The following is a 69,894-nucleotide window of genomic DNA, read 5'->3' on the forward strand; positions in this document are numbered from 1 at the left end:
TGGAGGTTGTGGTGCTATGTATGAGGTAAGTGCTAACATTAGTTTGGGTAAACACATAAAACCAGGGTTTGGCGCATAACTATTGTGTTTAATATATTACTTACAGTTTTATGTCAAAATTTGTATAATTTCAGATAAGTGTAGAAGCAAAGGAGTTTATTGGTTTATCAACAGTGAAACAACACAGGCTTGTAACTGAAACCTTAAAAAGGGAAATAGCAGAAATGCACGGTGTGAGAATCCATACAACTCCATCATCTCAACATTAGATATCACCATTTTAAAATAGAGTATATCTATGTATTGGCTGTGTTAATATAATGTTTATTAAACAATAACCAGTTTGTTTTATATTGTACTAGTGACCCGTCCCAGCTTCGCACGGGTGCAATGCTAATGAAAAGCAGGTTTTTATTATGTATTGTTATTTCCGTCGCTGGAAAGCTCCGATAATATACGCAACATATACTGTACGGTTCCCGGGTCATCCTTGGCTTGTACAGCCTTGGCTCGTACATATACCATATAGACATATACCATCACGGACTTTTCTGTAGACCTTTTCAATGTGTACAATACTTAGTACATTATTTTGATAAAACTCGTAGGGTTCAGCCTGCGTTTGCAATGTAAGCGGAAAAAATGTAATTATTTACGACATCACATTAGATCACCTCAAAAATAACAGTTCTTCTCAACTATTTAATGGATGTTATTATACATATAAACCTTCCTCTTGAATCACTCTATCTATTTAAAAAAAACGCATCAAAATCCGTTGCGTAGTTTCAACGATTTTTAAGCATACAAAGGGACATAGGGACAGAGAAAGCGACTTTGTTTTATACTATGTAGTGATGTGCACAACTACTTGCTACACACAGTATTTATAGAGCAATGGCCTAAAATGGCTAGACCTTTATTTAGTGAAAGTTTTTCTGTATATGCTTCCAACACAATTAAGAATAATGAGACTATAGTTTGGATTGTGGTTACTTGGTCATGAAACAGGTAGTAAAGCTGTGAAAATTTGTCAAAAGATTAGGTTAATTTTTTTAATATTTTGTTTAGAAATCTTGAAATTGAAAATAATCAGCGCTGCGGCTCAGCGTGGCTCGTTTCAGTATCATACTGACCGCCTAACTGTACAGATGAAGACATGTACACGCTGACGACGTCTGCTCCGGTCGACACTAAAACGCTCACTGAAAGCAGAGGCGCTCTAGCGATCGTCAGCGCTGACCACCGTGCGCACTGATATAGCTACGCGTCATACAAAAACGCTTCCTAGACGTTCATATATCTCAACCATCAGCGCCGACAGTGCGCGTGCTGTCGGCATGACACTAAAACCTGCAAGGATAGGTGTGCTCTTCCCTGCCAGAGACACCTTGAAGTCAATATAGAGGCAAATGGGGTTTTTAGGTTAGGGTTTGTTTTTAGGTTGGGGCATTAGGTTTAACTACACTTATAAAAGAGGCAAATGGGAAATTGTAAAATTTATTGCAACCATAAGGAAATAACATCGGCGGGCGACTACGAGTAGAGGCGGACGGTGCCGTCGGCGCCGGCGGCGGCCAGCCAGGGCTGCGTGGGGTGGAAGCGCAGGTCCAGCACGCACAGATCTTCGCGGCGCTCCGGACCCCGCAGCTGCTTCAGCGGAACCAGCAACGGGTTCTGCGTCAGTTCTTGGTACACCATACCGTGCGACACCACGATGCGCTCGTCGTCGCCGGCCGACGCGAAAAGCGGGTACCGCGGGTGGAAAGCCACCGCCCTCACGGCCCCTCCGTGAAGGCGCAGGGTCTGGTAGGGCTCGCCCGACAGCTCCAGGTCGAACCAGACGAGCTTGCGGTCGTACGACCCCACGAGCACGTTGTCGCCGCCCGGGTGCACCGCCACCGAGCTCACCCACTGCGCGCCCGTGAGTAGCTTGCGCACCAGCTGCTGCTTCACCAGGTCGTACACTCGCACCGCGCGCTGCGTCGCCACGAGCAGCCGCGGCTCGCGCGGATGGAACACCGCGCACTGCACGAGCCCTTTGGCCGTGCGGAAGGGCAGCTGCGATCGCCGCCGCGAAACTTGGTGCACGAGCACGGCGCGCGCTCCGCCGTCGCGCACCGTCGCCGCCAGGTAGTCGCCGCGCGCGTGCCAAGCCAAGTGCGCCAGCGGCCCCAGGTGCCGCACGGAGAGCCGCACGCCTCGCGCCCAGCTCGCGTCGTCCACGTCCTCCCACTTGACGGCGGCGCGCGTGCGCTCGTCCATCTGCACGTCGTGCGCGGGTGGCGCGTCGCGCAGCAGGCGGTCGGTGCGCTCGGCCACACGGTGCGCGCCCACGTCGGCACCCGGGTTGAGCAGCAGCAGCCGCGCACCGGCCGCCGCCGCCACGAGGCTGAGGCCGCCCACGGGCGTCCAGCGCGCCACCGCCGCCGGCTCGCCCAGCGCCAACGTGCGCAGGCAACGGCCCGAGGCGACCTCCCAAACGCGCACGGTGCCGTCCTCGCCGGCGGTGAGCGCGTACTGGCCGGCCGGGTCGAAGTCGACGCTGCGCACGAGGCCATCGTGGCCCGTGAACCGCAGCACCTCGGCGGTGGGGAAGGGCTGCAGGTCTCGCGGCGAAGGCAGCCGCGGCACGAGGTCGTCGGCGCGGATGGTGAGGCGCATCTTGAGCGCTCGCGGCGCCAGGTACAGGTCGAGGCAGCGCAGGAAGCGCTCGCGCGTGAACCGCTCGTAGGCCGGCACCTCGCGCAGGGACGCGTGTCGCGTCGGCAGGAACGTGTACTTGCGCTTCCACGGCGTCTCCCGCAGCTTCTCCCACTCCTTCATCTGTAATGTGCGAGGTGGGCGATGTAGGGCGGCGCTGGGCGGTTGCGCCGAGACGCGTCGGCCGCTCGATCGAGAAGGAAGGACGAACCTCTTTGCGGTCGAGCAGGTACTCGGGAGGGGGGTTGTAGCTCTCGGCGTGGGCGGGCGGCGGACGTCGTGGGGCGGGCAGGTGGCGAGGAGCCGCCCGGCGCGGGACGACGTCGTCGGAGCCCCAAAGGTCGTAGAAAGCGCGGGCACGGGCGGCGCGGCGCCGAGCCGCGATCTCTCGGCGCGTCTGACTCCAGCCCATCTTCAGCGCGTGCACGAGGCGCGCCACCTGCATTTGCTCGGAGCGCGAGGGCAGGAACGAGCGCTTGTGCTCGGGGAAGGCGCGCAGCGGAGTCGCCAACACCTCGCGGGTGAACCAATCGGTCCAAGGCTGTCCGCGTGAGAGAGGAGAGTGTAAAAATACTGATATTCTTTTTGAAGTCGATTTTGACGAAGTACACTTGTACAGCGCGGTTGCTGCGAGCCCTCACCTCGTATTCGTCGTGCGTCTCCGAAGGAACGTTACCATTTCGTATCCTCTCAATGAGCTTCAAGTCGTCTTTGGACAAAATGACGTCCTGACCAGTGGAAGGATCTTTGACAGTTCGCCAAAACTCGGGGTCTTCACATTTTCTGTAAGAGAATAGGAAAAACGTATATAAAATATGTCTCCATTAAAAAGGCGCTTCCCAGAAGCCGATGAACAAATGCTGAAAGATGCAGCACCTGAGGAAGTCGTCGATGAGGTCCCGGCGCTGCGGTCTCGCTATGCGGCGACCGTCGAGGTCGTAGCCTAGATGCGGGAACTCGTCGTACCACCAGGAGGGAACGTCGCCCGCCGTGTTCACACGCTCTTCCTCGTCGCTCGTGTCGCCGGAATCGTACTCGTCTGTCGAAAACCATAGGTTATCAGCATTTGCTTATAGACACTGAGCCACTGTTACTGTGATAATGTCTCTGTCACTCACCTTTCTGCTGCACCGGTTGTGAGGTCACATTTGAATGTATTTCATTTGATAATTTTTGTATTGAGTCGGAGACTTTACTTTTTATTTGGTTTGTCATTTTTTTTTTCCTTAGTTCCTTCTTTTTATCTAACTCTTTCTTTCTATCTTGAATATCATCACTGGATCCTAGCATTGGACCTACGGACTCTGATCCGCTGTCTTCACTCTCTATTGTTTTATGGGAGCTCTCTTCATCAGAATCATTTTCACTATCTGTCAATTCCTAAAATGTAACATGTTTTTCAAATACAGAACTGAAACATTACAAAATGCATGTAAATTTCATGGTCTATACTACCCAGGACCGAAAAATTATATATTGCATTAAAGTTCATACAGGTTGGTCAGTAATTTATCTCTTAATTTCATCAGTCTCTTTTAAAGTTGTACTAAGGTAAATCATTAAACAAAATTTCCCTTGGTTAGATTTAATTAGATACAAAAGATCTCACTAGACATAAAATAAAAGAATTTAAAGATACATATTTTATAATTTATGATACATACCGAGGATTCATCAGTAGAGTGGCCCGAGTTATTATCTCCGAGAAGGGAGTCGACATCATTTTCAAACAAAACTTTCTGCAATAAAATTTTATTAAACAATTAATGAAATAATGGATTGGAACAGAAAGAAATTCACAATCAGGTATTTGCTAAGCTAACTTGATAAAATAAACAAAATCTAAATCTAGCTGTTTTCTAAAGTTTTAATTTTAAAACGTTATAGAAAGTCTTATAATAGTGTAAATTAAGTTAATATATAACTAACATCTTGTTCTGTATCTGATTTCTCATCTGACTCATGTTCAGAATCAGTTCCATCATCTTCATTATCTAATTCACCTATTAATAAGTCTTCGCCTACATCACTATTTTCATTTTCCTGAAAGTTAAAATATACAAAATTAAAATTCACTTCACAGGTCTTTTGAGCAAGTATCTTTTCAGATCATATATTTTTCTTACTTCTTGTGTTATGTTACCGCATGGTTTAATAGCGCCGTCAAACTCTATCTTCCGTTTTAACAAACCAGTTCGGAATGGAGGCATTTTAAAATCATACTCCAATAAAAAAAACTTAAAATTATAAATAGCATTCGGTTATTAAAATTGAAAAATATTACATTTGTAATTTGTATACATTAAAAAACACGTGCACTAGAACACAGCACACTTTTTTTTTTTTTTTTTTTAAATATAGCATTACGCTGAGCGTATAGCCACCGACAAAGGTAAGGGAAAAGAACAATAAAGAAAAAGAATTTTAGATCGAACAAAAATTACATAGGATAAGGGATAGGATCAGCAGGTTATAAAACTATTTCTAATTCAATATACTACTAACTACATTATGGAAAGTAACAACTAAGAACAGTAATTAAAATATATCATATAGAAAATTATTTGTATACAAAATATACATATACTTATAGTTTTATATTATTTATATTAAGAAATAAACATAGCTTTTTATATACATTAGGATTTAAAGATGAAAGCATAACAGGAACAGATGTAGGTAACGGGATACTGGAAGAAGGATCAAGATGATCGAATAGCATGGAGTGGTTATACCGAGGACAGGACAGAATGATATGATTTAAATCACCAATATTCAGCCCACATTCACACATTTCATTATCTATAATATGAAATCTGGTAAGGTGGGCTGGGGTACACACATGGCCCAATCTCATACGAATAAGAGACGATGTTTCCTTTTTGTTAAATTTCATTTTAAAAAACCATGGCTTCAGTGGTATTGTGGGCTGTATAGATGAGAAATATTTACCCTTAATTAAACTGCTCTGAGTCCAAAGGTCAGTCCAAGATTTTTGAAGAAAAGAAGCAGGAAGCGAGGCCAAATCATGATAATAATTTTTATATGAATTGGCATCGCCATTCTTAACAGCTTCATTTGCTAGTTGGTCTGCTATTTCGTTACCAAAAATACCAGAATGTCCAGGTATCCAACCAAATGACACAGACAACCCCAATTGTTTACATTCATACAGCAAACCCCTAATCTCAATAATGATAGGAAAAATTAATTTGTTTTTTAATGGATATTTTTGGAGAGCTTGAAGAGCACTAAGTGAATCGGTGAATATGATTGATTTCTTAAGTTTCTTACTCAAAACTAGTTTTAAAGCTTTAAAGATTCCGTAACATTCCCCTGTGAAGATTGAGGACTCTGGAGGAAACTTTATTTTTATTGTAGTTTTACTTTGTAAGTGAAATATTCCTATGCCTACAATACCAGACGAACCGTGTTTAGAGGCATCTGTAAATATATAATTATTGTACTCATGGCAGTGTTGCTCACAGAAATAATTAAAAGTAATCCTTGCGTGGGAATCGCCCTTATTTATACCAATATTAAATCTAATGTCTGGGGAACTAGTTAGAGATTCATAGTTGGTTCCAAATAAAGGGTGAGTTGTCAAGGTGTGAGTTGGAGTTTGAATATTGATAAATTTATTGAAGCTAACGATGAGACAAGGTGAAGATTTATTTGACCAGTAATTGGAAGATGTCAACAATTGAGACAGTTCTTCAAGCTTAGAACGGAGAGGATGGTTGGTATATTGAAGGGAGCGAAATATGAATTTATCAGATAAATATTGTCGCCTAAGATATAATGGGGCATCAACACATTCTACTTGTAAAGCATTAATTGGACTAGTTTTCATAGCTCCTGTAATAAATCTTAATGCCTTAGACTGTATATTATCTAATTTTTTAAAACGGGTTGTATTTCCAGGAGATAATAAAAAGGTACCATAGTCTAAAATACTTCGGATTAAAGCGTTGTACATAAGTTTCATACAAAAGGGATGGGCACCCCACCATACACCGGATAAACATCTAAGGATGTTTAGGTTTCGCTCACACCTATTAAAAATGTAGTCACAATGATGTACGCCAGATAGCTTAGAATCTAAAAACACACCGAGGAACTTTACAGAGTTTTTAACAGGGATAATAATACTACCAAAATACACAGTGATCGGAGGAGGAAGTCGCTTTCTAGAAAAAAGCATGGCAACACTTTTAGTGGGGGATATTTCAAGACCATTAGTATCAAGCCATGTTTTTAATAAATTAAGAGAATGAGACAGTACTGAGCAAGCAATGGCCGGTGATTGATGAATGGAATAAAGTAAAAGGTCATCAGCATACTGAAGAATACAAATCCGATTTCCAAAAGAAGCTTTCAAATCATGGGTATAAATATTATATAAAATGGGACTTAATACTGATCCTTGAGGAAGACCTCTCCATAAGGTTCTAGTTACAGCAGTAGAGTCTTGTGAAATTAGAGTGATGTGTCTTTCATATAAATTATTTATGATAAAATTTGATAACATTACAGGTACATTTAAATACTGTAGTTTTTTATGGAGAACTGACAACACTACATTGTCATAAGCAGATTGTACATCTAAAAAAGTGGCAACAACAGAATCATTCCTTGAAAATGCTAAATAAATGTCAGTGGTAAAGATGGCAATACTGTCCATCGTGCTCTTTCCTCGACGAAAACCAAATTGACTGTCGCAAAGTAAATTATTGCTTTCTAAAAACCATTCAAGACGAGTTTTCACCAAATGTTCACAGAGTTTTATCAAGACCGAAGATAATGCAATAGGACGATATGAATTTGCATTGGAGGGATTCTTATTAGGTTTGAGAATTGGTATAATGATCTGGTTTTTCCAGCGTGGAGGGATAGAACCGGTTAACATGATTGTATTTATCAATTTCAGGAAATATTCAAGACTGTGGTCGCCTAAATGAGAGATGAAAGAATATGGGATTCCATCTTCACCAGGAGCAGAGTCTATAAGGGAAGATAGTATTCCTTTAAATTCATACATAGAAAATGGACTATTGAGACCAGAGGGGTTTAATGGCATCAGAGGCATAATTATTCTTTCAGGAACTGTAGTAGGAGCAAGTCTGTCGAGGAATTGATTAGTTAATGAATCGGGGAAAGAACCAGAGGTTTCAGTAAAAGCACACCTGAATCTTCTAATATTACGCCATACCACTGAAGGACGGACATTAGGGGAAATAGAGAGGCAAAAAGTTTTCCAGCTATCTGCTTTTTTCTTTTTGAATAATAAACTAGTGGTCTTGAAAGCATCTGTAACCAGATCAAAATTTTCAGATGTACAATTCTCATAATATTGAAGCTCAGCTTGTTTTCTTTTTTTAATAGCTTCCGAACATTCTTGATCCCACCAAGGTGGAGATGGAATGAAGCCCAGAGCACCATTTTTAACTGGAAAAGTTTTGTCAGCTACCTCTATAAATAATTTAGTAAATGCATCAGCACAAATTGATTCTGAACCATGTGAGATATTAGGAAGGGAAGTCATCTTTTTCTCTATAAGGGTTTTAAAGGTATCCCAATCAGCATTATTAAGTCGATATTTTAGTCTAGGAGAATGTCTAAATGTAAAATTAATATGAAAAGGAAAACTAAGAAGTAAAGGGAAGTGGTCACTACCAAATGAAGAAGAGAGTGTAGACCATGAAATAGTGGAAGCTAAACAAGGAGTACAAATACTTAAATCAGGGACACTTGAGCCTTCATTGGGAGTGGTCCGCCGGGTCACAGAACCATTGTTGAGAAAGCAAAGATTATGTGAGTCTAACAGTTCCATCAATGAAACTCCGTATGTATTGGTTGTTGAACTGCCCCATGAACTATGTTGACAGTTAAAGTCACCTAATAAGATAAAAGGCTTAGGGAGAGAAGAAATAATAGAGTCAATTTCAACAAAGATAGAAGAACTTGGATGAGGGATATATATTGAAACATAGCAGATATTATTAACAATAGCAGCAATAATTGAAAAATCATTACTATGAGAAGGAATAGGAAAGAGAGAAAAGGGAAGATGATGCTTGACTAGTAAGGCAACCCCACCATACCCGTCAATGCGATCCTCACGGAGACAGGCATAGCCCGAGTACCTACATGGAGTACCTGGTTTTAACCAAGTCTCCTGTAGAGCAAAGATAAAAGGTTTATATTTATTTATAAGATAAATAATATCACTTTTCTTAGATGAAGCACTTCTACAGTTCCACTGTAGAGCTGTGGCTTGCTTGTCCATTATTAATATAATTTGGTAAGTTAACGATAGTGTCAATTAAAGGAGCAGCGTTGGACGGTGAAAGAATATTAGACTGTGATAAAGTGTTAATGAGAATTTTAATTAGGTCTGCAATAGATTGTAATGTCAATTCATTATTGTTGTTTGGGTTTAAACCACAACCATTCCTGGGTAAGGGCATATCATAGTCTTTAATTAATTCATGTTGTGTATTTTTGTCATAACCTTTGGATAGTTTAGGAATATTTTTTGGTTTAAGAAAAACAGTCTTTTTGTAAGTATTACTCAAAGACTGTTTACGTGTCTGTTCATTTTGAGGAGTAGAAATTGTGGAAGCCCCTACATTGGAAGAAGAAAGTAAAGCATCAGCATAAGACACTTTAGAAATCGGTGCATGAATTTTTGATGCTTCAGCATAAGAAATACAGCTCTTGGCCATAGTTTCTTTGATGGCTTTTTGGCGATTAAACTCTAAACATTTTTTGCTTGTGGCAAAATGGGAACCTTGACATAAGCAGCAGTATGCATCATCCTCTAGGATAGAGCACTGATCAGCCGTGTGGTCTTGACCACACTTGAAACATTTTGGTTTTGATCTACAAATTGCTTTCACGTGACCAAATCTGCAACAATTGTAACATTGTATGGTGGGGAAAATGTAAATATCAACTGGGAGAGCAGTGTAGCAAATAAAAATTCGCTTAGGAAGTACTTGTCCATCAAACGTAAGAACCACAGTCTCAGTAGGCTTAAATTCACTGCCATTACTTGCAGTGATACGCCGTCTCATTCTTCTAACTTTTAAAATTGGACCGCATCCAACAGGTAAATTAATATTCTCCTTAACTTCTTCATCTGACCACTCAGCAGGTATGCCTCTTACAACACCCATACGGGTCACAGTAAATGTTGGGATAAAAACCTTATACTCGACTGATTGTAAAGCAGAACTATTTAAGAATGAATTTGCGTCTTGGTAATTATTAAAAGAAAGAGACAGTCTATTACGGCCAATTCGTTTTAAACTTCCGTTAACTATATTATGTATAGAGTTTCTTTTTAAAAAACGACCAAAAGCAATAGGATGGACTGTTACATTGTCATTAGGAGTTTGCTGTATCCTTTGCACATGTACAACATATGGTGCTGCATCACTCGCCTGATATGTTAAACGAGCTACAGATTCTGGTTTTTTATTAAACGAATTTAGCTGTGACTCCGTGAACAACGGAGCAGTACTAATTTGGGTATTGGTATTGGATAAAGGAATGCAATAACATTCATTTTGTTTAATTTCCTTGCCCTCATGTTTCTTATTACGTTTTTTTTTATGACAATGCGAGCAATGTTTATTTACATTGGCTCTCCGTTTTCTAGCACCACTGCTAGATTTTACTGATCCGTCTGTTTCCATGCCAGACTCATCATTAGAAATAGTTACAACATATCCAACCCCAGGGACTTCTCCGCCCCCAGGGTCATCAGGCGGCTCCATAAGGAGCAAAAGTATATAAAAAAAGAAAACTTACCAATAAATTATGAATTAATTACACTATTAACTAAAACTAAGAAATCACAAATATATATACATAAACTACACTAAACTACTAATCCTAATCCAACAAACAAAATAAAATTTTAGTTAATCGAAAAACGCGCGCGTTCACGTTCGTGTTTCCCGCCCTTTTCTATAACAACTACACAGCACACATAGATTTCTTATAAACTAGAACCACAGATCACGTTACACGTAGAAGTTAGAACTCTAGTTCTACAATCTACAGTAGGCAGTGGATGCATAGAAAAGCTAATTTAGAATAACTGCTCCCTTAAGCTTCGCAGGACGACTTGTACAACAACCATTTACTTGAAAACTCGTAAATTAAGTAAGTAAATTTATATAGAGTACCTAAGTGTAATTCTACATAGATTTTCCATCTGTGAATGTGGTCCGAGTATTTTATTATATACTGTGAAGTGTGAATTCTGCCGTGTGTGGTTTTATCAAAAGTATCGATATCGGAAGGTATCGTAATTGAGTATTTTTAATACACTATACCTCACCCATCTCACACTCGGTTGCAGCATCGCCAACTCTGCGTATATGATATGTTTATGTAGATCTACGTATTTTGAGACTCCTACGAACTTGAGTCACTGAATCCATATCCATATCCAAATTCTTTAGGCTGAATAGACATAATATCTATTACTTTCCAAAACTAGACGGAGGAAGCGAAGGTACGTACAGTACAGTACATAAATAAATAAAAATGAAATGTTATTCGTTGATACTAGGGCCTCTTTATTTCACTCATAAAAAAAGTACGTAGATCTACGAACTTTTCCTATAACATTTTTACTAAATCTACGTAATTTTCAAAATCCGAGTCGGCAACACTATTTGGTTGTCTGACTTCAAACTAGTGCCTGTGCTTAGTTTATGTCGATGAACAGTTGCACGCATTAGTGTAACACAAATGATGTGCTTATCAATATTCGTCATGTGTGGGAATCGAACTCAAGACCGACTTACAAATCAGAGTTATTAACGCTAAGTCAGTAGCAGGAACATTTTTTACGTTGAAGGGTATTTCTGTATAAGGGTATCGATATCCCGAGGTATCGATACTTTTTGCTACCCCATTTCCCTATTCCTTTGTGGCTTCAGGCTTGTGCAGTGTCTGTGGTACAGTGTGCAAGTTGCAATTCAATTTGTCTTTTACTTTTTCATTATTTTATATATAAACTTAATCGTAAATTTGAGTTAGCGTCAGAAGTTTAAATCTTTTTGCCTAATTTTGCTATGTTAATGTAATAAGTCAGTGTAATGATTATCAACTTAATACAGTTAATAGTAATATTGCTAAATTTCAAATAGTAAAATGTAACGCCAAGAGACTACTTAAGGATTTTTTGTTTATTTGCCGACCTTTTATTAGCTGAATGGATCCCTCATAAGTATTTGGAAGTGATGAACGAATAAACACGTAGTACGTTGTGAAGTTATACAGTGTTCTAAAGTAAGATTGTGAGAATGTCTGTATCGGAAGCAACAACCCCGAGCACGGCGGAGCCTCCAGCGGCAGCCGCGCCTTATGATGAACGTGACCTGGAGCCGCGCACGCCGATGAAGCGTCTCGGTTCCACTAGGAAACTAGCCGCCTTTAACAGTATGTATTAAATTTTTCATTTTAGTATCTAATTGCCTTGCATATTTAACATAGTGGTTCTTACAGTTCCAAAAATTGTACAATAGTGTTTGTAGTTATACATAGCTAAGGGTTGAATTTTTTAAAAATAAACTGTCACAGCATCTAGGCATGGTATGAATAAAATTTAAATTTTGGCAAATGGGTTTTTACTAATGAATGAAAAACAATAAAATAGCATGATGTAGCTGATCAATGTTAAACATAATTCTAACACTCATTCAACTTTAGGTAGTTATATAAAAATCTCTGATTTTATTTTGTGCAGCAAATGTAATTTTAGTTTTTGCTAGGATGCAAAGGCATGTGAAGTATATATATAATTTAAATATTATGGTGTCAACTCAGATTTCAGCGGCGTTTCAGGCAAAGTTTTTTTACTAATAGAAGAATACCAACTAAGAGAGGAAGTAGTATATTCCTTTCAATACCCTAAACCATTCACCAGGTATTATTATACCATCAAGTTCTCTCTTCAATTTGAGAGAATGAGACAAAAAAGAACTCTTTAATTTCGGGAAATCTTCATATAGGTATATTATATATATATATATATGAATGTTTTTAAACTCCTCCTGACTGGCCGGACTAGCTGGCTTTTATGAGGTTTTTTTGTGCATTCAACTGGATTTATGAATGGTTTATAAGAAGATTTACAATTTTATGTTTTATTTTTATTATATTTAAGGTGTTGTACAGGACAACATCTGTTTTGTGTATGGGGATTGTGCAAAGTCGGAGAGCTCTATTTCAGAAGTCCATCTGGTTACTAATATTAAAAAGGCTGTTAGTTTTTTTACACATGTAATACAGTCTTCATATTACCTACGCTTGTAATATAAAGAGCAGCTGCAGTAGTATATAGCTAATCGATGGTTGTTATCAAGTCGGTGCTATTGTTAAGGTAAAACAGTTTACACCTGTGCGGCCGCCCCGCCACACGCGTCAGTCGTCGTAACACAAACAGTCTTCCTGCGTGTGGTCATTTGCGACTCCCGCGATTAGATTAAAATAAAATATTATTTTGATCAGATAACATTATGTACATCTTCGTAAACCGAGTTTAATATCAGTTCTCGTCCGTTCTTGGCCTTCGCTTTGAGAACTGGCGGTCAATGTAAATTTACAAGCAATCGTTTTTTACTGACGATCACAATTCCATCCGAGATTTACAATCCGAGCAAATCAATTTTGGTATTAACACCACTTACCCACTTAATAACGTCACTGATCCTACAATCTGATGTGAGCCCATTGTCTTTGACCGCGATGTCAAATTAATATTTCCGTCGCAGAGAATGTTTCCGGTCGCTGGCGGGCGTAGGACTCTCAACTTGCCCGTGTCATACAAATTCTGCTTAATATTCCTGCTTGTTCTGTCTGCACCAACAAATTTTGAAAGTCATATTTCATTATCTGCCGTGCCCCCAGATAATTTTGAAAAATTCATAGTGATTTAAACGTCAAACTCATTTTTCTCCACAAAACCATAGGAAAGTTGTCCATTTTTTCGCTCGTTTTATCTCATGAGATCTTATTATTATAATATTTATATTGTATAATATTATTATTGTTATTATCAGTCGGGTAATTTAATGGTTGAATTAAGATCACTTTTGTATAGTAATATAGTTCTGCATTTTGTATTTTATTCTATTAATTTTTGATTGCACGTTAGCGATTGGCGTGGGCAGCGGTACCGGCGTTGTCTCCTTATTTCTGAGTCGGTATATTAAATTGTTGACACTCTCGTACGTCCTTCGGACCTCCTCATATTTATAATTATTGTCAGGATTGGTGACAGTAGCCGACTACGTATCATCTACTTATTTATTTATGTATCCAGTCGCAAAATAAGATCTTGGTGATCTGAAATATTTAACGAACTAAATTTGCACGAAATGTCTTACTCCAAAACAAACAGACGCGGTTTCTACTCCATTATATATAACTTTATCATTTTATGTTTATACGAATATAAGTTTTCCACTATTTTCGAGGTCCATTTATTACGGAAGATGTGTTATCACATTTAGCTATTTACCGATGTAATAAAAACGGGAAACATTAAAATAGTCAGCTTCAGGTTTACGTTTCGCATATTCATACGCATCGTCAATGACGGCGTGGCGTGGTGGCGAATGGCGAGGGCCGGTGGTATCGTCGTGATTCACGTGTGCTATATTTAGAATCCCGACGTTTTGAACTCGATTCTACGTGAACCCGATGAGTCCTGTGGCCGCCCGGCGCCTCTCGGCTTCCCCGTGTGGACTCCGAATTGTAATCAAAAATCTAATTTAATTTTGGACGAGTCTCTATTGTCAGATGATACTACGTGAAAAACGAATTAAATGATATGGCTATACTTAGGCAATTTCGTCTTATTGTTACTTAACTAATAAAAATGTCTGTTTAATTGTAACGCGCACACCGTGCAGTTTTGTCTACATAAATAATACGTACATGGTATGTATATTTACAAAAAAAAAGTTTGTTAGTTACGTATTTTAATTCATATGAGCTTATAGTGACCACCGGTACGACGCGATTGTTGCTCTGATTAACTGACGGGATTACATTATTATTCAATGGACAACGATTTTGTTTGTATCTGAATGTTAATTTTTTTATTCAACTTTATCATTATTTCTTCGTAATGACGTTATTATAGCAGTTTGTTATTATTAATTGAAAAGATACCTAATTGTATTTCTAATATATAAATGCAAGTGCACTCGTTTGTTTTCGTTTGAAAGCTTACGTTAATCCAAACCTATTTGTAAATTGGGATGGTTAGGGATGAAATGCGAATTCCGCGGGCCGAGGACGCCGGCCTCATACGTCATTGTACCTCATCACTATTGTTGAGGCTATTTTGGTCGTAACGACTCTATTGTCAGACTACTTTGACCGATTACTCGGACTGGGCTTCCCTAGGACTGACTGCTCGTATAGAATAGGTTCATTCAAAGCACATTTTGTTTAAAGTAGAATGGTCAACCGCATACGGAGCTCTGCATTTGGAATTGAACAATGGAAGCAATACTTCATAAATAAATATAAAGCAAAATGGCGTCTCTACAAAATACAAATAAACTGGCGATGAGGTCGTATAACTTACCGTCTCTTAATAACTATGCGTAAACAAGTTTTTAAAATTGAATTGCTTCAAAATCGAAACGCATCGTTAATTCTAATGGGACTTCGAATTGGGGTATTTATGTAGTCAGATCCACCAGACGATGCATCCGTTGCCGCGAGAAAAAATTCTCCTTGTATGATGTGCGCGCGCAAACTCGCGGGGTCACGTGAAGTGGGGTGTAGGTTAGCGAAACCTCGGAGGCTGCACGGCGTCAGTGGAGGTTCGGCGCCCGACCATGTTCCAGTGCATTGTGCAGCCGCGCCCCGACTGGGGTCCGCCCGACGTCGCTAATGCATTTCCCGGTACGCCATAATAACCAAACTATGTGTTTAAATGTGACGCGATTTCGAATGAAATTGGTTTATATTTAATTCAAATCGTTTCCATTTTCGCTTACTGATTTTTCCTGCATGGAGAAATGAGGCGGTGGACTTGTGTTGGAGCGACTGCACAGTAGCCCGCCCGGCTTTGTTGACCGATGCTCAATCGCTACAAAATGAACCGACATCGATGTGATAAACACACAATTTAACAAATACGACAATTGACATAATGCTTGTTAATTCGTTCTATTTAAAGCAGACATATCCCGTATCCGCTTTACTTAAATCGCCATGATAAAAACAAAATCATTTTAAAAGTAATTTTAATCTAAATTAATAAAATGTAAAGCTGCTGTAGGATGTCCTAACGACAATCAAAAATCAAAAATTATATTTTTATAAACTGTAGGATTAGGAACGTTATATATTCTTGGTGTTTGTCTGCTATTTGGAAACTCGCCCATACAAGACTGTCCTAAACAACAAAAACTTCTCAAAAATATAAACTATACACCCGAAAGAACATCGCACTGATTGCATTCCGTTTCACTAGGTTAACATGTAGCGCCAATAAAAAAATTGACTTAAGCGCAGTTTTGAAATAAAGTCAGGGGAATGTTCAGATATTTTGAGGATAGCATTCAGGTATTAGTTTTCTAATCAAGTCAAATTTTTATAGTAAATAGATAATTGTGATTTATATAGATGCTTACTGTTTTATTTAAGGTATTTCAATATTTTTTAATCAATTGTTTTTTTTTTTATTGGACCACAAAATTAGGACAAACACATGTCAACATCAACTTACATACGAAAATATAAAAAAAAGCGGTGGCGTCCCTAGAACATGTGGACACGACCAGCGAAATTAAGTGAATACAATAGAGTGTCAAAACAAAAAACAAACAAAAATCTAAAAATAATAGCTATAAAGAATTAAAACACTAAAAACAAGAAAAGAAATTATTGGTACTGAGTCCGTATTATTATTGAGTGGTATTGTTAACGGCAAAGAAACAAAAATTGGTTTTAGACTTGTAATTTCGGAAATGGGACATACCAGGAGACTGTATTTTAAGGGGGTTGAGGTTGATTTAATCAATTATAACATTAAATGCCTAATAATATGTCATTTTTCATACACAAAATAAGAAATATTAAAAATTATTTTATAAAATTTGCTTAGGACATCGATTTTCCACTTAGTGAAGAAATGCCCATTTATTTGTTTACTTTGTATAATTACTTTACTTTAAGCACATAATGTTTTTATTATTGTCTCGATTATCAGCGTATCTTCATCGTGTAGAACATATTGATTAGGTCGAGCCTGAAAATAAACAAAGGTCAACTTTATTTAGCCGAGGGCAAGAAGGGGCTTCGAGGACCGTGAAGGGTTTGCAATTTCAACCATGATATTATGTTAATAAGTTAAATGTTCGCAGATATTAGGACTCAGCTGGCGGAGCAAGCGAGAGCGGTGGAGGGGCGCGCCGAGGCGGCGGCCGGCGTCGCGGCCGAACTGGGCGACTACTGCCGCCGGCGCGCAGATCTCGAACACGAATACGCGCGCGCGCTCGACAAACTGGCCCGCGCCGCGGCCCAGCGCCATCGAGACCAGCGCCACAAGCGAGAGCAGTGGCCCTTGGCCGGAGCCTACGCCTGCTGGCAGGCCGCCCTCGACGCCACGCGCGCCCTGGCCCGCGATCACGCAGCGCTGGCGGACCTGTACGGTGGGCCGCTGGCCGCGCGTCTGCATCGCGCCGCGGACGACGTGCTCCGTCTCCACCGCAAGTGCCGCGACCTAGTCGCTGAGCGTCAGGAGGACATCGCCGCCGCTCTCGCCGAGGCGGCGGCCGCCGGCAAAGCGCACGCCGCCGCCGCGCACGACTGGCGGGCCGCCGCGCTCAAACTGCGTCACGCGCACACCGCGCGCCAGGCGCTCGCCGCCGCCGACCCGCCGCGGAACAAAAAGATCAAGGCCCTCGAGAAGGAACTAGACAAGGTAACCGCACGTCCTCTCCTCTCTCTCACGTAGTAATTAAACAATCGAGAAACAAATACTAATTAACACGGGCCTCTGCAGCGTCGCAGCCGACACGCTGAGGCGCGGGCGAAGGCTCTGCGGGCCCGGGCGGAGTACGTGTTGAGCCTCGAGGCGGCCAACGCTACCCTGCAGCGCTATTACCTCGACGACATCGCCGACATAATGCTGTGCAGTGAGACCGGTTACGAGGAGGTGGTCGGCCGCGCCGTGCGCTGCGCCGCCGCCGCCGAACGCGCGCGCGCCGCCGCCCTGTCCGGGGCGGCGCAGGCGCTGCTCGCCACCGCCGAGTCGCTCGACGCCGTCGGCGACCGGCAGCGTGTGGTCGCCGCGCATCCGGCCGCCTTCGCGCCGCCGCGGCCCCTGCCCTACGCGGGCGATTCCCCGTCGCGGCAGGACGCCGCGATGAAGGAGCTGCTCGACGGCGCCGCGCCCGACGAGGACGAGGCGGCCGAGGCCCTGCGCCGCGAGCTCGCCGCGCGGCTGACGCAGCTCGAGGCGGCGGCGCGCGCGCTTCGCGCCGAGTGTCGCGAGCACGCCAAGACGCTCGACGCCGCCGAAGCGGAGCTCGTCCGCCAGATGGAGGGGCCCGACGCCTGCTGGGACGTGTCTGGTCTCTTCGGTGCCGCCGCCGCTCCTCCCGCCCGGCCCGCGCCGCCCGACGACGACGAGGACGACGCGCCCAGGAAGGATCAGGAGGACTACTACTTGGCCGTCAGTATCTCTCTTTTAGCGTTCTTCCACACGATGCCGTCGCCTCAGAATTACTCTGTAGCTCCGAGTCGCGCGAAGCCCGCCGCCGTAGCTACAGAGTGGGCCTTGTGGGGCGACGGCGTCGTGTGCGGGACCGCTCAGTAATGGCTGCGCGTGTCGGGGACCCGGACTCACGAGAGCGTTCGAATGGCCGTTCAAAGAAGTTCCGGTCGTACGTGTCGTGCGCGGGCAGGCTGGCTCGCCTCGAGAGCAAGGCGGCGGCCGTGCGCGAGCGCTTGCTGGGCGGCGGCGCCTCCGGCGGCGGGCGATCTCCGGTGGCGGGCGTGAGGCGCGGCGGGCGGCGCGGCCAGTTCGCGGCGCCGCTGGACGACGCGCTGCCGACGCCACTCGTGTCCTGCGTGCGCGTCATCGCCGGATACGGTCTGCGGCAGCAGGGCGTCTTCCGCGTGTCCGGGTCGCAGGTGGAGATGCAGGCGCTGCGGGCCGCCTTCGAGCGCGGCGAGGATCCGTTGGCGGACGTGCGCGACGCGTCCGACATGAATTCGGTCTGCGGCCTGCTCAAGCTGTACCTGCGCGAGCTGCGGCCGCCGCTAGTCCCGCCGCAGATGCGGGAGCGCCTCGTGCGCGCCGCTGCCGTCCCGGACGACGCGGCGTTCGCGGCGAAGCTCCGCGAGGAGCTGGCGGCGCTGCCTCGCCCGGCGCTGCTCGTGCTGCGCTATCTGTTCGCCTTTCTGGCGCACCTGGCGGAGCACAGCGACCGTAACATGATGGACGCGTGGAACCTCGCCATCTGCCTCGGGCCGACGCTGCTGCCCGCCTGGGGCGAGGGCGGCGAGCAGGTGACGGCTCAGAACCTCGTCAACGAGCTCGTGAAGCGCACCATCCTGCTGCACCGCGACGTGTTCCCGCAGGACATCGCCCCGCACGCGCTCTACGTCCCTCCCGAGCCATCGCGCTCTTCGCCCGGGTGAGTCCCGCCCTTCGCCCCCCGTCGGCCGGCCGCCTCGCCCGGGGCTCTGACGCCAACTTCTTCTGTCGCAGGGAGGCCGACGAGGCGGACGGCGCGGGCGCCGAGGCGGCGGCCGAGACGGAGCCGAGCGACGTCGACGACCTGGACGACGACGACGAAGACGAGGAGCCTCTCGCCGAAGAAGACGCGGGGTGCGTACGCGGTCTCCCACTCCCCTATTTTTTATAATTATCAATCCCTTTTTACAATAACCTCAAAACTAAACAATATTGAATTCAATCACACTGACTTTTTACTTCTGTCAAACTTTCAACCGCGACGGCTGCAAACGCCACCTAGCATACAATAAAGAAACATGCAAGTTTCTTTACATGTATGATCCACCATTTCTGGAAACTTGGCAGACTTATGTAAAGAATGGCCCTTCTATCAGATTATGCTCTTGAATTCTTTCTTTGGTTAAAGTATTCTTCTTTAGGTCAGGAAGTAGCGTTGCATTTGGGCAGTTATTTTACACCAATTGCTCGCCATCCTTTTCTATAAATCTCATATTAGTATTAGTTAAGTTAATATAAGTTTTAAACAAAATTTAAGTTAGATTTATTTTTAAGTGCTCAATTTTTTGTATGGCTCCTTTTAGCGCAAAAGCCTCGTCCATATTTTTCCATTTCTCTTTGTCTTGAGCGACATTCGTCCAGTTTTTCCCCGCTACTTCTATAATGTCATCTGTCCGTCTTTTCTTTTGTCTTCCTATACATCTCTTTCCAGTTGGTCCAGTCTAATGGTTTATTTCTATACTAGAACTTTTAATTCGATTCCCGATTTGACAATTTCAGTGTTGCAACGTTATGACGAGTAAGAAATAGTGACGTTGCGAAATTATTGACGGAAACGAAATATTTCCGGATCGATTCCTCTGGTTTATAATTATCTAAACAACTACTACTTTAATAGAAACTAAGTAGATCAGGAAATTAAATATTTCTGAACGGATAATTTAGATATGACGATTAATTTTATTAAGGATTTGAGAGTTATCTTTAATAATTGTGTTATAATACACTAAAAGTAATCATGAAGAATGAGACATGAGACGTGAGAAATAAAACAAATACATTTATAATTTTATCAATCGTCGCCGTCATCGCTATCGCTATCACTGTCACTTTCTGAAACATTTGTTATTAATGTGTCTGTGATATTGACATATCTAGCCTACTCATTTTTTCCTCTTCTTTGACAACATGGGATACGCATTTGGACCATTCGGAAGCCGTAATTTTTTGAATGCCTTCCTCAAATAAATTTGCACGTCTGTCAATTTGAAGGTTTTATTATTTTGAGCTACATGCCCCTTTACCTGCGCCCATATCAATTCGATAGGGTTCAGCTCGCAATGGTAAGGGGCAGTCTTAAAACCGTGATCCGATGTTGTGCTGCCATTTCGTCTACAGCGTACTTATTAAAAGACTCTGTGTACATCACTACACTTTTATATGTGGTATCGTTATTTTACAAAATGACAGTAGCTAATGTCAAATCAGGAATTGAATTAAAATTCGTATAGTATAGTAATAGTGACCATATTTTAACCCACGCTCTCGCTATGTGGCCTGCCCATTTCCACTTAAGCCTTGGCTCAAATGGAAAGTTTTGTTTTTTACGGATGTCAACATTTCTTGTTTTGTTTATTCTCCTCAACTTCAAGATGTTTCTTTCCATTGCATGCTGGCTGGCACATATCATGTATTTGTCCTTATTTTGTGGTCTCAATAAATCAATAATAAAGACACCTGATTTAGGGAATTTTTAAATTCAGCACTTATTAACTATTTATCAATGCAAGTCTCTTCCGAGTAAAGAGGAAATAGCTTCAGAAAAAAGCACACATTAAGTTCTCTTATCCCAAAAACGAGAAATCTCAGGAGAAAATGTGGTACAATGGTACAATGACCATATAAAAGCAAATGCAGAGAGCCGATTTCACATTCACTCACCTTGAGGAAGTTAAATTGTAATTTTTTGTTCCGTTTCTTACGAGTTAAGAGTGAGATCGACTTTCTGCCCGAGTCTCCGGAAGTTGAATCCGGAGTGCGCAGAGTAACGCAGCCCCATTGTCCGCAGGTGCCCGTCGGAAGACCTCGCCCAGGTACACCCTCGACACGCCCCACACTCCGTCCATCTATCGTACACCTCACACTCTCCCCACACTCATATCACGCTCACCCCACACTCACCCCACACTCACCCCACGCTCACCCAACAACCCGTAATACGTCCGACGTCTTCGTCACTACTGGCATCTCTTGTGTGAAAAAATGCGCGAGGGCTCGCCTTTGCGGTAATGTGGTTTGCAAATTGTCTTCGAGTCGCTCACTCGCTTATCGAACGGTCGATTGTTTGCGTAGTATTTGTACGAATTAATCGCTTAATTTATCAAAATATCAATAATGGATAAATAAATCATAGTTTTCATGGTCGACGAGCGTCCGAGCACCCGGAACGATATAAAGGTTTTTATAAAGGAATCCAGGTCCCGGAGCGGCTTCGCTCCCGAGCGCGTCGACGAAGTGCAGCCGCGAGCGTCGCCCGCGTCCGTCGACGACCCCGTCTCCGCCGCCCTAGCCCCGCCGGGGACCGAAGCGTGAGTGTCTCGCTTCGCCCGTCGACGTCCCGAACGATTCGATCTAAACGGGCTCTCCTCGCAGGCGGTTGGCCGAGAGCACGCCCGACCTGGTGCTGGACCTGCCGGCGAGACGCCGCGCCGCCGGCCCCCCGCCCCCGCCCGCGGACACGCCGGCCCCCGCGAGCCCCGTGCCCGCGCGCAACACGCTGCGCGTCGCCGCCAAGTTCGCCGAGCTCACGCTCACCGGGGGCTCGCTGAAACCCGCCCTCGCCGCGAAGCCGGCCCTGTTGCGCCGTCCCACGCCACACCCGGCGCGGCCGCCGCCCGCCCGCCCGACCCCGCCCGAAGACGCGGAGGACTAGGCCGCTGTCGACCCTCCAAGTCACCAGCGCACAACGCGACCGCATTTACAATGTTTCATTAATTAAGTGCTACTCTGTAAGCTTTAACGACGCCCGACTCGCCTCCGACGAGACGAGTGAGTTGCCATTTTGAGATTATATTCTTCGCATCGCGTGTCATTGTGTATATTTTTGTACGCGAGCCGTAACTTTTGTATCGCGCGTAGGCTAATATATTTTTGTACGAATAAACGGTATCCCTATCGCTCGCTGTGTTTGTCCTCCTCTCTCTCTTTCTCTCTCTCGAGATCGAATGAAACACGGCACTGGTAATGAATAATAATTTATTAAGCGAACGAAACGGACGCCTCCTCCGAAGATCAGTAGCGCAGGCAGTGGTCGTGGTGCAGCGCGTGATGCAGCTGAGGCGGCGGAGGCGGCGGCGCGGCGTTCTCCTTGTCGCGCGCGTAGGGCGGCGGCGGCGCGCCGAAGTCGCTCAGCGGCGGCGGCTCGTACTCGTCGCCCGAGCCGTCCGACGCCTCCAGGTAGCCGAAGAGTCGCGCCGCGCCCGCCGCGCGGGTCTCCCTCCGCCGACCGCCGCCCGCCGCCGAGCCGGCCGTGGGCCCCGCCGCGGCGGACGGGACGCCCCCGGCGGATGCGCCGGCGACGCCGCCGCCGCTCGGCTGGGAACCGCCGGGGAAGCCGCCGCGCGTCACGCCGCTCGGCACCTTGAGGTTGCGGTTCTCGACGTGACTGTGGACGGAGAGTGAGACGCGTGAGTGCGTGGGGGGCCCGGGGGCTCGAGCGCTGAAAGGGTCGGATACGCACTGGTGGTCGCGCAGGTGCGCGGCGAGGTGCGCGGCGTCGTCGGCGAGGAAGGGGCACTTGGCGCAGGCCTTCTTGTTGTGCACCTTGTGCACGTGCGTGGCCAGGCGCTCGGCGCGCGCCGCCTTGTACTCGCACAGCGCGCACGCGAACGGCTTCAGATGCGTGTTGAGGTGCCGCTTGAGGCACCAGTTGTCCACGCCAGACCACGCGCAGTAGCAGCACGCGTAGCGCCGCTCGCTCTGGGGCTTAAAGCGATAATCATTCTCAATTCAAGACTCGACGGATGGATTTTTATGTAGCGATTACTGTTTTAAATAAATAAAAGGAAAGATACTTATTGCCCAAGTTTTGTTTGTAAATATTGATAATAGAAAATAAAATAAAAAAATTATGAAAAGATATGCCCATCACCTGATTGCAGGGCCTAACCAAGTTCCTTATTGTAATAAATTAAAACTTTATTACAGTAGCGAACGACGATGGGTAGGCTCTCAGGAGCCGACTACGATTATACACCAGCGACTCGCCCGAAATTCGCAAGAGCAAACTTCTCTACAACTCGATCGCACATGTATCTGGTATTTTTATTATTTCTCTGTCGGCGTTCGGTTTGTGATAATATGCTACTACCTACTTTGAAAACCGAATCGACGTAGAAGTTAGGGGACGAGTGAGCTTACTTTGCGTCGCACGGGGATCGCTGCGGCGGTTTTGTGGGAGGCGGCCGCGCTCTCGGCCTTAGCGAGCGGAGCGCGTTCCGCCTTGATCGGGGCGGGCCGACAGTCCGCCTGGGTCGCCACCGACGAGCCCAGCGTGGCTTCCGTCGCGGCCTTGCCGCCTCCGCCCGAATATTGCGCGGCGCCACTCGACACCACGCCCGCCGCCGCGCCTTTGCCGCTCGCCCGGCGGATTCGGTTCAGGTCGTACGGCTGATCGCGGTGCATGCGAAGGAAGTGTTTCTTGACGTGGTCGGCGCGGTTGAACTGTTTCTGACAGAGATAACAGTGGAAGGGTTTTTCGTCGCGGTGAATGTTCTCGTGGCGCGTGAACAGGTCGCGGCGGTCGGTCGCGTACGGACACGAGCCGCAGGCGTACCGCTTGCCGGCCTCGGCGGCGTTGCCGCCAGCCGCGACCGCGACGCTCTCCCCGACCGGGACGCTCCCGCCGCCACCCGTGTTATCGCCGCTGGCGTTCCCCGTCGATCTTCTCTCGGTTCGAGCCGCTTCCACCTGGAAATATTAAAGATCGTGGTCAACGTGTAGATGAGAGCCCTCGAGGCGAGCCTGACGCACCTTGGTCTTGAGGCGCTGCAGATAGCGCGTGAGGTCGTCGAGGGCCGGGTTGTCTCTGAGCAGGTGGTCGGCGGCCGCGGGATCGGAGTGGTGGTCACGTGCCAGATGGTGTCGAACGGCGCGAGCCCATCCGCTGGCGAAGCCGCAGCCGGCCAGCGGACACTGGAAGGCGCGCGCCTGGGAGTGTGTGCCGAGCCAATGCTCGGCGACGCGCGCCAGGAAACCGACACATTCGCACTCGGTGCACTTGAAGAGTCGCTGCGCGGGGTTGTAGGCGGCGATGCGCGAGTGCGCCCACGCCAGCGGCTCTTCGGCGGCCGTCCAGCGGTCCTCGGCCGTGGGGTCGGTGCGCGGCGTGAAGTTGGCCTGAAGGATGCCCGGGGGTGGGAAGCCGTTCTGCATGAGCGCGGCGAGACCCCAGGCCGTGATGTGCTCCTCGGGACGCAGCTCGTCCTCGGGCAACTCGCGCTCGGCCGCCGGGAACTCGACGCCCACGACGCCGCCGATGCCGACGCCGACGGTCGCCTCCTCGCCGTACAGCTTTTTGGTTATCTCTTTAAACATATCCTCGCAGTCCATCGCGAGAGAGGCCACGCCGGCGCCGCCGTCCATTCTCGGCCTTCGGCGGTTCCGCGCGAACGCGGAAGGCTCGGAGTCGGCGGCCGCGGACGGGCCGCGAGGCCGCCGACGCGTCACCCCGATCGGGACACGGGCGTGAAATGCGGGAGGCGGGTGGGGGTCCGCCTACTCGTCCGGGTGCCGGGTGCTGGCCGCGCGGCGGGTGCGAGCTAACTAGGCGGCGGCGGCCGGCTGCGCCGACATCGATCGCCTTTGCGCGCGCCGCCCGGGCCCCTGCCGCCCGCCCCCCGCGGCACCGCTATCGACCCGCGACCCACACCTACTTAGCTTTTCCCTTTTCTATGGAGAGTAAGTTTTAACTCAATTTAGGTTGCAAGTATAACAATATAAAAACGTTATTGGATAATCGGAAGAATTGTCATAAGTAGTTGTTTCTTACATAAATTCCTATTCAAGCAGAGCACTTCACACCGAAAGTATACATTTCATTTATATATTCATTCAGGTGTATCTAGAATGTTATGAAAAAGTTTATCAAAGAAAGAATAATGGTTCGAAAACCATCCCGCTCACTCGATATTCGCTGTGTTTTTATTCTGTCTATACTAACGGTAAATTGATCAGCGATTGCTTATTATTGTAACAGTGCTGTTAAGCACAAGGTGTAGTGAGAATGCAGGGGCAGGGGGTGGTTCTCGTGAATGAATTAAACACCCCTAACAAAGCTCCCCCGATAGTCGACCCATGCCTACATCATCCGTCCTAGGCCATTAAACATTAAAGGCGCACCGAAGACCTATTTAAGTCGAAGTCCCAGCTAATTACCCATAATATATCCTAATTAGATTTTTTTGTTTAACTCACGACCATTATCAAGAAACGTACAGACGTAATGATTATTTAAGTATCTAAGTATAAATCAGTAACTGTTGGAAACGCGACGAATGTAGTCACCGTTACCTAGCCATAAGGACTGATGCCGAATTTACCATAATATATTTATCAACCGATTAAACAAATACACCAATAAAAACATCGCAACGCGCCTTTAGGTTTCAGACATGAATGAAAATGGCCGATGGCGCGAAGAGCTCGCGCAAAATCGATAGGCGCCGGCGAGAGTGCGGCAAGTGTAGGCGCGCTGCGGGCCTAGTTCATCGACCTGCGCGGCGGAGACGGCGCGCGTGCGCGGCGGGGCGGCGGAGTTTGGCGTCAGTCGCGCCCCGGCCGCGGCCTCTTCCGTCAGTCCGCGCCATGCCGCGCCCGCGACGCCGCTAGCGCGGGCGTGGCCGGCCCGCCGCCCGCCCAGCCCGCCGCAAGCGGGCCGTGTGAAGCCGTGCCGTGCCGATACTCACTCGACGCATCGTGACTGCGAGTTCACCGCTATGCTGTCCCGGAATTCGCTCTAGGAAGCGCTGGTGTCGTCGAATTCGGCCGGAGCCGTCGGTACGTCCCGTCCCGATCCGACCGCGTAGTCGACGTTCGCGTGCGACGCGGTTAGCCCCGCAGCGAACCCCGCTTTCCTCTTCTCAATTCTAGGTTCAGGCAAGCAGGCGGCTCTTCTGGCAGGCGGACGAGTGCGCGCAGATCGGCGCATTTTCTATCCCCGTCTCTCTTTCTCTCTCGTTGAGGCCACTCGTAGAAGATACACATGCCACGGTATCATGGAAAGGTGTCAAGTGGAAAGCGTAAATAATGAAGAACAATGCGTTCCAGATGTGCAGCGTGTCGGTGCCGCGCGGCCCGGCCGCCGCCGCCGCCGCCAAGCCTTGCTGTCTCTGCTGGTGCTGTTGCTGCTCCTGCTCCTGGTGGGTAACCGCACCACTTTTTATTTAATTTCGTAACGCGATTGTCAAATGCTGAATAAATATAATTTTACGCTACTATTACTGCCCACAGCCGATCACCAAGGCCTCCCAATAATATTAATTAAGCGCCTGATCTTAATTTAAGAGCAAACTGGTCACCGACAAAATATTCTCTATGGATCGTGTCCGCGACGTTTTAACATTTTCTTTGAAGTAACTATGTTCCGTCCAAGTTGTCCTTAGGACAGTTTACCACATACATCTCGACAAAAGTGTTTAAAAAACATTGAACACAATCTACAGTTGTTTTAAAATATTATAATATTATGGAAGCTATGACTTGAAAATGTTTCACGCTTTTTATATTATTTTCTTTCTAGTAAATAATAAACGGCCTTTCTTTTAAAGCGATAAGACATCTATCTCACTTAATAAGACGAATATTATTTCAGTGAAACATGTTGCTTTACAGATTTTTCACACTTGTTCCAAAAGGTGGCTAATTACCATTGGCTTTGTTTTGCATTGGCAAGTTGCTAAGTGTGATGTATCGTTTCAGGGCTAAGTGGTAAGTGCGGCCCTCGGTGCCTCACCCCCCGTTCCCTTTTACGTGCGCGACGTCAGTGGTGGGTAAGTGTGACTTATAATCCGAGCGTAGTCGATAAAAGCTGGGACTGTGCAGGTTGGCGGCGCGCGGGCCCGACGGCGGCCCCGGCAGGAAGCCGCGCGACCCCGGCGCTTCGCCCTCCGAGCCGCTGCTCGACGGAGACGCGCCGTGAGTAGCCGCACCTCGCGCACCTCCGCTGCTCCGCCTCTCGACCCCTCGCCCGCTCACCCGCTCACCCGTGTCTCGTTGCAGGCCCACGCTCGACGAGATCCGCGGCTGGGGCGAGTCGTTCGAGCGGCTAATGCGCAGCGCCGCCGGCCGCAAGGTGTTCCGCGACTTTCTCCGCGGTGAGTACTCCGAGGAGAACATCATGTTCTGGTTGGCGTGCGAGGAGCTCAAGCGCGAGACGGACCCCGACGCTGTGGAGGAGAAGGCGCGCTTCATCTACGAGGACTACATCTCGATCCTGTCGCCCAAGGAGGTGTCGCTGGACTCGCGCGTGCGAGAGACGGTCAACCGCAACATGGTCGAGCCGACGCCGCACACCTTCGACGAGGCGCAGCTGCAGATCTACACGCTCATGCACCGCGACTCCTACCCGCGCTTCGTCAACTCGCCGCTCTACAAGGCGCTGGCCCGGATGCCCGCCTCGAACTCTGACTGAGTGACGCCCAGTGTACATACTTCCCACTTCGACGTAAGGTAGTTAATTATCATTGAACGGGTACTAATTTTGTATATAGTTAGGTAAGTGACGCGCGAGAGAGAGGCGCGGGCGGCGCCGAGACGACTCCGCCGCGCCCCTCGCCCCTTCCCCCCGGCCCCTTCCCTTTTCGCCCCTTCTTTCCTCGCCTCCTCCACCCTACGAAACCCTCCCGTCTACATTGCTCGTAAGCAATAATGGTGGACCAACTAAGTTTGCCAGTGAGTCAACGAATAAATCTGTTCATGTATATCTGTGTTTCATTTGAATAATTATAATATGAAAAATGCAATTGATTTATCTTCTAAATGAAATATTGAACGAAGCCGCTACGGCTGTTTAATGCTGTTTCAATACTTATTAGCGACTGCCCGTAAACTCGCCGACCTAGACGTTAAATGTTACCTTAGAATGAAGTATCATGTAGTAAAACTAAACTCGATACAAAAAAAAAATATTCTGCATTTTTAAGAAATATAAATTTTCCTTTACCAAAAGTTGTGTTTAAATTCTCGAAACCCTCTGCTGTTGCCTTCAATGTGATGAATGAATGTGAACCAAATGTCTGTTAAAACATGAGGTAGGTACATAATAATAGATACAAAATAGCACCACAGAGAATTATTTGATATATTCGTAGCCGAAGACATACATAACTCATAACATAATATTATGTTCTGCATTATAACGAACTAAAGATGAACTGAGCTGCGGATCGAATGACTTGTTTGTTGTTTTTGAATGTTCACATATTTTTAATTACTCCTAGAAAATGAAATGCGAAGATGTGAAATTAAAAAAAAACAATAAATTATTTTATTTTATTTATATAACCTTATTTCCTGTTTTTACATTAAATAATACTAATACAATAGAAAACTAAGCTAAAAACATAATACAAACATAACAAGTAAAAACTTAAAACCTAAACCATTTTATAAATAATTATAAATAATGCAATTCTTGTGAATTCAGCCAGTGTGCAACTATAAAATATCTATACATCTATATTATAAATACATCTGTCTCACACGTAATAATATTTAGGGTGCGCAAGACACGTGTAAATGATGCTTCTCTGCGTAGGTTTTTACGCGCCCGAGGCACTGCCCTTAGTTAGTGATTTTTTATAAAACCAAACGTGGGTGTATTTACGTACACGCGTTAGAAGTTATACTGATTCTTTGTCATAAAAAGCTAAAAAATTTTTCAAAAATTAAATTCTACGTTTGAAGAAAAAACACACCAACAATAAGACAATATATAGGTATTCAATATATTGCAAGTTTTATTACAACGCATTATCTAGTTAAATAAAGTTTATTTGAATATCACAAAAAAACTGAAACGTTGACTATGGCTAACTACAGGTGTAAGTTCTTCTTAGTGACGGTGTGCGCGCGCATCGATAAAATTTACTCTCATCATGTTTTCTAACGCGCTAAAAGAAATATAACTTCAAAAGAAGAAAGATCTAACAAGTATTTCTGTAGTTTGTATGTTTATATTATTGTTCCATACCATCTTGCCTTCTTCCCCTTCTTGCTATGAGTTGGTGTTGTCTGATCTTCTAATATATACGTATTAAATCCAAGGTAGGGACCATGATTATACCGAAATCTAGAGATCTGCAAAGATCCAACCAATGTTTAGCAATAAAGAATAGTCAAGATCTTAGAGAACTTCTTCATTTGGGTGGATTTGAAGTTTGAACTAAAGAAATGGTCATCCAACAGCCGCTAATTCTTGGAAACAGTTGATCCTAGCAATAGATCGTCTAATGCTAATCTGGAACTAAAGATTGATGGAACAATAAAGGCACTTGGCGTACAATGGAATTTAGGAAAAGACAGATTTGAGTACAATTTAAACTTACCTTCAATCAATGAAGTGATCACGAAGCGAAGTATTCTGTCTGACATTCAAAAGCTGTTTGACCCACTCGGCTGGATTGCGCCTAGCATCGTTCTGACAAAAATACTAATGCAAGAACTATGGCTGGAAAAGATAACCTGGGCGATGCATTGAATTCCAAAATAGCCAGCAAGTGGATCACATATAAATATATAGATACATAGATACATAGAAAGTTGGGTAGGTCCGACGTGCGCCAACAGAGAGTCCATCGAACTCCATGGTTTCAGCGATGCATCCATCCAAGCATATAGCGCTGTATTATATTGCAGAGTGACATACCCAGACGGTACGAACAAAACGACGCTTATCGCAGCAAGAACAAGAGTGGCTCGAGGCTAGGAGTGGTTTGGAGCTCTGCAGCGCGTTGTTACTCTCAAGATTGCTTAAGCAAGTAAGTCAAGCAATGAGAATACCTGCAACTCAAATTTATGCTTGGACAGATTCGTCCATTGTCCTGGCATGGTTATTTGGAGAGCCAAACAACTGGAAGGTGTTTGTGGCAAACAGAGTTGTTGAGATTACAACCAATGTATCTTGCAGTCAGTGGTATCGCGTTCAAACTCAAGATAATCCAGCTGATGTTGGTTCCAGGGGCATGTTAGTAGAAAATCTTAAAAGGTGTGATTTATGGTGGCTCGGGCCAGACTGGTTACAACAATCAAAGATACAGTTCACTCAACCCAACATAATACAAACAGATATTGAAAGGAAAATAATAAAATACAAAATGTAAAAATAACTAACAACAAAAATAAACAAGAGAAGAGACTACTCACACAGTTTGAAGAATTTTTTTTTTTTTTTTTTTTTTTTTTTTTTTTTTTTTTTTTTTTTTTTTTTTTTTTTTTCTTTTTAATTTTTTTTTTTTTTTAATTTAAAAAGAAAACTAATATATATAGTTAGAAATTAACAAATAAAATTACTAAAAATAACCAAATTAAATTACACGAAATTAACCACAAATTTAACAACAATAGTAACGTCCTATATCTAGTGCGAGCGTCGAAGAAGTGCGCCCGACCATACAGCGCGCCGTGCTTATATAGCCTGAAAACCAGTTTAGTCCAGTATACCCCACTGCTACACGTCACTTGACTTTTTACAGCTTATTCGGCCTCTCCTGACGACGGTGCGTCCTCGCCCGTGTGATGATAGGCAGGTTGGCATGTTGAAACTTGACCTGCTGATGACTCTTGTATCACGTGCGGTGGTTGTGGTGAAGGACTATCGTCATCATCAGCGCCACCTAAAAATTACATCATTTTTGTTATTATAACGTTAAATTAACATAACTTCATCGAAAGTAAGAGCGCATCCATTACTTTCGACACAACATTAGTTCATTTTTTTTTTTTATTTTTTTTTTACATAGCAAGAGCGTCTCCATTGCTATCAACAGTAAGAGCGACTCCATTACTGTACATCACACTAAGCAAGAGCGACTCCATTGCTTTAACAGTAAGAGCGACTCCATTACTGTACATCACACTAAGCAAGAGCGACTCCATTGCTTTAACAGTAAGAGCGACTCCATTACTGTACATCACACTAAGCAAGAGCGACTCCATTGCTTTAACAGTAAGAGCGACTCCATTACTGTACATCACACTAAGCAAGAGTGACTCCATTGCTTTTGATAGTAAGAGCGACTCCATTACTATCACACAAGACTCCCGCAGGTCTTTACCAAAATAGTTACTACCTATATGATAAGCAGTTCTAATAAAATGACAGTTTTCACAAACATTTATCAACATACATAAGTTTTGAAAAGGCAAGTAAAAATTACTTACTCTCAAAGAATGCGGCACACACATCAGGGGTCCATTCCCCGCGCCAGGGCAACATGTATTCCGCGGCAGCTTTACCATAAGAACCAGCGACTAATTTTAGTTCATATCTGTCCTGCGACAACGTCGCTAAAACCACATATGGTCCGCGCATACAGGAGTCTAGCTTACCAACAGCTTGGCACAAATGCAAAATCGCCGCCATTGAAATGCACACCCTTGCGAGTCAACCTCGCAATGCACGATGTCTTCATATCTTGACCATTGCTAATGACTCGGCATAGATACTCGATCTCCGTAGTCTGAAAGTTACATTTTTTTTTTAATTAATGAAAAAGCCTGCCTGGGTCCCTTACCCTTACCCCCATCTCTGACACATCATGTAATGTACCTAAACCCTCTTCTATTGTTTTACTAGGTAATAATACGTCATATACACAATTACAACACACAAGGGCTCTGCCTAATCTATGTAAAATCGTAACGTATTTACTCATAATGACCCTCAGGTGTTACGAATCTCGGGAGTGGTGTCGATTTTTTTATTTAATTTTATCTGGTGAAAGCCAGTAGCCATATCAAGGTAAATATAATAGGTAGCTTTACCTAGCCAAACAATATGGTCCTCAATTAACGGAAGCGGGTATTTTAACTGTCTTTGAGTTTTAAGTTTAAAGTCGACACAAAGCCTATCTGAATCGCTTTTTTTCTTTACAAATCTCTATCTCTAATTATTTATTGATTTAACACATCTTTTATGATATCTCTAACGCGTAATTTTTCATCACACGACATTTTATAAGGGCGGTAAACTATAACTAATTTAGCCTACCGCTCGACTCGGAACGCTGTCGAACAAAACAGTCCTCCGTTTTATGTCCTACCTTCTTACAAAATGTGCAAATAATTTTGATATTAGAAAACTGCCTTTTTTCTAAACTTGAATTGTTTGTAGATTGAGTCTCTGGTGCGGTTTCATACTTAGTTTTTTTTTTAGGACACAAAATTTGTATATGACCAATTTCCCTACATGAAACATGAACAGTTAATATTAGACTGAAAATTATCTCGTTTTCCGAAATTATCTCGCAAATTTGGCCTTTTAACGTGATTTTGTATTATAGAGCGCGGTTCTAGGGGCTTGGTATATAATGAGAGGAATTTAACTAAGCCTTCCGATGATAAATTAGCACAAGTCGCGGCGGCGCGAACTTGTGGGTCCTTAATACCCCGAATAACTACTGCGACAATTAACTTTTCACTCATTCCTCGTATAACACGCAATACATGAGATAACTATCAGAGTCTGTTGTCATTACGTCGAATAAAATATTTGCTAAGTCGCTACGGAAAAAGCTATTTAAATTCTCTCAACTATGATCATTACTAAGCCACTCATTTAGCCACACTTTAGCATCCCCTTTCAAACAGTATCCAATCAGAGATACACACTCACGGTCATCCCAATAATTAGACAACCGCGCAGTCTTCCTGCTCACACCATATATCGAAATATTTGAAAGACGGATCAAAATTAGAAATATAAATGGAGTTAGATCTTACCAGAATTGTGCTCAACGCACTTACTAGTTTGTCGGTCACCTGATTAAGTACCAGATCAGTGCTTGACTCGCATGCGCTGCTTGAACTTGGCACCGGAGCGTTCTCAGTACCATTGTGCGAACCGTCAGTACCAGGTGGTAACGAGTGTCACTTAAGGAAGAAAGCAGCAAATCCGATGGTGTTGCGCATGTCGGTGCAAAGGCCCGATCCCCTCGCGGTGGTGTTGCTGAGCACTGTTGTGGTGACACCACTGGTGGACATAGCTCAGTCGCTTGCGTCGGTTGACGGTTTAATATCGACTGTAACGTTTCTTCAAGCCCAGAGACGGGCACACCGTCATTTTTTTACGTGTTCACCGCCTACCCTCCATTATTTTTATTAAACGTATAACACTCGCGTTTCAAACTGACTAAAATAAAACCACGTGGGCGTTAATTTAAACTAATCAGAAATGAGAACGAATCCCACTACTGAAGTTAGAAATTAACAAATAAAATTACTAAAAATAACCAAATTAAATTACACGAAATTAACCACAAATTTAACAACAATAGTAACGTCCTATATCTAGTGCGAGCGTCGAAGAAGTGCGCCCGACCATACAGCGCGCCGTGCTTATATAGCCTGAAAACCAGTTTAGTCCAGTATACCCCACTGCTACACGTCACTTGACTTTTTACAGCTTATTATATTGTATATAACTAATATTATATTGTATAATATGACAAAATAAGATATTGTTAAAAAAAAAAATGTTTTGGGGTCATGATAATAGATGGCGCCAGATGAAAAAATAAATTTTGTTAAAATGCGGTATTGTTACATGGCAACAACGCCGTAAGACGTCGATGATTATCTATTACGTCTTCGACGGGTTAGGTTAGGTTAGGTTTTTTTTTTTTTTTTTTTTTTTTTTTTTTTTTTTTTTTTTTTTTTTTTTTTTTTAATTGGCTAGTAGGCCTACCTCCCCGGCGACTTCCGCCCCGGGGCCGAGGAAGCTAAGCTTAAGTAATTTTTTCAGTAAAAAGTTTTATTGAATTTAAACAATGTTTTTTGTGGACATGAGTGAGGTGGCTGAGGGTCGGTTATGCTATTTGATACATGTTCTTTCCCTCAGCCACCTGCGTAGAGTCCGCGTCTTACAAACTACTTATATATAAAACAAAAAGAAGAAATTATTTAAACATCGAGAAAACAAAAGTAATAAAAGAAAAAGAAAAAGTATAAAAGTAGGTTTACAAAATATCTTATGTTAAGTTGATGGGAACATAGTTGTATGAGTGACGATGATGGGATGATGGTACATATATTGATGAATACAAAAGTGCTTAAATCTAACAAGGTACATATATTGATGAATACAAAAGTGCTTAAATCTAACAAGGTATGTTTATGTGGCGTATATATTTACATTAAAACATTAAGACAGTTATTGATATGTGTACACAAAAGTTGCTTATAAAATAGAGGAAAAACAAACAATTATAGAGTTATAAAATTAGAATAATAACAAATAGTGACATTTTAGTGGATATCAGGTGGGGTGGATGACGATCAGCCAGTGGAGGGTGGGTTGTTGAAGTCTTTTAGGGAATTAATAATTTTAGTTGCTAACTTTAATAATGACTGTATTGTTTGCGGTTTATTGTCGGATAGGGAGTAGGGATTTTTACATTTTCTATTTTTCTGTGTGTGTTCGTGTCTGATGTGTGCAAAGCGTGGACATTCCTCGATGAGGTGTTGAAGTGTCTGAGTGGTGTTGGAGTCGCAAGGGCATGTATCGTTGTCAGTGATGTGGAACCGTTTTAGATGATCTTTGGCGAAGGAATGTCCAGTGAGTAGTTGAGTGGTTTGAAAGGTGATGGGGAATTGTTGGGTGAATCTTTTAATTTTGTGTATGTCTTGTAAAATGTTTTTTGTGTAATTGGCAGTTGGTTCATTGTTAAATCTCTTCTCCCATGTTGCTATTGTTTCTAATTTGGCCCTTGTCTTAATGTAAGACATGGGGCAATCATTGAATGTGTATTTGAGGTGTGAGTTTGCAGCCGATTTGGCTGCCAAGTCAGCCTCCTCGTTGCCAATGATGTTGTGGTGTCCTTTAACCCATTTGAAATGGATTTGTGTGTTTGTGTTGGCGCTGATGGCTTTGTGTATATGCGTGACTATTTTGTGTGTAGCGTTGGGTTGGGCAATTGTCTGAAGGGCAGCCATGGAGTCTGAATTAATTGTGTAAGTGTATGTGTTTTTGTTGGCGTCTTTTTGTGAGTGTGTGATGGCCCAGTCGCATGCCCCTTGTATGGCAAGCAGTTCAGCCTGGTATACGGTGCAGGTGGGGTGTAGTTTTCTTTTCCATCGGTGTATGGCGGTGTGAGTGTTAGGGGAGTACGCAATAAACGCGGCTCCCGTCTGTCCATTTTCCTGTTTGCTTCCATCCGTGAATATGTTAATGTTGTTTGTAAGGTGTGTGTTGAGGTTATTTTTGTAAGTACTGAATTTTAAAAGCGGTCTGGAAGCGGGGTGTAAGAGTTCGGTGTAGTGTGTAGGCTGTTCGATGGTGATGTCGTCAGGAATGTATCTGCTGACGCCCCTAATGCGCGCCCTCTCAATCTCACATGATTCAAGAACCTTGAGATCAAGCGGCACGAATCCCGCTATTGCGATCGCAGCGTTAGTAGATACATTTCTGAACGCTCTGGTGGTCTTAATGGCGAAGCCGCGTTGGGTTTTTAGAAGTAGCTTGCGATTATATTTTTTAAGTGCTGCGTGGCCCCAGATGGAGGCCCCGTACGTGATAATGGGTTCTATAACCATTTTATATATTGATTTGATGTTCTCGGGGTGTGGTCCCCAAGTGGGTCGTGTGTAAATGGATAGTTTGTTGAATAGTTGGGTTGCTTTTGTGGTTATGTGTTCGATATGGTGTTTGAATGTTAACTTGTTGTCTAAAATGATGCCTAGGTATTTAATTTTGTCTGTGAATTTAAGTGGGGTGTTGTTGAAGATTAAGCTGCAATTCTGTGCTGGTTTGGAGAAGGCCATTGTCTGGGTTTTGTCGGGTCCGAACTGTAGTTTGACTCCATCGCCCCATTCTTTGATGATTTTCAGTGTGTGGTTAGTTTTGTCCTCTATAGTTTTGATGTCTGTGTCTGTAGTTAATATTAGAACGTCGTCGGCGAAGGCTTGGATGTGGCACCCTGATGGGAGTGGTGTGTTGAGTAGTGTGTTAAGGATAATGTTCCAGAGTATAGGGCCGCATGCCGACCCTTGGATACATCCCTTTTGTGTATTGCGAGTGGTTCGTGTGTTGCCCATTTGGTGTGTAACTGTTCTATTTGTGAGGTAGTTTTGAATTAGTTTGAATATATTGTGTGGGCACTTTACCGCACGTAATCCGCTCAATACCGCCGGCCACCAGGCGTTGTCAAACGCGGCCTTAATATCGAGGGATACGGCTATGATGTGTTGTTTGTGCTGTTTGGCGTGATTTATTGTGTCTAAAGTTTTGTGTAGAGCGTGTGTTGTACCAGTTTGTTCGGTGAAACCGAATTGAGCTCGGTTTAGCAGTTTTTGTTTATGCGCGTTGAAGGTGAGGCGTTTAGTAAATAGCTTTTCTAGTACTTTCCCGAACACGGGGATTAGTCCTATGGGTCTGAATGAGCTTAAGTTTGTGTAATCGTGTTTGTTGGGTTTGGGAATTATTTTTATTACTGTTTCCTTCCATGGAGTCGGAAAGTGTGCTATTTGTAGGCAGCGGTTCATGAGTTGTGTGGTTAGCTCTGGGTAATTGCGTGCAAAGACCTGGCAGATGTCACTGGTGAGGTGATCATTGCCCGGTGCTTTGGTGTGACTGATGGAGTCGAGTGCTGCTATAATTTCGGATGTCGTGAAGGGAGGGTCGTCCTCCGTGTCGGGTAGTATACCAGAATTGTTGCGCATATTTGTGTGTCTGGCGTCCGTGTCTGGGGTGTCGTCGGGATAAAAATGTGTGAGTAATGCCTGTGATGTCTCCTGTTCGTTGTTTGTAAATTTATTGTTGACCTTAAGGGTGCGGGGTTGGATGTTGTTGTTAGATTTTAGTAATTTGTTGGTGATGGACCAGACATCTTCTGCACCTTGCGACTCGCAGAAATGTTTGAAGTGTTCGGTGGATGTCTTTCTGATTGTATTTGTGTATGAGAGTTTAATTTCGTGGTATTTGTTTAAGAGGTCTGTAGGGGGTGTCTGTTTGTTTTTGGAATATGTGTGTATTTTGTGGTGTAGTTTGATGCATTGTTTCTTAAGTTGATCTAGGCTTTCGCTCCACCAGGGTGCTTTGGGTTTTGTGTGTCCTGTTTTAAGGGCAAATGAGTTGTGGCAGGCGCTGTTTATGGTGTTGGCGAGGGAGTATACAAATTGGTCTAGTTGATCGGGTGTTAGGGTCGATATGTTTATTTCTGTTATTTTATCTTTAATCATTGCGGTGTGTAGTGTTTCTTTAAAGGTGTGCCAATTGCCTTTGCTGGTGTTGTATTTAAATGTACTGCTATTCATGGTGTGTGGAATAGGGTCTGTTCTACAGTCTAGTTTAAATTTAATTGGATTGTGTTGTGTTGATGGGAACAAACGTTGTTTGACTTCCCATTTGTGTATGTGATGGTATGTGTGTATTGATGTGAACGTGAGGTCGATAATGGATGACCTCTCCGTTCCGTGTGTTATTGTTTCAAATGTGGGTGTGTTGCCTGTGTTGTTTATGTATATATTATTGGAATTCATAATATCTATCAGTTGCTGTCCCCGGATGTTGTTTCGAGAGCTGCCCCAGATTTGGTGCCACGCGTTAAAGTCGCCGCCAACTATAATGTTTGAGTTGGTGTATGTTTTTATGAATGTGTCCAGTGTATCTAGCGTGTTGTTAGCGTCGGTTTTTGGTTCAACGTAAACCGATGCTATGTATAGTGTTCTTGTCTTTGTGGGTATAGCGATAACCACTATATTCCCTGTGGTGAATTGTGAGATGATGTGTGCGTTTATGTCTGTACTGGTTATAATGCAGGCTTTCGTTGTGTCCGCCGAATCGGACTGAAACACGCGGAGTCCTGCAATGTTTTTAACTGTGTTTTTGTTTGTGTATGGTTCGGATATAATGGCTATGTCGAGTTTATTTGTGATGAAGTGGTGTTTAAGTTCTTGTGTAGCGTTGCGAGACCGGTCTAGGTTCGCCTGTATAAACTTGATGTTTTTATGCATGTTTTATATATAGTTGACCTTGGCCTCTACGCGGGCACGCATTGCGCTAACTTTGGGGCACCTTTCCGAGTCGGCTCGATGTTGTGTGTTAGTGTTTGTTTTGAACTGTGCGTTGTGTTCGTGGCAATTGGCACACCTGTGTGATTGTGGTTGTTCTTTGCACTCTGCTGTGGGGTGATTTGCAGAGCACTTGGCGCAAGTGGGTGTGGTAGCGGGGCAGCGGCTCTTCGTGTGTCCGAAATTTAGGCAGTTTTGACACTGCCTAAATGGTGAAAAATTGCCGCTGTGGACCCTTTGCATGCCTATGTTAATTCTGCCTATATCGGTAAAGGCCTTCCAGGCAGAGGGGGTGGTGTTTAGAACCACATTGTAAAGAGTGTGGTTTCTGTTAACTGTCTTGAATTTGACGCTGAAAGTGTGTTCAACCAGTGTGTGGTTCTGGTCTTTAATCGTGTTAATGAGTTCTGCTTCGCTCGTGTTTTTGTTTATCCCTTTGAGAATTATCATCGGGTCGACCCGCTTTTCTTCCTGGGTTTTTATTGCGCTATGTTTCTGTAATTGTGTGAGTGTGTGCAATTTGTGCTCGTCTTTTTCGAAGACGAGCTTCACTTTGTTTTTCGATAGTGGTGTCACCCTGATAGGGGCATATCCCCCCTGCCGGAAGTTGGCCGTGCTTCTAATTTCGGTGATTAATTTCTCAGTGGTGTCGAGGCCCTCTCCGGATACAACAACAGAGGGACCTGCAGGGGGTTTGGGGGCTGCGGTAGCCTTAGCGTAAGATTTATAAATGTTGTGCGGGTCCGCCGCCGCAGGCTGTGGTACCGCCGGTGTAGGTCGCGGTTGCGCTTTTAATGCCCTGGAGTGTTCCTGCAGGGCCCTGTTGCTCTCCTCGAGTAGCCGAGAGTGGGCCTCTAGCTTGTTTAGGAGTAGTGTATTATCGACGGGTGGTGTATTGTTGCTTGTGTTATTGTCGATGCTATTGGCCGGAGGTGTGAGGGGTTTGGAAGGGGAGGGGGTGGTAGGGTCTAACATAGCGACGACTCCGAAGAGACCGTCGATTGTCTCCGTAATTATAGTTTTAAGCTCACTCTTGAGGTTACGAGAGAGTGAAACCGCGTTCAGGCCTTTGAGTCTGAAACTCCTCGCCATCTCCATGTAGGTGGACTCTGCGGGGGGAGCTTCTCGAGTGAAGGCCGGACTTAGATTGTCCACCAGATTCCGCCTAGCGGTTGTAAAGGATGTTTGGGGAGATGGTGGGGCGGTGGTTGTGATTTTGGGTGGGGTGCGGGGTAGCATTATTTCGTGATGGGTGGGGGGGGGTCGGAACTGGATCTAATCTAGTGGTCTGGAATCGCCTTGAAAAGCCGATTCGAATGATATGTGACTCGGGGGGGTGCGGAGGGGGGGTGAAAATTTAAGGGGCGGGGGGGGGGGAAAACTCAACCTGGGGGTTGAAGGGTGGGTTTGCGGACAACTGTATTACTATATTATTGTTTGGCTTGGAGAGGCGGTTTGAATGAGCCCAAGCTCGGTGTGTTTCTGTGTATGTGGATTTGGTGTTGGAGATGAGGCTGGTAATCCACCCTACCTGGTGCTTCCGCACGGGATAACTCCCGCACCGCTGCACTGCTGATGCTGGAGTTTGGTGTCGTCTAGAAGCCCGCGACGAGGTCTGCCCGATGGTGCTGGTGAGGAGGCAGTTCCTGGTGATCACCAGGAATTTTGGCTCCTGGTGGAGCTGGTGATATGTGGTGAAGAAGCGAAGAAATCGGTTCCGGAGCAGGAAAGAGTTGCGGATACGATGAAGTCAAAGTTTTATTTTTATCTGAAGAGGATCCTGTGCAAACCCTGGGTTAAGGTTACAATTGCTAATAACTCAGGAACTATTAAGCGGAAAATGAAAATCTATATGCCGTCTGATGCGCCAGACGACGCCGGTTCTGCTGTTATGGTGTTCGAAAACCCAGGGGCGTTAGAACGCAAAATATTTACAATAATATTGTTTTTTCCAGGTTTCAGGGGCTATCAGTGCTCCGATCTCCAAAAAAGATGTGTCTGCGGATAGCTGAAGTAATTGCGCGCCGTTCTAAATGTGTCTTGTTGATAAATACTGAAGCGCCGCGATTTGGCGACTGAAAAACCAGTTTTCAGCCGCTGAAAAATCCAGTTTCAGTCGGATTGATGCAATATTGATATCAAACGACGCGTCTTGACAAGGGCTATCGTTTGATGTATAAAAAAGATATGGTTGTAGATCGTTATAAAAAGTTATTTGAAATTTACCACTGTAATGTCTGCCAAATCCACAAATATGTGTCCTTATCGACCAAAATATGGTCGAAAAACGCACCACACTGCACTCTATCTATTAGAAGTCACTTAAGAATTTTCACTGCACTGATAATATTTTTAAAATCGAAAAAACTGAAATTTTTAATGTTTTTGGTCGAAAAAAAATCGAAAAAGAAAACCTGGGATAATGAAAATAGCACTACACGATAGAGCGGAATTTTCCGCGTCTTTTGACGTATAACACACTGCACTTAGTACGCGGGAACTATTTTTAAAGATTTTTCTTAACTTTGAAAAGGCGCGGAGCGACGTGGAGTCGACCGTTTTTCGTGGCGTCTGGACGCGGACTGGGTTAGGTTAGGTTAGGTTTTTTTTTTTTTTTTTTTTTTTTTTGCACCTAATAGCCTACACCCCGGGCGAAGTTTTCCCCGGGCCGTGGAAGTTCGATCTAGATTGAAACGCGTGATTGTGTGATTTTTATTTCGAAAAAATTGTAGTAAAATATAATTTAAATACTTAATGTCTAATTATCTTATACATTTTTTTGGTCATTACACTTAGTTTAACAGTTTCCAGTGTGGCAGCAGCACGCCGCGTCCGAACGCGACACCGAGCCATCCGTCAGTGTCGCAGGGGTGTTACAGTCCCTGTTCTGTCTGCGGACACTTTGCACGATCTTGTTGCAAAACTCTTCCAGGCATGTCCGCAGGTCGCCGCGGGACACGAACTGTGGGAGCTGGTCTTCCGTTAATGAGATTCCAGTTTTCTCCCCCACCTCGTGCCTCGCGACCCCATACATGGGACAACTAAGCAGACAGTGCAGGGACGTTTGCGGCGTGCTGTTGTCACAGGGACACGTCGGGTCACGTCTTAGATTAAATCTATGTAAATAGCTAGCGAAGGGACCGTGACCCGTCATGACATGGACTAAATTCCTGTTTGGTCTGTTTTGTTTTATAAAATTATATGCAGTCTTTATGTCAGGGAGGAAAGTCTTTGTCACAAGGCCCCGCTCACTCTCACCATACCTATGCTCCCACTCATTTAGTGTTTCTTTACGTATTTCCTTTTTTTATATATGATATAGGGCATCTTGTATATGCCGCCTTGGTCTTCAACTTGTTGGCCGCATCTCTAGCGAGGTCGTCGGCTCTTTCATTACCGGCCAGGCCACAATGGGCCTTTATCCAGAACAGCCTTACTTCTCTGTTATTCTTCTTCGCGGTTTTAAGTTGGCTTCTTATTTTTACTATAAGTGGGTGCCATGAATTGCCACCAACAACCGCCTGTAACACCGATCTCGAGTCGGAGTATATAGCGCTGGTCCTCACGTTCGCAGTGTTTATAATGCGTACAGCTGCCGTCAGAGCGAGTGCCTCCGCCTGAAAGACCGTACAGTAGGGCGACAGCTTGAATTTACCCGATTTAATTTCGGTGCCGTTTTTCCAACAGGAAAAAGCGGCACCGACATCTTTGTCATTCTTGCTGCCGTCCGTGTAGACTTGTATTAGTCCCTCCGAGCTAGTCTTTAACTCCTCATCATTTGTGATCAATCCGTAGTGCAACTGCGGCTCTTCTGCGGGGTGATCCATTTGGCAGTATTCTGCCTTGTTCTCGACCTCTATATCGTCCTTGAGGCCCTCCCAGTGGCCCTTTTTCGCCATGTAGAGGGTGGCTACTTCCTTTATTCGAAGGTCCAGTGGGAGAGCCCCGGAAAGAGCTAGGGCCGCGTTCAAGGACACGGTCCTGTTTGCCCTAACGATTTTTTGGGTGAAGCCTCTTTGGATCATGTTAAGCTTTTTCCTGACGCATATTTTCTCTGCTGCCCCGGCCCATGCTGCTGCTGCGTAGGTAACGGTGGGCTCCACCACGGCTGTGTAGATTGTGGAGACTATATCCGGGTGTAGCCCCCACGTTTGTTTGGCCGCCTTTGCCAACTGTTTATATAGGTTGGCTGCCTTGATGCATATGTTTGACACGTGGTTGTTAAAGGTGAGTTTACTGTCCACTGTCAGGCCAAGTATCTTTATTTTACTCGCCAGTGGGATTTCCGTCCCGCGCATTGTGAGTCTCGGTGCGTCGTACTTGACCTTATTTGTTACGATCATCGCTTGAGTCTTTTTTGGTCCGAATATTAATTTGTTATTTTCTCCCCATTTTTGGGCCAGTTCAAGCGCTTTGTTGCCCTTCCTCTGGACTTCCTCTCCACTATCGCCTTCTACTATTACCAACACATCGTCAGCAAATGCCTGGCAATATAAATTATTGTCAGACATTTGCTCCAGTATCGGGTCCAATATAACATTCCAGAGCAAAGGGCCGCTTATAGAGCCCTGCACGCAACCCTTTGTGGTGATTTTTTCGACTTCTTCTCCAGCGTAGCGTAGTCTTACCTTACGACACTGGAGATAGTCGTCATAGACCCTTCTGAGGTTGACAGGACATCCTTCTTCGGCTAGGCGCATACGTATTTTTGGCCACCAAGCGTTGTCGAAGGCACCCTCTATATCTAATGAGATGATCAGCGTTATTAATTTTTCTTTTAGGTTCTTACGTACTCGGTGCATTAGAGTATAGAGGGCGTCCTCGGTGCTCCGTTGCGGCATGAACCCAAACTGCCTTCTAGAGAGCTTTGGCACGAGGTACCACTTCAATCTTTCAACCAACATCTTTTCAAAGATCTTCCCCATCACGGGGAGGAGGCCGATGGGTCTATACGATTTCGGTTCCGTGTAGCTTGGTCTTCCTGGTTTTCTCAGAATCACCACCGTCGCCTCCTTCCATTGTTTTGGGAACGACCCGGTTTCTAGGGCTTTATTTATGATTGCTCGGTACACTTCAGTCTGGCTCTTGATGGCTTTCTCGCAGATGTCGGCTGTGAGACCGTCCCCGCCCGGCGCCTTTTTAGGGTTGAAGCTGTTTACGGCTCTTTCTATCTCAAAACTTGTAAATGGTGGGTCGTAAATATCATTATTTCTTGAACCATCATTCACCCGCTCTGCATCTGCTCGTACTAGCCTCTGTTCTTTTGTATCCTCTCTTGGTTCATCCGGGGGGTAAAACGTCTCCGCAAGAAGCATCGCGGATTCTTTGGGGTCGTAGTGTTTGCCATTTACGACAAGGGGAATATCCTCTGCTCTTTTTGTTGTGCGGTTTACTACTCTATAGATCCCTTGCCACATTCCTTCTCTTTCCTGCCTAGTACAAAAGTTTCGCCAGCTCTCTGTTCTCGCTTCCATGACGATTTTTTCATATTCTTCTTTTTCTTTTAAATATTCTTGCACTACTCTTTCCCTGCGAACTTGTGCCGCGCATCTGATGCGCCTTTTCTTTGTTTTTACCATTTTCCTTCTTCTATCCAACTCCTCATTCCACCAAGGCAAGATGTTTGTTTGTCTCTTTTTTACCTCTGGGACGGCCTCTTTTGTGGCTGCTATCGTCGCTTCCGTGTATTTGTCTACCATTTCCTCTAGCTGTTTCTTATTTCTTACTTTGTTAATTGTTTCTATATTTACTTGGGCTTCTTCCAAGAGCTCATTTAATCGTCTTCCAAAGAGTGACCAGTCTGCCTTCCTGGTGTTGTATTTTCTGGTGGTTCGTTCTGTTTTCCTTCCTTCTGATCTCTCAAGCCTCATCTTAAACGTTATACCGTTATGATCGGAGCTCACCATTCCCTCCTCCACAGTCCATTCGTCTATAACCGTCAATAAATCCGTGGTGCATGCGGTAATGTCCACGTAGCTTTTGAATCTCTTGCCCCCCCTTATAGTGTCAAAAGTGGGTAGGTTGCTGTTATTTAATATTTCAAAGTTCATACTGTGGAGGGTTTCTGCTATGAGCTCACCTCTATGGTCGACTATAGGGCTGCACCACCAAGGACTCTTTGCGTTTGCGTCGCCTGCCAGTAACACTCTCTTTTTGGCCCTACTGCATATTTTCTGTATCCGGTCTATATGAGGCTGGACGTCCTTGGGGTCTGGCTCAAGATAGAAGGATACCAAGGTGATCTCCCAAGCCGCCGTACGCAGCATGACTACTACCACGTTTGGCGTTGTCAGTTCGAGAAACTGGATCACCTCGATCTTTTCGTCAAAAACGAAGATCGCAGCCTTCGTCACGGTCGCTCCCACCTGCTGATGCTGATACACCCTGACGCCCGACGGTTCCTTGACTCTCCCTTCGGATCCAATATACGGTTCTTGAACGAGAGCTGCGAGGATACCTCTGTTTTTTGCCTCCAGCCAGAGTTCGTTTTGAGCTAGTTCTTTACGCTGGAGATTTGCCTGGCACATTAGATAGCCGAATTGTGTCTTGTTGGTGCCTTTAGCAATATGCTACCGAGCTGCGTGCCAGCATGTCCCACCTCCTTCGCATTGGGCACTCGAGATCGAAGGCATTGTGCGCGTCTGAGCTGTTTTTTGCCTTTCGGCAGTTCACGCACTTTGCTGGTACTCCTGCTGTGTGTTCGGGGCAGTCAGTCTTCAAGTGCAGTCCCCCACAATGTGAGCAGGTTGGGTCGGCTTCTTTGCAGTGTTTCCGTCCGTGGCCGAAACCCAGGCACCTCGAGCACTGTATGAGTGGTGACTGGTCTTGTACCCATACTCGCTGCAGGTCTATGTGTACTCTCCCCGCTTCTGTGAGCTTTTTCCACACTTGCGGGGAGACCTGCAGTACTATGTTTTCAGTGTGCGGATTTCTGGCACGCCTCCGGTATTTTACGGCTATTTTTATCTCCTCTTGCAAATCTTTAAGTAGGTTCTGGTTTTGGATTTTGATTGCGGCCACTACTTCCTCGTCAGTATGGCATTTTATAACATCTCTGAGGACGACCAGTGGGTCCTTGGTGGTCGCCGTTTCCACTACGAAGGATGGGTCAGTGTTTAAGCGGTCTGTTATTTTACCGAGTCGCTCCGTAGTGGTACAGCCTATGACTATTCTTTGGTCTTTAATTTTCCTTATTTTGTCGACGTTAAGTCCCGTATTCTTTGCATCTACGGTATTCCTGATGCGCTCCAACAGTTCGCCGCTCGATTCAAGGCCTGTCGATTTTATAATGATTGAGTGCATAGGCCCTTGTCTGTACGACGTTTTTATTGTTTCGCCTTCGCTAATTATATTATTTCTACCTTTGGGCGTTGCCGCTTCTGCGTAAGTCATTCTTCTCTCCTCTTCCTCACGTCTGTATTCCCTCAGTTCTTTTCTTACTTCTTCTACCACCATCATGTTTCCTTGTCCTTCACTGGTGGCTTTAAAGGCTTTTACTTCCTTTCTTAATAGTTTGCTGGTCTCCTCCATCCTGTCGTTTTCTCTTTTCAGCCGGTTAATTTGTTCTTCTAGTTTGTACATGTCGCTTTTCTTGATTTGCGATGTGGTGTCTATTTTGTATGTTGTGTTAGCTTCACCTTCTTTTTCTACAGTTTCCTCACATTTCCCTTCATTTTCCTTTTTCTTGTCTCTTCCTTCCTTCAATTGTGCATCGGCCTCTTTTATTAGCTCGTATAGCCGCTTTACTGCTGAGGTGACTGCTGCCTTGATTTCGCCCTTTAAGTTGCGGGCGGCGTCAAGCTGCAGAAGAGCGCTTTGCTGCAGTGCTGCGGCTTCGGTGAGCATGTTTTTATATAACTTTTGTTTTTTCGGGGCTTCTGCGCTCCTAGCTATAGCCGCCTCCAGATCTCCAATGCTTTTTCTCACCGCTGGTGTCAAGGCGGGTGTTGGTGGCTGTGTGGAGGCCGGTCCTTCTTTTTCCTCTATGGTATGGGTTTGAGGAGCGGTGACCTTTGTCGGAGTGCGAATACCGAACATTTTGTTTTTAAAATCACGCGTTAGTAGGCTATGGTTTGTCAGTCTTTAAAATGGAAACGTATTAAACGAAAATAACTAATCAGTAAATATAAAATTTTCAGTAGATAACTTAGTCTAGGGTCTACTCCCAAAAGGGTAGTAGCCGTGTCACAATACAATATTATTTATTCAGTATTACACTATTTTGTAAAACTTAGTCTAAGGCTTCCCCAATAGGGTGAAAGCCGTGTCAATAAAATAGTTTAGATAAAATAAATATAATCTAGGGTCTACACCCAAAAGGGTAATAGCCGTGTCGGTATACAATATTTATATTCAGTACTACTCTACTTGGTAAGACTTATTCTAAGGCTTCCCCAATAGGGTAAAAGCCGTGTCAATAAAGTAACTAAGACAAAAATATATATAGTCTAGGGTCTACCCCCAAAAGGGTGGTAGCCGTGTCAAAGAACTTATATCTAAGAGGGGTTTCCAAAAGGAGAACCCCTGTCACTTAACCTAATATCACAGTCCTGGTACCTTCGGGAGCGGTGTATCGCTTGTTTTAATAAAGGCGCGCGAAGGACCACCTGACCTTGCCTTATTTGTATGTGTGTGTGTGTGTGTGTGTGTGTTGGTGTGCCTTAGCACGTGTGCACCTACTCGGAGGATCCGCTGCAATCAGCGGAGTCGAATAAGGTGCTATACTTGAGTTCCTGAACGTGTATTTGTATGTGTGTATGCCGGTGTGTGTGTGTGTTAACTCGAATGTAGAAATGGACAGCCACAGTCTTCTCCCCGAATCGCGAGGAGTTGAACGAGCCGTCACACTTGTGTGTTTATGTGTGAATTGTGTCTTAGTGTGTTTGTGTGTGATAACTGTGTGTACGTGTGCTTGAGTGCGCTGTAAACGTACTCAGTCGACTTTGCTTTTTGCGGGGAGTCGAAAGAGCCGTCACACGTGTATGTTCCGTGAGGTTGAAATTTTTCAACCCCAGGGGGTGAGGTAGTAGGGCGAGGGGGGGGGTCCAAGGTACAGTGCACGCGACACGTCCCTATAACCCTTTTTTACCCTAGTTAGGCCGAAAATGATATTATTTTTAAGCTAGCGTGCACCGTTTTATCTAAATTTAATACTACTATAATTTATTAAATATTTTATTAATTAAATTTTGAAAATTATTTTAAAAATTTTGTGAATATAGTTTCCGGTAGGGTTCGAACCGGCGGTCAAAACCCAGTATACTATGTATACTGGCTCTGACCTTAAAAACGCGCTAAAATGCACCGTTCCCGAGTTATCCCGCACTTTTCCCCCTTTTTATTCCCGGGCCTCTGGAGCCGCCAACATTGATCAAATTTTTTATACGAATATATCAAAATGACAGGCTCGTCGAGATCTATCCGATGAGCCTATCCGCGGTGCAAAATATTGGCGGGATCTCCGACCACGTGCCACGTGGTCCGGAGAAAAAATTTTCCAGGGGCCTCAGTTTTTGAGGGAAAAATCTGAGATTGGTACCTTTAAATAGATCTCCGCGCGGCGCTTCTGATGTTGTGCAGAACGGCTGGGGTCCTCGATCTTGTTCTCGAGCTATTCTTCTTCAAAGGTGTATAACCTTTTTCAGATATGGTTATACGTCAATAAAAAATTTTCCCTTTGAGAAAGTGGAAGATCAAAGCCTCCGCCTAATGCAGATTTTTACGGCGCTTCTGATGGTGGTTTTTGTTTCTTCAAATTTTGCTTCTTTCTGTGACCACGTGCCACGTGGTATTTTCTTTTTTTCCAGATTTCTCTAGATTTTTTGATCGCAAAAATCTGAGTGATGTGTCAAAAGAAGCGGCTTGACAGCCTCTTTCTGACCGTGTAAAAATAACGGTAGGTCGTCGCTTTAAATTTCTTGGCGCACGCACTTTTGTGTAGAAATTTTATTATTTTTAATGTTTTTTACACTTTTTGGCACTGTTTTGAAATTTTTAAAACACGTGTTATATATCACTAAATTCACCGTCGCGAGACGCGTCAGATGATGTATTTCACTGTTTAATTCACTCCGAAAAACCTATTTTTACGATTTTTCAAAGGCGGAGCGGCACGCTTTCTGACCGATCAGGGCGGCGGTTCGACTGCGACTGGTTAGGTTAGGTTAGGTTAGGTTAGGTTAGGTTAGGTTAGGTTAGGTTAGGTTAGGTTAGGTTAGGTTAGGTTAGGTTAGGTTAGGTTAGGTTAGGTTAGGTTAGGTTAGGTTAGGTTAGGTTAGGTTAGGTTAGGTTAGGTTAGGTTAGGTTAGGTTAGGTTAGGTTAGGTTAGGTTAGGTTAGGTTAGGTTAGGTTAGGTTAGGTTAGGTTAGGTTAGGTTAGGTTAGGTTAGGTTAGGTTAGGTTAGGTTAGGTTAGGTTAGGTTCCCCCCCTCCGCGGACGAATTTACCCGCGGCTCCTAGGCTTGTCGTGCCGGGGGGGCTTAGTACCTGGAACGATTGCAGCAATGCCGTCGTAAAGGGGAAGCAAATAAGGAGGTATAGGCTGGCCTTCACTTCGAAGGCTAGTCTCTGGAGAGGGCATCAGCGCCCAGCGGAAAAGATTTCCGTGAGCCCTTAGCAAGCTGGAGAGATCATTTGATCTCAAAGGTGAAACTGAGGGACTTTTACTTATTCGACGTTCCCGATTGGTGTTCTTTGGAGTGTGCCGGAGGCGGCCAGGGAGGGGGTCTGCTTCATAGCGCTACTGCGTACTTGACTCTGGGCCTCATCTGCTCTCGACTCTTTCTTTTCTAAGAAACGTGCTAGATGCGGTGTAGCTACATGCCACGCGAACTTGCGGGGTGCAAACAATAATCTCGGGAGAACCAATATTAAATCTGGTGTTGTTGTTGTCTTCTTGGGCCAAAGTGCAGTGGAACGATGGATAGCCAGCGGAACCGGCAATTATTGGATATACCTTTTGGCGATATAGTCAGCGTATAGCGGCGAACGCTCGAATACTCTTCAGCTTGTGATTGTTCTGTGTTCAATTGAAGGAGAGGCCTTATTGGGCAACAAGAGGAAGGAAACCTTGATACAAAAATCCCCTAACGTTCGGCGCTGATGAGCGTGGCGTCGGACACCTAATCCCCTCTATGAGGAATTGAGGTCGTTGACGGGCAGGTCAATGCCTAGCGCCAAAAAACAAAAAAAAAAAAACGCGTCCCCGGTTCCCTCCGGAGTGACGGCGAGGACTCGCTACAGCTCGGGCACTCGGCTGCGGTACATGGGTCTTAAAGAGGGCCACAGGGGAGCGGCCCCTGGTCAAATAAAAGCAAGCATGAGTTCGAATACACGTTTAACTACCCCAGGTGGGTTAAATCCCACCCATGGCGATGCCATGGCTCAGCCCCACCGTACTCTGGGGGGGGGCAAAACTCATGAGGAAGAGAAGGATGAGGAGAGAAGAGTGGTAGGATGTGGTGATGTGAAGGAGAATACAAGGGACGGAGGCGAGATGTCTAACCGGAGTACGCCCGTCCCACTCAAAGATTGTAGAGTTATGCTGGTGCGAACTCCACTACCCATATTGAGTCCAAATAACAGCACAGGAGACCGTGAAGTTGAGGCCATTACTGCCATAGGAAAAAATGTCGGACGACAAGTGATGGAGGCCAGCCTGGAGACGAGCTGTGAGATGCTCAGCGCTGACGTATCGTTTACCTCCATCAACTCACCACATGTACAAGGGCGACCGGCGCGATTTTTTCGTCGGAAAAGAAGGAAGGAAGAATGCAGCTCTAGCGACGCTGGAACCCCTCACTCGACGAGAAAGTCGCGGGCTGCATTAAGTAAACTCCAACGAGTAGAACGGGAGAAGAGGGTTGAAGCAGAACTACTAGAGGCGACCCCCAGTCCCCCAACAAAAACTGGAAGCACAGCGCAAACCGAACGTCACGCTGATCCAAAGGTGAGGATTGAGGCCAGTCTCGCTGCAGTGGAAAAAGTCGCCCGACACTCGAGTAACCTGAAGGGCACTTTTGTCTCAGCGCTAAAACAGGCGGTAACCTCGATCCGTAGAGACGCCGAAGAGCTAGCTGACCGTACAGTCAGCGAGGAAACGAGGGCGCTCCGGAACGAAAATGAGAGACTTCGTGGACAGGTGGAAGCACTTCAAAAAGAAATGGCTGAGTTGAGAACCCTGATACAAGAGTGCTCAAGGAAACCGGTGCATAAAGAGCCATTACGGACTTCTTCACCATCTTCGCAGCTACCACAACTCTTAGCCGAGCTGGAAGGTCGTTTAATGAGGCAAATGGGCGAATGTCTTAGCGCGAGACTCGCAAACCTGGAGCCTCGATTAAATGCGGAACCGAAAATTCGGCCACCATTAGCCGCGGATCCGATTCCAATTGAGGACTCTACGACAAAGAGCATAGAAGAACACTCCATAGGGGAGAAGAGAAAATCTAGGAAAGGAAAGAAGCTGCGGGCACCTGATGCTAACAATGCACCCGATGCAGTAAGTGCGCAGATCCCACCAACCCAGAGCAACCCAGAGGCAAACTGCGAGCAAGAGTGGATAACAGTGCAAAGTAAGCGTAAACTGGCCAAGAATACCCCAACCGCTGCCATCGTAAAGCCCGCGGCTACGACTACTCAACGGCCACGAGCAAAGCTGAGAGCCCCGAAATCCACGGCCGTTGTGCTTACAATCACCGAAAAAGAACAGACCTACGCCTCTGTATTACGGGAGGCAAAGGAAAAAATTAAACTAAGTGATTTGGGCATAGAAGCCGTCAAATTTAAGCGGGCGGCGACGGGAGCGGTGATACTAGAGCTACCCGGATCACGCAGTGGAGACAAGGCCGATGCCCTTGCTAGTAAACTGAAAGAAATCTATGCTAGCGGGGTGAGCGTGTCGAGGCCGGAGAAGTGTGCCGAGGTACGAGTGGCCGGCCTCGATGACTCTGTAACGTCGGACGATATCAAAAAGGCGATAGCGGAGATTGGGGGCTGCAACCGCGAACAAGTAATAGTGAGTGAGGTTCGGCCAGACAGAACTGGATTGTTTGGAGCCTGGGTTCGGTGTCCAATTCTTGCGGCCAAGAAAATCACCGAGGGACGACTACTCATAGGCTGGGTCGCAGCAAGGGTAACCTTACTGGAACGCAAGGAAATTAGGTGCTACCGGTGCCTTCAAAGTGGGCACGTAGCCAGCCGGTGCACGTTTGGCGCTGATCGTAGCAATCTCTGCTACCGCTGCGCACAACCAGGCCACCGGGCCGCGACTTGCGAGGGCAAACCCGTGTGCGTCCTTTGCACGGAAGCGGGCCGAAAGGCAGACCATCGGCTAGGGAGCGCTAAATGTCCGGCCCCTAGCGCCAAAGTTGCTAGAAGAGAGACGCCGCGGCACAACATGATTTCGACCGGGTCCGCCCCACCGGACGGGGCAGCAATGCTTACAGATAAAATCGTAAATGCCTAGCACGGTACGGTTCCTCCAATGTAACCTCAACCACTGTGCCAATGCCCAGGATCTTCTGACACAAAGCATGGCACAGTGGTCCATTAATGTTGCAATGGTGTCAGAACCATATATCTCAGAGCTGAGGACCGCTTCAAATTGGATTGTGGATACGGAAGGCCTCGCAGCCGTTATACTCGACGGGGACCAGATGGCACTTGCGGGACCGCACCTAAAGGGTCGCGGGTGTGTCGCCGTCCGAGTCTCGGAGAATCTGGTAGTAATAAGCGCCTACTTTTCACCCAACAAGACACTCGCCGAGTTCGAGCGGTTTTTAGTTGAGATAGGCTCACTGGTAGATTGGGCTCGACCCCACGAGGTAATTGTCGCCGGTGACTTCAACGCAAAGTCGACTGCGTGGGGGACGCTGGATGACCGTGGACGAGGACAGGCCTTGTTACGATGGGCCGCAATGTACAATTTGACAGTATTAAATAAAGGCTCCGAGCACACGTGCGTACGCAGAGCGGGAGGCTCTATCGTTGATGTCACTTTTGCGAGTTCCTGTCTTGCTCGTCGCGTTGAAGATTGGGAGGTTATGACAAAGGTAGAAACACTGTCGGACCATAGATACATCAAATTCCGTATCCCTCCATTGTCGTCTGCTAGATCGGCTGAGCAGAGTCTCATTCCGTCTGAAATCGGCCCTAAATGGTCGCTGAGGTCGTTGGATAGAGTCGTGTTCGAAGAGGCGACAATAGTTAAGTCCTGGTGTTCCAGCCGCACTAATGCTGATATAGAAAGTGAAGTTCGGTGGCATGCAAAAGCGTTAGCAGACCTATCAGAGGCGTCAATGAGACGCGTACGAATTTTGAGGCCGAGGGATAAAGTTTACTGGTGGTCTGACGAACTAGCTGGTCTTCGATCAATCTGTGTGAAATCGCGGAGGATGTTTACGCGGTACAGGCGCCGACCGCTAGCACGTCGCAGTCAAGATGAAGAGGAACGGCTATACGTAGACTATCAAGCTGCAAAAAAGGATCTAAGGGTAGCAATAGCAAGGTCCAAAGAAAATGCTTGGAATGAGTTTCTTAACACGTTGCAACAAGATCCCTGGGGTCGCCCCTTTCGACTTGTAATGAGCAAATTGCGACCCCGGGCGCCGCCACTGACGTCCACCATGCAACCTTCGCTTCTTGACTCGGTGGTATCCACCCTGTTTCCACGTGGGAATGGGCGTACACCTACCCCAGCGCATCCGTACTCGATTCCAAGCGAAGAGTCAATACGCGTGACGCCTGAAGAATTAGAAGCAGCATTGGCAAAGGTCGCCGCTAAAAACACAGCTCCAGGCCCTGATGGCATTCATGGCAAGGTGTGGGCTCTCGCCCTTAAGGACGAAGAATTGGCGTGGAGGTTCTGCAGTTTGTTGACGCAAATCATGCAGAAGGGAGAGTTTCCCTCCGCCTGGAAGACTGGGAAATTAGTGCTGCTAAAGAAGCCCGGAAAAATCGAAACATCCCCTTCTGCTTACCGCCCAATCGTATTGTTGGATGAGGGTGGCAAAATCTTGGAGCGGATCATGGCTAAAAGAATAAATAGACATCTAGAAACCATCGGACCAGATCTGCACAGTGCTCAGTTTGGCTTCCGGCGGTCGCGGTCTACTGTGGACGCAATCGCAGAGGTGCGAGAAATCAGCGAGGAGACCACGGAGCAGGGTGGAGTTGTACTGGCGGTGTCCCTTGACATCGCCAACGCCTTCAACACCATTCCTCACGAGGCTGTTCTGCGAGGCTTAGTACATCATGGGATACCGTTATATCTCCAGAGGCTAGTAGAATCGTACCTGTGCGATCGTAAAATTGTGTTCCCGGGTAGGGATTCTTGGAGAAGCTACCGAGTCACATGTGGTGTACCTCAAGGGTCCGTTCTGGGGCCCCTGCTTTGGAATATAGGCTACAATTGCATCATTAAGACATCTCTGTCTATAGGTGTTAGGGTCATTTGTTACGCCGACGATACCTTGGTTGTGGCATCTGGCAGTTCCTACGTCGAGGCGAGCCGTCGCGTAACTGCTGGGGTAGCTCAAGTCGTAGCGCAGATAAGACACCTCGGGCTGCGTGTCGCGCTGGAGAAGTCCGAAGCGATCTGTTTTCACGGCCCGGGGCGAGCGCCTCCAGCGGGTGCGCACATCGTCGTTGCGGGAGTGTCCATCGAGGTAGGAAAATCCCTGAAATATCTGGGCCTAGTACTAGATTCCCGGTGGACGTTTAGAGCACATTTTGCGGCACTTGCCCCGAAGCTCACCGCCACTGCAATGGCTCTTAGCCGGATTATGCCAAATCTAGGCGGGCCGAGCGAGGGGTGTCGTCGACTCTACTCCGGCGTCGTCAAGTCGCAAGCTATGTACGGGTGCCCAATATGGGCTGATAAGCTGTCCCGCAAGAACAAGCAGCTTCTGAGGCGTTATCAAAAACTAATGACGATTAAGGTTGCGCGAGCGTACCGCACGGTGTCATACGATGCCGTGTGTTTGATCGCAGGTTCCGCGCCCTGGCACCTCGAGGCTACCGCACTGGCAGACGTCTATTGGCGCAGGGCTGATACGCGTGAAGCAGGGAGAGAACCGGACACAGAGACCATACGCTCCTGGCGCCTGGATGCCTGCCAGCGCGTGATACAAGACTGGAGAACCAACTTAGACAGGGCAGAGATGGGCGGATATACAATAAGTGCCATATTGCCCGTCCTAACCAAGTGGCTGGAGAAGAAGCGCGGCCCGTTATCCTTTCGTCTGGTGCAGGTCATAACAGGCCATGGCTGTTTTGGCAAATACCTCCACCGCATCAGACGGGAACCGACCCCTGCGTGCCACCACTGCCAAGGGGATAACGATGATGCCGCGCACACTCTAGCGGCTTGTCCGGCGTGGGCGGAGGAGAGGCGCCACCTGGTTGCGGCCTTCGGGACGGACCTGGGCTTGCCTGAAGTTATTAAGAAGGCGGTGGACGACCTTGACAAGTGGACCGTCCTAACAAGATTCTGTGGCGTGGTGATGCGGCTGAAGGAGGAAGCGGAGAGAGCCCGAGAATGTTAAAAAAAAAAAAAAAAAAAAAAAAAAAAAAACGTAAAAAAAAAAAAAAAAAAAAAAAAAAAAAAAAAATTAACAAAAAAAAATGCATAAGGGAGAAAAGGGAGAGGAAAAAAAAAAAAAAATTAAAAAAAAAAAATTAAGAAAAAAAAAAAAGGGCTTATTACTAGTGTGGTGTCGAGAGAGTAACAGAGAGTCGCGAAAGCGGCAGTCGCTAGACGGGGCGCGGTGAAAAGGCCTAGCTGTTACCCGCCCTCGTCTAATAGCGAACAGTGGGCCCTGGTGGTTTTAGTGGGTATGGGGTCATCGTATTTTACGGCCTTGACCCCCACACTCCCCGCGCCACTTAACAACTTGCCCAGGCGCGGGCGCCCGTAATCGGGTTTCCCCAGGTAAAAAAAAAAAAAAAAAAAGGTTAGGTTAGGTTAGGTTAGGTTAGGTTAGGTTAGGTTAGGTTAGGTTAGGTTAGGTTAGGTTAGGTTAGGTTAAGGGCCTCATAGCCTAGCGGTCTTTGTATGTGGCCGCTGTGGTGAGGGGTACTGGGTTCGATTCCCGGTTCGAGGATAAGTTTTCAATTTATCCTCGGCCTTTGGTAGGGTTGTACGGTACCGGGCGAGTGCTTAAACCGTACATGGTGGGCACGGTTGAAGTTCTATAGTATGCAGTGGGCAACTATGGAAAGGAAACTGTGTAGGTTTAGAACGTAGCAATACGTTCTAGGCCGAGGATGGTAATTACAGTGGTCAAGTAATTCAACATTCTTTAAGGGCCTCATAGCCTAGCGGTCTTTGTATGTGGCCGCTGTGGTGAGGGGTACTGGGTTCGATTCCCGGTTCGAGGATAAGTTTTCAATTTATCCTCGGCCTTTGGTAGGGTTGTACGGTACCGGGCGAGTGCTTAAACCGTACATGGTGGGCACGGTTGAATTTCTATAGTATGCAGAGGGCATGGAACTATAGAAAGGATACTGTGTAGGTTTAGAACGTAGCAATACGTTCTAGGCCGAGGATGGTAATTACAGTGGTCAAGTAATTCAACATTCCTTTTTAAGGGCCTCATAGCCTAGCGGTCTTTGTATGTGGCCGCTGTGGTGAGGGGTACTGGGTTCGATTCCCGGTTCGAGGATAAGTTTTCAATTTATCCTCGGCCTTTGGTAGGGTTGTACGGTACCGGGCGAGTGCTTAAACCGTACATGGTGGGCACGGTTGAATTTCTATAGTATGCAGTGGGCAACTATGGAAAGGAGACTGTGTAGGTTTAGAACGTAGCAATACGTTCTAGGCCGAGGATGGTAATTACAGTGGTCAGTAATTCAACATTCCTTTTAGTACGCGTTGAGCCTTCATAGCGACAACAGTGACTGTTTGCGCTCCGCGTCCTGAAAATCTTTTGAGGGTCTTTCCGGTGTCGGAGAATACTGTGAGGTGCATCAAAACAACCGCACAAGTGTGCTGCGTGTTTTGACATATATGTGATATTTATATATTAAATACTTTTTAATATATAATAGAAAAGAAGTGTGGGAAATTGACCCGGTGTTTTTTGTGTTTTTATGTTGTTTTTGTCGCGACGACATATTAATTTTTCATTGTGTTTGTGTTGTGTGGATTGTCCTGCATATGTGAGTACTTTTTATTTAAAAATCGGCTCACAGAGTTGGCCGGAAATATTTTTCAAAAAGTGGAGGCGGTTTTTTAACCACAACATTTTGGCGGGAGGTTTAATCACAAATTGAGGAGTACCATCGTCTCCGCCGTGATCAGGCGGTTCGATTTCATACCTTACAGTTGAGATTGGAAGAAAGAGGAAGGAATTATTGACCTTAGCATCTTTTTAGCTACATAATATCATAAGACGCCATCTTGTTATTGACAAGGTGCAAAGGGCGGCATTGTGTGGCGCCGGTCGTCTGGCGGCGGTCTGACGTCATACGATTTATCGAGTGGGCGCTCAAGTTTTCCGAAGTGGATAGAGACGATATTATTCTTAGTTTTAATTTTTGTATATAATTTAATTTAAGTTTAGATTTAAGTTAGAATTAAGACTGTACTATAGTATTATCTCTGTTTATAAATATATTAATTATTTATTTATATATTTTGTGGGAGTACTTTTTGTATATTTCGCAAAATGCGAAAGAGGCGGGTTAAGCCGCAGGCCTCGGACAGCGAGGAAGAAGAAATGTCCAGGGCTGGCTCAAAAGAGCGGAGGAAGCGGTCCTTCTTTAAAAACCCTGAGGACGTGTCTCCTCCTCCTAAAGGTAAGCCGCCAAAGAAAGCGGCTGCCCATAAGGAAGGAATTAAGGAGGCGGAGGAAGAGTTGCGTGCTCTCGAGGCTCGCTCTCTTCATGGAGGTGAAGATAGTGGTGCTGGAGGCCACCAGCCAGACGGGGCCTCGACAAGTGCAGGTCGGGCCCCGGACGGGCCCCCGTCATCGTGGGAGGACTACGAGGACGATGTGGTCCTCCTGGGGGTGCCTGAAATAAAGGAGAGGTCGGTTTCCCGAGTCCGCAAAATCCTAGAGATTGCGGCGAAATCGGGAAACCTAAAAGGGACGTACGTCCGCGACCTGAAGGTTGCGGCCAAGGAAATTGGAGAGATCGTGGAGGATCTTGCTGATAGGTGTCTGGGGGGGGAAGAGGGCAGACGTCTACAAAGAGACAATAATCGTCTGAGGGCCCAGGTCAAGGAGCTGGGCCTGGAGCTTGCCGCCCTCAGACGCGAGTTCAACGAGCGCACTGCGCTATTTGCACAATCAAAGGGGGACAACAGGGATCCCGTCTCGGTGGATAGTCCCATCACGCCGGATGCTCTACGTCAAATGATGGAGGGTCTCTTAGACGGGATCAAGGAGAGCCTGATGGGGGAGTTGATGAGGGCTGTGGGGGGCATGCTTGATGCGAAGTTGGCGGGGATTGGGGACAGGCTGCTCCCTGAGCCTGTGTTACGCCCCCCGCTGATGGCATTAGACCGAGGCCCCCATGGGGCCTCCAAGGGCTCCTTAGGGGGTGAGGCCCAGGTGGCCTCAAATTGTCCGGGGCCACAGGGCAAGAGAGCCCACAGTGGTCCCGCAGGAGTTGGGGTCCAGAGCTCAGAAGAAAATGTCCCGGGAAATGGAGGGGTCTCTTCAAAGATGCCTCCAGCGGGTCCCAGCTGGGCGACAGTGACCGGCAAGAAGAAGAAGAAGAGTAAGGGCAAGAAGAAGTCGGACAGTCTTCCAGCTGCACCGGCTCTTCCTACCAAGGGTGGGGTAGGTCTCCCGGCAAGGCAGCCGGCGGCTATGGAGAAGCCTGTTGGGGTGCGGTCTTCCCTTGCTCCGCCGACAACTGCTGCAGTGGTTTTAACACTGCTGCAGGGAGCGGTGGAGCGGGGGGTTACCTACGCTTCTGCTCTGTCCAAGGCAAGGCAGGCCATCAGTCTGCCTGACTTGGGGATCGATCGTATAAGCATCCGAGTAACGGCTACCGGAGCTCGGATGCTGGAGGTGCCCGGAGAAGGTAGGGAGGAGAAGGCTAACCGCCTAGCTGAAAAACTGAGGGTGGTTCTGTCGGAAGAGGCCTCGGTGGGGAGGCCCGTCAAGTGCGCGGACCTCCGCATCCGGGACCTTGATGACAGCATCACCGGGGGAATGTTGTGGAGGCGGTGGCTGCCATGGGGGAGTGCCCAGTGGCGGCAATTAAACCAGGGAAAATAATGAGGCATGGGGGCCGGGGTTTGGGGGAGATGTTCCTCCTATGTCCGGTTGCCTCCGCCAATAAGATCAAGAGTGGGAGGCTCCTCATTGGGTGGAGTTCTTGTCGAGTGGAAATCCAGGAGCACCGCCCTTTGAGGTGCTTTAAGTGTCAACAGCTGGGTCATGTGCGCGCAACATGCGACTCAGCGGTGGACCTGGCGGAGGCTTGCCACCGATGTGGGGTTGCGGGCCATAAGGCTAATGAATGCAGCTCGAAAGAGCTGCATTGTTTGGTCTGTGCGGCGGCCGGGAAGGCAGCGAACCACAAGATGGCGGGAAGGGCCTGCAACCCTCCAAGGCAAGGGAGGGCCCCGCATGCCCCTAAAGCGTCCGGCACCGTGGTGGAGAACGTTCCCATGGAGGTTGGTGTGGAGGTGTCAAACAAACAAAATGTCTGACAACCTCACTAGCCTCCTCCAGGGGAACCTAAGGCGCTCCGCTGCGGCTCAGGACTTGTTCTTGCAGTCGATGGCGGAGTGGGGTGTGATGGCGGCCGTTGTCACAGAGCCCTATTACGTGTCGCGGCAGAATTCGTGGGTGGGGGACCTTCGAGGTGATGCGGCTGTCATTGCTCGGCCTCATGGACCTCCTCTCTCTCTAAGAGAGAGGGGTTCCGGTTTTGTCCTGGCTGATTGGGGGGACTGGACGCTTGTTGGAGCGTATTTTTCGCCCAATGAGCGTCTGAGCCACTTCGAGGACTTCCTGGACGCCATGGGGCTGGCCGTGCAGAGGGCTCTTCCGCGCCCCCTTATCCTCATGGGAGACCTTAATGCGCGGTCTTCCACTTGGGGTGATAGGGTGTCGTGTCGGAGGGGTCCGGTTTTGGAGGAGTGGGCGGCGGAGCTGGGCCTCGTTTTCCTAAATGAGGGAACCGAGCCCACCTGTGTCCGTCCGCAGGGCAGTTCAAGGGTGGACGTGACCCTAGCTTCTGCGGCAGCGGCCCGTGCGACGACGGCGTGGAGCGTGCTGGACGAAGTGGAGACCCTATCGGATCATCGATATATCCGGATGTGGGTCTCTACCTCGATGAGGTGGGCAGTGCGGGGGCAGACTTCCCAGAACAGCTTCCCCCGTTGGGCGATTCGGCGACTTGACCGTCAGGTTGCGGAGGAGGTGGCCATTGTGGAGGGGTGGTGTGCGCCTGCTGGTGCTGGGGATGTAGACGAAGGGGTCGGTAGACTGAGTCAAAGTCTCCGAAGGGTGTCGAATGCGGCGATGCCCAAATGGAGACCGCCGAAGGGGAGAAGAGCTGTCTACTGGTGGACGTCGCATATTGGAAATCTTCGGGGCGAATGTAGCGAGGCGAGAAGGGCCTGCTACAGGAGTCGCCGGAGGAGGGGAGATAGTCCCGATGTTACGGAGGGTCTTCGCTTGATCTATAATGATCGCAAGAGGGCTCTCCGACAGGCTATTTGTGAGGCGAAGGAAAGGGCCCATCGGGAGGTGCTTCGGGGGCTTGATGATGATCCATGGGGGCGTCCCTATCGATCGGCTCGTAAGAGACTGAAGGGTGCGGGGATGCCTCTCGTGGAGAGTCTGGAGCCGACTTTCCTGGAGCGGGTGGTGGCGGACCTGTTTCCTTTGCCTCCCGACACTGTCCCTCCAAGTATGACGGCGTCTATGGTAGAAGTGGCTGACGGGGAGGGTGAGATGGCTCCGGAAGTCTCTGATATAGAGATGGAGACCATTCTAGCCCGTCTCAAAGCCCGCAAGAAAGCTCCTGGCCCGGATGGTGTACATGCACGTGTACTGGCAGTGGTCCTCCCTCATATGGAGGTCTCCGTCCGGGAGCTGTACACTGCGTGTCTGCGTGGTGGACGGTTTCCGGTGGCATGGAAGACGGGACGACTGTGTCTCGTGCGCAAGGAGGGGCGCCCGGTGGACAGTTCGGCGGCTTACCGCCCTATTGTCCTCCTGGATGAAGCGGGCAAGGCGCTGGAGTGGGTAGTGGCCTCTCGATTGTGCCGGCACCTCTCTGTTGAGGGGCCGGATCTAAACGAGGCACAGTACGGCTTCCGAGCGGGAAGGTCGACGCTCGACGCACTTCGGGACCTGAGGTCTCACACCGCTGGAGTGGTAGACGGGGGAGGGAGAGCATTGGCGGTATCGTTAGATATTGCAAATGCTTTCAATAGTCTTCCCTTTGGTGTGATCAGAGAGGCCCTTGCTTTTTTCGAGGTCCCTCTGTATCTGCGCCAAATAGTGGGGGACTATTTTATGGAAAGACGGATCGTGTACTCCAATATGGAGGGCACGGTCTCCTACCACCCTGTGCGGTGTGGAGTTCCTCAGGGCTCAGTACTTGGGCCGCTTTTGTGGGACATGGCCTACGATTGGGTGTTGCGGGGCGCGCTTCTTCCGGGATTGCGCGTCTTCTGCTATGCAGACGACACCCTCGTGGTGGCCAGTGGGGCCAGTTTTGGAGAGGTGTCTCGACTCGCAACGGTCGGCACCTCCCTTGTTGTGAGACGGATAAGGGCCCTGGGCCTTAGGGTGTCTCTCGATAAGACGGACGCCCTATTGTTCCATGGCCCTAGGAATGGTCCACCTCCTGGGGCGGTCCTGATGGTGGAAGGAGTGAGGGTACCGGTGGCGGCCAAGATGAAGTATCTCGGTCTCATCTTGGATGGGCGCTGGAACTTTGAGGCCCACTTTGAGGCTCTTGGGGGGAAGCTGGTAGGGGCAGCGGGGGCGCTTGCAAAACTCCTGCCGAACATTGGGGGCCCAAAGCAGAGTGTGCGCAGGCTCTACTGCGGAATTATACGCAGTATGGCCTTGTATGGGGCCCCAATATGGTATGATCGGTTGGGGTCGAGGAACCGCACCCTTCTCAGGAGGCCGCAGCGAGTGATGGCGGTTCGGGTGGCTCGTTGCTACCGGACCGTCTCGTTCGAGGCGGCATGCCTGTTGGCGGCGACTCCTCCCTGGGAGTTAGAGGCGGTGGCCCTAGGGTCCCTGTATCGCCTCAAGTGCGAGACGAGGGCGGATGGCCGATGGGCCGAACTGGTCGGACCGGCGAGGAGGCAGGCCAGGGAGGTCATCCTTGATAGGTGGGCCCATGATCTGGCCACGCCGAGGGCGGGAGTACGCACTGTGGAGGCGATTCGCCCATGCTTACGGGAATGGGTGAATCGCCCGAGTGGAGCTGTGTCCTTTCGGATGGCGCAGATTCTGTCCGGGCATGGATGCTTTGGGCGGTTTCTGCACAGGGTGGCAGGGCGGGAAATCTATCCTATCTGCCACCACTGTGGCGCCCCAGAGGACACGGCGGAGCACACCCTGGCTGAATGTGCCACCTGGTCGAGGCAACGCCATGACCTGGTGTCGGTCATCGGGACGGACCTCTCGCTACCGAGCGTTGTTGCAGCGATGCTAGGTAGCCAAGAGGCATGGCGTGCGGTGGCTTTCTTCTGCGAGCGCGTTCTGCTGCAGAAGGAGGCTGCCGAGCGTCAGCGGGAGGTGCGTGGCGATGGCCGGAGGGGTTGTGCTCGGCGGCGGCGGGGCGGGGGCGCGGGGGCTAGACGCGGAAGCCGTCTGCCCAACAGCGTCCCGCTGCGTCGTCGCTGAGCCCGTATGCAGACATATTTGCCTAAATTCCCTGGGTTGAATGCCTAGTGCGACCCCCGGGGAATTTAATGTGGTGCCAGACGTCATTCATTCAGAATGGATGAGGCTGGCACTGCAGGCGATATGGAGGGTTCTGGAGGAGTTTTTAGTGGGTCGGGTTTCTCCCCTCTGACTAGCAGAGGGATAAGAGTTAACCATCCCCACAGTCCCCGCGTTAGCGACTGCATACGCGCGCGGGCCTGCATCTGTGCATTTCAACCTCCATTATAAAAAAAAAAAAAAAAAAAAAAGGTTAGGTTAGGTTAGGTTAGGTTAGGTTAGGTTAGGTTAGGTTAGGTTAGGTTAGGTTAGGTTAGGTTAGGTTAGGTTAGGTTAGGTTAGGTTAGGTTAGGTTCCCCCCCTCCGCGGACGAATTTACCCGCGGCTCCTAGGCTTGTCGTGCCGGGGGGGCTTAGTACCTGGAACGATTGCAGCAATGCCGTCGTAAAGGGGAAGCAAATAAGGAGGTATAGGCTGGCCTTCACTTCGAAGGCTAGTCTCTGGAGAGGGCATCAGCGCCCAGCGGAAAAGATTTCCGTGAGCCCTTAGCAAGCTGGAGAGATCATTTGATCTCAAAGGTGAAACTGAGGGACTTTTACTTATTCGACGTTCCCGATTGGTGTTCTTTGGAGTGTGCCGGAGGCGGCCAGGGAGGGGGTCTGCTTCATAGCGCTACTGCGTACTTGACTCTGGGCCTCATCTGCTCTCGACTCTTTCTTTTCTAAGAAACGTGCTAGATGCGGTGTAGCTACATGCCACGCGAACTTGCGGGGTGCAAACAATAATCTCGGGAGAACCAATATTAAATCTGGTGTTGTTGTTGTCTTCTTGGGCCAAAGTGCAGTGGAACGATGGATAGCCAGCGGAACCGGCAATTATTGGATATACCTTTTGGCGATATAGTCAGCGTATAGCGGCGAACGCTCGAATACTCTTCAGCTTGTGATTGTTCTGTGTTCAATTGAAGGAGAGGCCTTATTGGGCAACAAGAGGAAGGAAACCTTGATACAAAAATCCCCTAACGTTCGGCGCTGATGAGCGTGGCGTCGGACACCTAATCCCCTCTATGAGGAATTGAGGTCGTTGACGGGCAGGTCAATGCCTAGCGCCAAAAAACAAAAAAAAAAAAAAAAAAACGCGTCCCCGGTTCCCTCCGGAGTGACGGCGAGGACTCGCTACAGCTCGGGCACTCGGCTGCGGTACATGGGTCTTAAAGAGGGCCACAGGGGAGCGGCCCCTGGTCAAATAAAAGCAAGCATGAGTTCGAATACACGTTTAACTACCCCAGGTGGGTTAAATCCCACCCATGGCGATGCCATGGCTCAGCCCCACCGTACTCTGGGGGGGGGCAAAACTCATGAGGAAGAGAAGGATGAGGAGAGAAGAGTGGTAGGATGTGGTGATGTGAAGGAGAATACAAGGGACGGAGGCGAGATGTCTAACCGGAGTACGCCCGTCCCACTCAAAGATTGTAGAGTTATGCTGGTGCGAACTCCACTACCCATATTGAGTCCAAATAACAGCACAGGAGACCGTGAAGTTGAGGCCATTACTGCCATAGGAAAAAATGTCGGACGACAAGTGATGGAGGCCAGCCTGGAGACGAGCTGTGAGATGCTCAGCGCTGACGTATCGTTTACCTCCATCAACTCACCACATGTACAAGGGCGACCGGCGCGATTTTTTCGTCGGAAAAGAAGGAAGGAAGAATGCAGCTCTAGCGACGCTGGAACCCCTCACTCGACGAGAAAGTCGCGGGCTGCATTAAGTAAACTCCAACGAGTAGAACGGGAGAAGAGGGTTGAAGCAGAACTACTAGAGGCGACCCCCAGTCCCCCAACAAAAACTGGAAGCACAGCGCAAACCGAACGTCACGCTGATCCAAAGGTGAGGATTGAGGCCAGTCTCGCTGCAGTGGAAAAAGTCGCCCGACACTCGAGTAACCTGAAGGGCACTTTTGTCTCAGCGCTAAAACAGGCGGTAACCTCGATCCGTAGAGACGCCGAAGAGCTAGCTGACCGTACAGTCAGCGAGGAAACGAGGGCGCTCCGGAACGAAAATGAGAGACTTCGTGGACAGGTGGAAGCACTTCAAAAAGAAATGGCTGAGTTGAGAACCCTGATACAAGAGTGCTCAAGGAAACCGGTGCATAAAGAGCCATTACGGACTTCTTCACCATCTTCGCAGCTACCACAACTCTTAGCCGAGCTGGAAGGTCGTTTAATGAGGCAAATGGGCGAATGTCTTAGCGCGAGACTCGCAAACCTGGAGCCTCGATTAAATGCGGAACCGAAAATTCGGCCACCATTAGCCGCGGATCCGATTCCAATTGAGGACTCTACGACAAAGAGCATAGAAGAACACTCGATAGGGGAGAAGAGAAAATCTAGGAAAGGAAAGAAGCTGCGGGCACCTGATGCTAACAATGCACCCGATGCAGTAAGTGCGCAGATCCCACCAACCCAGAGCAACCCAGAGGCAAACTGCGAGCAAGAGTGGATAACAGTGCAAAGTAAGCGTAAACAGGCCAAGAATACCCCAACCGCTGCCATCGTAAAGCCCGCGGCTACGACTACTCAACGGCCACGAGCAAAGCTGAGAGCCCCGAAATCCACGGCCGTTGTGCTTACAATCACCGAAAAAGAACAGACCTACGCCTCTGTATTACGGGAGGCAAAGGAAAAAATTAAACTAAGTGATTTGGGCATAGAAGCCGTCAAATTTAAGCGGGCGGCGACGGGAGCGGTGATACTAGAGCTACCCGGATCACGCAGTGGAGACAAGGCCGATGCCCTTGCTAGTAAACTGAAAGAAATCTATGCTAGCGGGGTGAGCGTGTCGAGGCCGGAGAAGTGTGCCGAGGTACGAGTGGCCGGCCTCGATGACTCTGTAACGTCGGACGATATCAAAAAGGCGATAGCGGAGATTGGGGGCTGCAACCGCGAACAAGTAATAGTGAGTGAGGTTCGGCCAGACAGAACTGGATTGTTTGGAGCCTGGGTTCGGTGTCCAATTCTTGCGGCCAAGAAAATCACCGAGGGACGACTACTCATAGGCTGGGTCGCAGCAAGGGTAACCTTACTGGAACGCAAGGAAATTAGGTGCTACCGGTGCCTTCAAAGTGGGCACGTAGCCAGCCGGTGCACGTTTGGCGCTGATCGTAGCAATCTCTGCTACCGCTGCGCACAACCAGGCCACCGGGCCGCGACTTGCGAGGGCAAACCCGTGTGCGTCCTTTGCACGGAAGCGGGCCGAAAGGCAGACCATCGGCTAGGGAGCGCTAAATGTCCGGCCCCTAGCGCCAAAGTTGCTAGAAGAGAGACGCCGCGGCACAACATGGTTCCGACCGGGTCCGCCCCACCGGACGGGGCAGCAATGCTTACAGATAAAATCGTAAATGCCTAGCACGGTACGGTTCCTCCAATGTAACCTCAACCACTGTGCCAATGCCCAGGATCTTCTGACACAAAGCATGGCACAGTGGTCCATTAATGTTGCAATGGTGTCAGAACCATATATCTCAGAGCTGAGGACCGCTTCAAATTGGATTGTGGATACGGAAGGCCTCGCAGCCGTTATACTCGACGGGGACCAGATGGCACTTGCGGGACCGCACCTAAAGGGTCGCGGGTGTGTCGCCGTCCGAGTCTCGGAGAATCTGGTAGTAATAAGCGCCTACTTTTCACCCAACAAGACACTCGCCGAGTTCGAGCGGTTTTTAGTCGAGATAGGCTCACTGGTAGATTGGGCCCGACCCCACGAGGTAATTGTCGCCGGTGACTTCAACGCAAAGTCGACTGCGTGGGGGACGCTGGATGACCGTGGACGAGGACAGGCCTTGTTACGATGGGCCGCAATGTACAATTTGACAGTATTAAATAAAGGCTCCGAGCACACGTGCGTACGCAGAGCGGGAGGCTCTATCGTTGATGTCACTTTTGCGAGTTCCTGTCTTGCTCGTCGCGTTGAAGATTGGGAGGTTATGACAAAGGTAGAAACACTGTCGGACCATAGATACATCCAATTCCGTATCCCTCCATTGTCGTCTGCTAGATCGGCTGAGCAGAGTCTCATTCCGTCTGAAATCGGCCCTAAATGGTCGCTGAGGTCGTTGGATAGAGTCGTGTTCGAAGAGGCGACAATAGTTAAGTCCTGGTGTTCCAGCCGCACTAATGCTGATATAGAAAGTGAAGTTCGGTGGCATGCAAAAGCGTTAGCAGACCTATCAGAGGCGTCAATGAGACGCGTACGAATTTTGAGGCCGAGGGATAAAGTTTACTGGTGGTCTGACGAACTAGCTGGTCTTCGATCAATCTGTGTGAGATCGCGGAGGATGTTTACGCGGTACAGGCGCCGACCGCTAGCACGTCGCAGTCAAGATGAAGAGGAACGGCTATACGTAGACTATCAAGCTGCAAAAAAGGATCTAAGGGTAGCAATAGCAAGGTCCAAAGAAAATGCTTGGAATGAGTTTCTTAACACGTTGCAACAAGATCCCTGGGGTCGCCCCTTTCGACTTGTAATGAGCAAATTGCGACCCCGGGCGCCGCCACTGACGTCCACCATGCAACCTTCGCTTCTTGACTCGGTGGTATCCACCCTGTTTCCACGTGGGAATGGGCGTACACCTACCCCAGCGCATCCGTACTCGATTCCAAGCGAAGAGTCAATACGCGTGACGCCTGAAGAATTAGAAGCAGCATTGGCAAAGGTCGCCGCTAAAAACACAGCTCCAGGCCCTGATGGCATTCATGGCAAGGTGTGGGCTCTCGCCCTTAAGGACGAAGAATTGGCGTGGAGGTTCTGCAGTTTGTTGACGCAAATCATGCAGAAGGGAGAGTTTCCCTCCGCCTGGAAGACTGGGAAATTAGTGCTGCTAAAGAAGCCCGGAAAAATCGAAACATCCCCTTCTGCTTACCGCCCAATCGTATTGTTGGATGAGGGTGGCAAAATCTTGGAGCGGATCATGGCTAAAAGAATAAATAGACATCTAGAAACCATCGGACCAGATCTGCACAGTGCTCAGTTTGGCTTCCGGCGGTCGCGGTCTACTGTGGACGCAATCGCAGAGGTGCGAGAAATCAGCGAGGAGACCACGGAGCAGGGTGGAGTTGCACTGGCGGTGTCCCTTGACATCGCCAACGCCTTCAACACCATTCCTCACGAGGCTGTTCTGCGAGGCTTAGTACATCATGGGATACCGTTATATCTCCAGAGGCTAGTAGAATCGTACCTGTGCGATCGTAAAATTGTGTTCCCGGGTAGGGATTCTTGGAGAAGCTACCGAGTCACATGTGGTGTACCTCAAGGGTCCGTTCTGGGGCCCCTGCTTTGGAATATAGGCTACAATTGCATCATTAAGACATCTCTGTCTATAGGTGTTAGGGTCATTTGTTACGCCGACGATACCTTGGTTGTGGCATCTGGCAGTTCCTACGTCGAGGCGAGCCGTCGCGTAACTGCTGGGGTAGCTCAAGTCGTAGCGCAGATAAGACACCTCGGGCTGCGTGTCGCGCTGGAGAAGTCCGAAGCGATCTGTTTTCACGGCCCGGGGCGAGCGCCTCCAGCGGGTGCGCACATCGTCGTTGCGGGAGTGTCCATCGAGGTAGGAAAATCCCTGAAATATCTGGGCCTAGTACTAGATTCCCGGTGGACGTTTAGAGCACATTTTGCGGCACTTGCCCCGAAGCTCACCGCCACTGCAATGGCTCTTAGCCGGATTATGCCAAATCTAGGCGGGCCGAGCGAGGGGTGTCGTCGACTCTACTCCGGCGTCGTCAAGTCGCAAGCTATGTACGGGTGCCCAATATGGGCTGATAAGCTGTCCCGCAAGAACAAGCAGCTTCTGAGGCGTTATCAAAAACTAATGACGATTAAGGTTGCGCGAGCGTACCGCACGGTGTCATACGATGCCGTGTGTTTGATCGCAGGTTCCGCGCCCTGGCACCTCGAGGCTACCGCTCTGGCAGACGTCTATTGGCGCAGGGCTGATACGCGTGAAGCAGGGAGAGAACCGGACACAGAGACCATACGCTCCTGGCGCCTGGATGCCTGCCAGCGCGTGATACAAGACTGGAGAACCGACTTAGACAGGGCAGAGATGGGCGGATATACAATAAGTGCCATATTGCCCGTCCTAACCAAGTGGCTGGAGAAGAAGCGCGGCCCGTTATCCTTTCGTCTGGTGCAGGTCATAACAGGCCATGGCTGTTTTGGCAAATACCTCCACCGCATCAGACGGGAACCGACCCCTGCGTGCCACCACTGCCAAGGGGATAACGATGATGCCGCGCACACTCTAGCGGCTTGTCCGGCGTGGGCGGAGGAGAGGCGCCACCTGGTTGCGGCCTTCGGGACGGACCTGGGCTTGCCTGAAGTTATTAAGAAGGCGGTGGACGACCTTGACAAGTGGACCGTCCTAACAAGATTCTGTGGCGTGGTGATGCGGCTGAAGGAGGAAGCGGAGAGAGCCCGAGAATGTTAAAAAAAAAAAAAAAAAAAAAAAAAAAAAAACAAAAAAAAAAAAAAAAAAAAAAAAAAAAAAAAAAAACAAAAAAAAAAAAAAAAAGAAAAAAAAAGAAAGGGCTTATTACTAGTGTGGTGTCGAGAGAGTAACAGAGAGTCGCGAAAGCGGCAGTCGCTAGACGGGGCGCGGTGAAAAGGCCTAGCTGTTACCCGCCCTCGTCTAATAGCGAACAGTGGGCCCTGGTGGTTTTAGTGGGTATGGGGTCATCGTATTTTACGGCCTTGACCCCCACACTCCCCGCGCCACTTAACAACTTGCCCAGGCGCGGGCGCCCGTAATCGGGTTTCCCCAGGTAAAAAAAAAAAAAAAAAAAAGGTTAGGTTAGGTTAGGTTAGGTTAGGTTAGGTTAGGTTAGGTTAGGTTAGGTTAGGTTAGGTTAGGTTAGGTTAGGTTAGGTTAGGTTAGGTTAGGTTAGGTTAGGTTAGGTTAGGTTAGGTTAGGTTAGGTTAGGTTAGGTTAGGTTAGGTTTTTTTTTTTTTTTTTTTTTTTTTTTTTTTTATTTTTTTTTTTTTTTTTATTTTTTTTATTTTTTTTTTTTTTTTTTATTCACCTAATAGGCCTACCTTCCCCGGCTACTTTATCGCCGGGGGCGTTGTCTAAGCTACCCATCCGTCCTTTCTCACATTCATCCTCTAAATAATTGAAAACACAGCTTTAATTTTTATTAGGTTTTGTACAAATAATTTCAATTACAACTTTCTTAAAAATATTCCTTTACAATATTCCAACTTATCTAATTTTCTTTCCATATCTATC

General features: G+C 47.3%; 4 protein-coding genes across 10 annotated transcripts; 2 read left to right on the top strand and 2 right to left on the bottom strand.

Annotated features, from left to right (window-relative positions):
* Window positions 1-1,484: 1,484 nt before the first annotated feature.
* LOC110991660 (ribosome biogenesis protein BOP1 homolog) lies at window positions 1,485-5,037 on the bottom strand. The gene is made up of 8 exons (XM_022257115.2): window positions 4,830-5,037; window positions 4,633-4,746; window positions 4,368-4,442; window positions 3,822-4,083; window positions 3,580-3,742; window positions 3,345-3,486; window positions 2,915-3,244; window positions 1,485-2,826 (listed from the first exon to the last, which is right to left on the bottom strand). The coding sequence occupies exons 1-8, from the start codon at window positions 4,911-4,913 to the stop codon at window positions 1,537-1,539; spliced, it is 2,460 nt and encodes an 819-aa protein (XP_022112807.2). The 5' UTR covers window positions 4,914-5,037; the 3' UTR covers window positions 1,485-1,536.
* A 6,372-nt stretch (window positions 5,038-11,409) lies between these two features.
* On the top strand, window positions 11,410-22,630 carry LOC110991657 (rho GTPase-activating protein 4). Of its 7 annotated transcripts, none has more exons than XM_022257109.2 (9): window positions 11,410-11,681; window positions 11,874-12,165; window positions 17,115-17,674; window positions 17,756-18,427; window positions 18,628-19,394; window positions 19,469-19,588; window positions 21,522-21,546; window positions 21,923-22,041; window positions 22,106-22,630. In XM_022257109.2, the coding sequence occupies exons 2-9, from the start codon at window positions 12,030-12,032 to the stop codon at window positions 22,383-22,385; spliced, it is 2,679 nt and encodes an 892-aa protein (XP_022112801.2). In that variant the 5' UTR covers window positions 11,410-11,681; window positions 11,874-12,029; the 3' UTR covers window positions 22,386-22,630. The 7 variants fall into 7 exon arrangements, with proteins under 7 accessions (XP_022112801.2, XP_022112803.2, XP_045484450.1 ...); XM_022257111.2 differs by having other exon boundaries at window positions 11,935-12,165; XM_045628494.1 differs by having other exon boundaries at window positions 11,410-11,582; window positions 11,935-12,165.
* A 61-nt stretch (window positions 22,631-22,691) lies between these two features.
* On the bottom strand, window positions 22,692-25,281 carry LOC110991659 (protein charlatan). The gene is made up of 4 exons (XM_022257114.2): window positions 24,485-25,281; window positions 23,873-24,421; window positions 23,193-23,437; window positions 22,692-23,117 (listed from the first exon to the last, which is right to left on the bottom strand). The coding sequence occupies exons 1-4, from the start codon at window positions 25,094-25,096 to the stop codon at window positions 22,745-22,747; spliced, it is 1,779 nt and encodes a 592-aa protein (XP_022112806.2). The 5' UTR covers window positions 25,097-25,281; the 3' UTR covers window positions 22,692-22,744.
* Window positions 25,282-26,270: 989 nt separating this feature from the next.
* On the top strand, window positions 26,271-28,431 carry LOC110991654 (regulator of G-protein signaling 19). Its single transcript, XM_022257100.2, has 5 exons — window positions 26,271-26,509; window positions 26,780-26,871; window positions 27,431-27,439; window positions 27,554-27,646; window positions 27,731-28,431. The coding sequence occupies exons 2-5, from the start codon at window positions 26,780-26,782 to the stop codon at window positions 28,140-28,142; spliced, it is 606 nt and encodes a 201-aa protein (XP_022112792.2). The 5' UTR covers window positions 26,271-26,509; the 3' UTR covers window positions 28,143-28,431.
* Window positions 28,432-69,894: the final 41,463 nt, after the last annotated feature.

This window comes from Pieris rapae, chromosome 6, assembly GCF_905147795.1.
Source record: "Pieris rapae chromosome 6, ilPieRapa1.1, whole genome shotgun sequence".
Taxonomy (NCBI): domain Eukaryota; kingdom Metazoa; phylum Arthropoda; class Insecta; order Lepidoptera; family Pieridae; genus Pieris; species Pieris rapae.

Excerpts from the sequence above, each read along its gene's own strand:
- LOC110991660 (XM_022257115.2), bottom strand. The coding sequence starts at position 4,913 with ATGCCTCCATTCCGAACTGGTTTGTTAAAACGGAAGATAGAGTTTGAC. Across the intron at positions 4,084-4,367 it reads ACTCTACTGATGAATCCTCG|GAATTGACAGATAGTGAAAA; the intron begins GTATGTATCATA and ends GTTACATTTTAG. Across the intron at positions 3,245-3,344 it reads AGACGCACGACGAATACGAG|CCTTGGACCGATTGGTTCAC; the intron begins GTGAGGGCTCGC and ends TCACGCGGACAG.
- LOC110991657 (XM_022257109.2), top strand. The coding sequence starts at position 12,030 with ATGTCTGTATCGGAAGCAACAACCCCGAGCACGGCGGAGCCTCCAGCG. Across the intron at positions 18,428-18,627 it reads AGGAGGACTACTACTTGGCC|AAGTTCCGGTCGTACGTGTC; the intron begins GTCAGTATCTCT and ends GGCCGTTCAAAG. Across the intron at positions 21,547-21,922 it reads CGTCGGAAGACCTCGCCCAG|GAATCCAGGTCCCGGAGCGG; the intron begins GTACACCCTCGA and ends GTTTTTATAAAG.
- LOC110991659 (XM_022257114.2), bottom strand. The coding sequence starts at position 25,096 with ATGGACGGCGGCGCCGGCGTGGCCTCTCTCGCGATGGACTGCGAGGAT. Across the intron at positions 23,438-23,872 it reads CGATCCCCGTGCGACGCAAA|CCCCAGAGCGAGCGGCGCTA; the intron begins GTAAGCTCACTC and ends TATCGCTTTAAG. Across the intron at positions 23,118-23,192 it reads GCGCACCTGCGCGACCACCA|TCACGTCGAGAACCGCAACC; the intron begins GTGCGTATCCGA and ends CTCCGTCCACAG.
- LOC110991654 (XM_022257100.2), top strand. The coding sequence starts at position 26,780 with ATGTGCAGCGTGTCGGTGCCGCGCGGCCCGGCCGCCGCCGCCGCCGCC. Across the intron at positions 27,647-27,730 it reads CTGCTCGACGGAGACGCGCC|GCCCACGCTCGACGAGATCC; the intron begins GTGAGTAGCCGC and ends GTCTCGTTGCAG.